The sequence below is a fragment of the Phascolarctos cinereus genome, unplaced genomic scaffold (assembly GCF_003287225.1).
Source record: "Phascolarctos cinereus isolate Bilbo 61053 unplaced genomic scaffold, phaCin_HiC Scaffold_3;HRSCAF=262, whole genome shotgun sequence".
NCBI classification, from domain to species: Eukaryota; Metazoa; Chordata; class Mammalia; order Diprotodontia; family Phascolarctidae; genus Phascolarctos; species Phascolarctos cinereus.
In genome coordinates this window covers 171,537,724-171,609,812 of record NW_027555736.1, presented here as the reverse complement: position 1 = coordinate 171,609,812, position 72,089 = coordinate 171,537,724, and the positions used below count along the sequence as shown (strand labels likewise).

The following is a 72,089-nucleotide window of genomic DNA, read 5'->3' as shown; positions in this document are numbered from 1 at the left end:
ATGTATACTCACTGGCCAATGGACAAAGATGTTACCTTTTGTGTAATGAAAACTAAGAAAAGCTCATGTTGACAGTTTAAAACTGAGTGACTCATATCTTCTGTCCTGTTCCTGCTACTCTTCCTCCATCACTGCAGAATATCTGAGACACTGGAATTTTATTTGCTTTGTTTGTTTTTTATTGGCTTCTAGGATTTGGTCTCTGATGAATTCCTGGCTGTTCTTCTTGCTATTTGTGCTGTAGCTGCTCCTTTCAATGGTAGGCTTAACATATATACAGGTTTTCCCACTACCCCTCCCTATTCACCTAAAAGCTTGGATGAGATTTGCAGCCACACCATAAACCGCCCTAATCCAGGCCCTGGAAGGTGGCCACCCGGGGTCTTTTTTTTGTTGTTGTTTCAATGGTTACTATGGTCAAAAAATTCATTGCTAAGTGATCGGCCTGTTGCTAATGAGTATTCATACTCGGTAGTCAGAAAGCATTGTAATGCATTGTTGAGACCAAGCTTGAAGCTTTTTTTTGAAGCATGATGGTGCTTTACAGAGCTTATGTTCCACTTACAGAGCCATCAAGAAACCAGGGTCCACTCCACACCACAAATTAAAACCTTCCTTTTTAGTTTCTCCATAAATATTAAATTAAGAAGTAATATTTCTCTCTAAAGCTCTTTCCAGATTCCTAGGAAAAGCCCCCTGGAGAGGCAAGGACAAAAGTCAATCAATAAACATTTATTAAGTGCCTACTATGTGCCAGGCACTAAGCCCTGGGGATAGAAAGGCAGAAAACTGTCCCTGTTCTTGGAGCTCTAAGTCTAATGGGGGAGACAACATCCAAATAACCAAGTCCAAACAACATAAATTGAAAATGATCAGCCAAGAAAAGGCAATAGAATTAAGAGGGATCAGAAAGGCCTTCTGTAGAAAAAGACTTTTCTAAACAAAAAGGATTAAGGGTGATAACCTTAAATTTAACTCCAGTCTTATTTACTTCCCTACCCCAGAAGAGATTAGATAATTGACCTCACCTAAGGGCCTCTCCTCCAGATTCATCCCCATGAAGGGACTGGTCCCACCTTTTCAAAGAGAAAGAATTAAGATTAGCAATGGAAGGCAGAAAGTGGGGGAGGGGTCCAAGAAAATGGAAGAATGACTCAGATGCTCAGTTCTGAAATGTATTTTTTAAAAATATCTTTTCCTTGTTCAAGATTTCTATAAATGTTACCTGAAATTGTCTTGGGACAGAGTCACGTTAGAGAACCTAAGAAAATATGGTAGTGTAGACATTTCTTTCTTTGAACTAGAAATGACTTGGTTATGGATTAATATTAAATTAAATCAAATTGTTTCTGGTAGACTTGAAGCTAAATCATAGAGGACAATATTAATATTGTTTTTTTTCTTCAACAAGTAAGACTGTGTAGATATCCCCACTTATTACACAGAATTTGTGCATTTGTAAATAAATATCTGAGACACTAGGATTTTGTTTGTTTTTATTGCCTTCTAGGATTTTGTATCTGATGAATTACCAGTCAGTTCTCTACCTATTTTTTGTGCTGAAGTTGCTGCTCTCAATGGTATCTGGTTTAGCACATATACAAGTTTTTCACTACTCCTCCCTTTTCAGCTTAAAACCCAGATGAGATTTGCAGCCATAATCTTTTCTCCTCTCCTACTACACCCACCCTAGTTCTAGCTCTCTCCACTTCAAGCCTGAATTATTGAAATTGCCTTGCAACTGTCCCTGTCCATTCAAAATACACCTACCAAGCTAATTAATATTTCTGTTCTTAATCATCAGATCTTACCAAGTCATTTCCCTACTCCAGTGGCTCCCAATGGCCACTGGAAAAAAATATATATATATGTATATATATACACACACAAACTAGTTTGCTTGGTATTTAAAGACCATCATAGTCTGGCTCTAGACTTCCGTCCCAGCTTGTTCCACACAACTTTCCTTCACGCTCACTAAAATCCAGTCAACCTGGCCGACTTATTCACATTACACGACATTCCATCTCTCACCTTGTAGCTTCTACTCAGGCTGTCCCTAATGCCTGGAATGCCCTCTTTGGCTTCCTCAAACTTAGACAATCCTTCAAAGTTCAGCTCAAGTGCCACCTTCTACATAAAGTCTGTCCTGATCCCCCAGCTGATAATAATAATAATAATAATAATAATAATAATAATAATAATAATAACTAACATTTATGTAGCATTTGCCACATGCCAGGCACTGTGCTAAGCACTTGTGTTAAACTTGTTTTTTAAAGTCTTGGCTCCCAAATTAGATTGTAAGCTACTTAATCAAATAAAATACAAAAATTGTATTATGCATGTTGGTATTCCCATCTCATTTGTTACGATGCTTTATAGTGTGTGTTTGTTTGTGCATATGCACATATATTTCATCTCAGATATGTTTCTCTGATTATCCTTATAAAAGTTTTTATGAAGAGGAGAGAGGAGACATATAGATTAGAACTACTAAGCTTCTCTTAGTTGCCTCTTTCCGGGTAATAACTGGAGCTGAGATTTTCTTCTCACCTTTGGTATCTTTCATTCCTTGAAAATCAAATACACTCAAAACTGTCACCTCCAACATAAAACTTCTCTGCCTGCCCTTGGGCCTACCCACCTGCTTTCTTCATCTTTGTTCTCTTTGAGGCCATTTCCACTTCCTTTAGAAACATATCTGAAGACCAAAATAAATAAAAATTGATAAGGATTGTAAAAATATATTTCTATGCACATACATGCATGCATACGTGTATATGTATATATGCATGTGTCTATACATACACATACACCACCCCATAGTGCACAGAGTGCTGGGCCTGCAGTCAGGAAGACTGATCTTCCTGCATTCAAATCTGGCCTCAGATACTTACTAGTTGTGTGAGCCTGGGTAAGTCATTTAACCCTGTGTACCTCAGTTTTCTCATCTGTAAAATGAGCTGGAGAAGGAAATGGCAAACCACTCCAGTATCTTTTCCAAGAAAACAAGACACAAGGTGTGAGACATGACTGAATAAGAGCAAATGCTGAGAAAAGGGAGAGCATAAACAAATAGGACAAATTTAATTATTACTTTGATAAAATTAAATATTTTTGTTAAGTTAATATAAATTTTTATTCCATGTACAACCTTCTGGGGTTTTTTGTGTGTACTTGAAAGCTTTTTTTTTTGAAGGAAAAAAGAGAGTAAGTGGATCAGCTTTTTAATTTTACACAGTTGAAATTGTTTTTAATCTTTTATGATGACCTTTATCTCTTGCTCAGTTAAGACTTCTCCCTCTATTCCCCACCAGACATGAGGAAAAGGTTAATTTTCCGATTATTTTATAATGTGACTTTTCACATTTTGGTTGTGTATACATTTGGAGCTGATTATAGTGTATATCCACCTATATTTTAAATTCTTTGAAGACTGGGATTGTTTCTTGTACTCTTTCAATAGACTGCTACAGGAGATATAATGCTGGGCCCTGAATAAAAGCTTGTCAAATGAATGATTAAAACAAGGTGATTTGCTGGAGGCCATCTTTAATGTGGTCAGAGGTTAGGCAGAAATTCAAGAATTTAAAGTTCAAATGATAACTTTGCTATATGTCCTCTGCAAAAATTTTGGCAAGTGACTTATTTTCTCTGACCCTTATTTTTAACATCTACAAAACGAGCCTAGTAAATCATTGTAGGCATGACATGAATACGTTCACCATAAAATGCTGCTAATTCTCTTCCATCTCCCTCCAAGCCCTTCTCTTTCATGAGGGAACTTGTGCCCTGAAGTTGGGAGTATCAGGTTGTGTATAACTGAATTGCGGCTCTGAATGTCTCCCTGCATCCCTACCCTCGCACCCCTCACACTCCAGAGATCAGGCGGAATATCAGTCATGTCTATATTACCTATAATCCAAAACAAGGTCTGGAAGATCTGTATGTCATACTGGCACTTGGAATAAATGTGCCTGCTTACCAAAAGCTTGACTGGAGACTCAGTGGCTTCCAGAAAAACAAATAATGCTACACTTTGTTGAATCTTGTCACACTCTATCACCCAGGGCTTAAAGGTTACATACATCAATCCACTTCATGGTAGTGTCTGTGAAAGGCCTTGTAAGTACATAGTTCATCAATTTGTTCATTCGTTCAATGATGCCTCCCTACCTTCAGCAAATAATTATTAAGTACCTATTCAATAAAGATACTGTTTAAAGCATTGGGGATACAAAGATAAGACATAATCTTTTCCCTCAAATAGTTTTCTTTCACTGGGAGAGAATATACAAACAAATAGATAGATACATACATACACATATAATGCCTAGCACATAATAGGCACTGAGTGCTTATTGATTGACATATGTGTACGTGTGTATATGCAAGATCTACTCAGAGACAGGACTCCTTCCGTAATTCAACCCAACTGGGTTGATCAAGCTTTGAGCATCTTACTGTCCCTTCAATCCTATCATTGCATTATGTTCTGATGCAGGTCACAACTATCGCCTGTAACATATTTCTTACCTCTGGTAAGAGTTGGAAGGGTAGAATTTTCAATAGAAAGAATGATGGATTTAGAATCAAAGAACCTGTGTTCTAATCTTTATTCTGTTACTTCCTTTTTTTTTTTTTGAGTGAGCAATCACTTAAATTCTTTCCTGTAAAATGATGAACTTGGACTTAGATAAACCCTAAGGTTCCTCCCAACTCTAAACGTTTCTTATACTATTAAATGAATTCAGAGGCCAAGAGCACTGTATCTCTAGGAGTAAACCATCCTCCCTTCCCTCCTGGCCAATGGAATGACTTCAGCTGCTAGAGGTTCATTTTGCTCATCTTCAGATCAGCCTGAAGGGCCTGTTGGTAAATGGTTCTCATCAATGTGCCTACAGAGATAAATGACATATTTGTGGAGTAAAATTAATTGCCTTGCTTTGGAGCAGATAACAATTCCCTAACATTTGAGTTGTTGTTTCATTTCTATGGAAATAGAGAAGTATGGAACCATTGGAATCGAGCCATGGTTTCCCTCCCTCTCTGTACTGATAGAGCTGGGTTTCTCTAGGGAGCCAAAAAACTAAAAGAAGGACCCAACCATTCCAAAAGCCCTTTGGCTCTTCCTACAAGTTGGAACTAAAACATTTCAGTTTGTTCCAGACAGGATTCAATCTTTACCTGTGATAACACTTAGCAAACTTGGTTAAGGGGTTAGAGGAAGAAGATGGGAGGCAACCTATATCAAAGCTATCGTCAAGGCTGTTACACTCATGGGCCTAGTATAGAAGGAGGAGTGACTCTATGATTCTGAGTGACTTATAAATTGTGGGCCAAGTAAAGAATAGAAATCTGTCAATGCCAGCTAAGTGGGGGGGGGGATAGGAAGTCTCATCTTTGCCCCCTTTATCATGCAATTTTCTGACCTCTCCCCATCCACGTATGTTTAAAAGCAAAATAGTAGTCTTTTCCAGAAAAGTGTCTGCCTGGAGGCAATAAATAAGATTGGAACACATAAAGCAATAAAGAAAATTGGGATACAAGCCCTTCTTGGGATATTTTGCCCAGATTTGAGACGTGAGAGACTAGAAACCCTTTTGGAAAGAAGGGTGAGAAGAGAAAGCTATTTTTCATAAGAGCAAAGCATTTAAATAAATTCCTCTTCTGAAGTAATTCACTTTTCATTATAGACTATATTGTTTGTGTATATTTTTGCTGTTTCAGTCAAAAGTAATAGATTAAAAAAAATTGGTGACCAGAATACTCATTTAGAACTGTTAGCACATTATAACATTTTTGGTTGAGGATGTCAAAGCATTCATTGCTATCAGGCAGTAACCAGGGACATTAGCCATGAGATCCAAGCACATTAAGAAGCAGCAGTGATAGCAGGGACAGGTGGAAGGCATAAATAATGTTTTGGGGGAGAGAAAGGATGTCATCACATAAACTGTTTTTGTCAAAATTTTTAATTCTGTTCTTCCATTCATCAATTTACTGTTAAATGTCAACATAAGATTTCAGATGACTCTTTGACTGAATCTGAGCAGCAACTTCCTCTACAGAGTGTTCTGACCCTAATTTGGAAAATCTTGAAAACTATGCTTACCTGCTATCCGTAGCTCTGTGCCTTTCAGTCAGCCCTGACCATAAAGCGAAAAAGACAAGAAAAACAAAGGGATATAGATGGCATGTGACATACTTCTAAGTCACCAAAACTTGAACTGAAGTTCTCATAATCAAAAACATAAAAGAGACAGAGAAAGCAAGATGGTGGAACAAGACAGGAAAAGTTTCTCTCAATGTCTGGTTTTGTTACTGTTCAGTCAATTCAGTCCTGTCCGAATCTTCATGACCCCATTTGGGGTTTTCTTGGCAAAGATGCTGGAGTGGTTTGCCATTTCTTTCTCCAGCTCATTTTTCAGATGAGGAAACTGAGGCAAACAGGGTGAAGTGACTTGCCTAGGGTCACACAGCAAGTAAGTGTCTGAGGCCAGATTTGAACTCAGGAAAAGTAATCTTCTTAACTTCAAACCCAGTGCTCTATCCACTGTACCACCTAGCTGCCCATAATGCCTGGCTTACTCCTATCTATATTCCAACATTCTATTAGCCACAGTATTAGCTAGCTTGGGTGAGTAGTTAGTGTTCCCTGCCACTGACAGGATATTGAAAAAACAAGCACTGGTCACCAGAGTTGTTGTCTTTTCCCAAGTCCATATGCCGTACCTCAAGGAGGTAAGATTCAGAACTAGATTTGCTTAGTCCTTGATCTAGTAATAATGTCCCTGGTTACTGCCTGATAGCAATGAACGCTTTGACATCCTCAACCAAAAATGTTATAATATGCTAACAAACAGTTCCATTAATATTTCACATACTCCTTTGCTTACTCAAAGATGTATTGATTGTTGGGGGACTAAACAAGCTAAATTGTATCTTCCCTACAGCTTCTGGGTTCAGAGCAACTTACTGGTTGGGGGTACCATGGATCCAGGAGAAACTGATGTGTGTTCAACAGTGAAGAAAAGGTTTCATTATGTACTGTTTGTCCCTCTACTGTTTCCATAAAAAAAAAAAAAAGGAAAAATACTGTCTACCATATCCAAGTAAGCCTGTCTATTCCAGTGGCGAGCCAAGTGTATTACGGCAAGGTCACATGACTAAGCCTCAATTAAATAGAACAAATTCAGGGAAGAGGTAGGGATTTTGCCAGCAGGGGTATCACAGAACTATATTGATTATATTAATCCATACCAAACACACTATTTGGACTATTAAGACAAGGCAGTCACTGAGAGATAAAGCCAAGAAATAAGAGGTTGTGGATTCTCTAAGAACTACAGAGAGCTTTGCACTTCCCCAGCACCCCTCCTGCCTAGTGTGAGTGAGGGACTTCCAGGTCCATTTTTGCTGAGTAAGATCAGGTTAGCACTGATCCATTGTGGTTAAATTTGCAATGGTACCAGGTACTACAGCCATACCTAAGATTCCATTACTAAAAGACCTTTAAGAGGCTATATGGAATAATGGTTAGAGAGCTGGTTTCTGAATCAGAAAGACCTGAGCTCAAGTCCCACTTCTGATACATCCTGGCTATGTGACCCTCGTCGTTCTTGAGCAAATCAAAATATCAACCCGTGATGTTATTGCTCCTCTTTGAAAACAAAGGATGAACAACAACGATAACAAGAAAGAAATGTCAAGGTGTTTCCTGGGAGGGTTTAAAGAAGTAGAGTTTACCCTCTCCTTTATCCTGGCTGCCACTGAACCATGAACACATGGCAGCTAAAGGCCGTGTTCTACCTAGAGGAGCCTGATTCTGTCTTTCTGTGCCTCTTCTGTGTTCATCGCCCAATCTTAAATGAATGACCATCAACCCCAAAATGGACATGTCCAGACTTAGATGCCACACTGTGAGTTTGAGAGACTCAGAGACCCTAGGTACTTTGGCTGGAGCTGACTAGCAGCCCAGGAGGAATCTACTACAGATATTCTGGCACTTCTTGGAAAAGGTCATTCCCATCAGTAGAGAGAACCGAAAACCTGCCCCAGTTTCTCAGAAGACATCTGCTGTGAGTGGGACAGCACAGAATTAAGATGGACTATGGAATGCCTATTTGGTAGTTGTGCAAAAGGCTTCATTTTCCAGTGTTTATAACAGCTTCCTAGAAGATTGTAATGGTAGTTATGTCACTGATTGCCTAAGTCTTGTCAAAAACTAACTGGTCAGTCAAGAACAAACCCAGCACTGAAAAGAGTCTTAGAAAGAAATCTATTAAGTCATCTGCCAGGGAGAAGAGCCAAAAAAGGGGTGGCCACTCCTCCAGAGTCTCTGTAAGTTTTATATTATATAGAGACCAAACAAAGGAACAAGGAAACAACAGCTGATTGGTCAGAACAGAGGCAGTTTCTAGATAAGACTCATAGATTACTTGAGATATATGGTAGGAGGAAACTCCCTAAATTCCTTGCTTCAATCTTTAGCTCCCCTGGAAAGTTTTTTGGGGGGTCAGCATAACCTGAGTTAAATATTAAACAAATCTATTCTTTAAGCAACAAGTCTGGTCTTTTAGCCACACAGGGCTAGGTTCAAACAATGCTATAAAGTTTTCCCACAATGCCATAAATTTTTTTTTTGTCTTTTAGCATTTCATTTGTGTTTCGGAAATAATTACCTGTCCTATATCTGATTCATACTGTACATTGAGTACCTTTTTTATTCCTCATTTTAAACCTAACTTACAAGTTTAATGAGATGAAGAGTATAAGAAAAGGGAGCTGAACTTCTCTCATTAATTGCCAGCATGAATCTGGTCAGAACCACATAGCTGGGTCCAGAGATAAATGGGGGGCTTAAAGGACAAAGAAGAGTGACAGGGACCCCAGCTCCCTGGGCCTAGCATTAGTTATGATTATTAGAAAATAAAGGTATGAAAGGAAAGAGACATAGGCCTCCCACACCCTGAAAACTACTATTTCAGTCTTCCCTGGCTCAATCAATTGTATTTCAATTGTACCACTCCTTTTTGACTAATGATGATAATTTTTTAAGATCTGCAAAGCACTTAACATATATTGTCTTATCCGAATTTCACAACAACCCAGTGAAATAGATATTGAAGATATTATTACCCTCATTTTACAGAACATAGGCTCAAAGATGAGGAAACTCAACCTCAGAGAAGTTAAATGGGCTGCCTGTGTTCACATCGCATATGTGGGTCAGAGACAGGGTTCAAAGCCAGTTCTTCCTGACTCCAAATCACTGTGCCATCAGCTGCCTTTCACATGTGACTTTGATTATAGTCTCTACTCCAAAAATATCTGGTGGCTTTCTGTTGTTGGTAGAATAAACTCCAAACTCCAGAACCTGGATTTCATGGGCTTTCATGATATACTCCTGATTCCACTCTTCCTTTCCTCTATGCTCCCATAGCTCTTTGTATGTTCTTTATGGCTGAAATACCACCCCAATTTCCTCCATTCTCCCCCCTCACCCTAACCCCCTATCTTTTAAATCTTACTTATCCTTTAAGGTCTAGCTCAAATGCCACCACTAAAGGACAATTGTGAAACAGCATGGTATAGTGAAAAGAATACGGGTTGGGGTCACAGTCACATTTATATAGGGAGGACAGAAATTTTGGCTGCTAAAGGGGCAGTGGAAGTAGAAGTATGGCAAATGTCTCCAGATTCACCTGCTCTGCCGGATTCACCTCTGATTTGCATGGGATCAAGCTGGTAATATGGGAGTAGAAAATAATTTTCTCATTCTAAGTCAAATAAGAATTTAGTGTGTCATTCCCTCAACCCTTCCAAGTACTGCATAAGAAATGGAGTAAAAAAGACAAACTGAAATGCCCCAGAGATTTCTATCCAGCCAGCTGGGTCCAATTTGTTGGCGTCTAAATTGCAGCAAAACTAAAATATTTTGAGGTGATAAGCTTTTGAGAACTGAGACATTAGTAACTACAGCTCAAAGAAGAGGCTGAATTATGGCTGAAGACCAATGGATAGGAGCAGAGAGCAGTCCCAACAAACCCTTAGCAAAGAAGCTAAATCACGGCTGAAGACAAGAAGATGACAATAGAAGCCAGTTGCTCAGCAGAGAAACTCCACAGAGAGCTTCAGCAGGTCAGCAGAGATGCCAACGGAGAGTAGCTCAGCAGTGATAAACAGCACGATGACATCACCAGAGGACACTGGTAGCTTGGCAGAATCAGAGATACAAATTGCCTTGGCCATAGCTTTTCTTAGGTTTGTCAATTCCCTTAGGTATGTGAGTCCCCTCCACGTTGATGGACCCTCCATGAACATTCCATGTCCACATACCTGCCCCATGAGCTGTGTTCCCTCCACTTATGTTTTCCCAGCTATTTCAGCTCTTTTGAGACACAGACCCAAGTCAGCTACACCCATTTAGTAAGGCCCATAGGCATTTAAGTCTCTGTTTTGAGTTCCTTTTATCTTAGCTGCAAGGAAATATTTTGCATCCTAAAGTCTTATTTGTCTTAAAGTGAGAATGCTCCTTTCAACCCCTTTCCAATTATACGTGATGCCAGAAATAACTCACACAGACCACAAAGAGTTAGTAGAGCTGGAGAACTTCCCATCCAGAAACCAAAGTACCTGTACTCTCAATCCTGGCTCTAATATTTATTACATGAATGACGTTGGTCAAATTTTTTCCAGGGGTGGGAAACCTGCGGCCTCAGCCACATGTGGCTGTCTAAGTCCTTGGATGCAGCCTTTTGACTGAGTCCAAGTTTTATAGAGCAAATCCTTTTATTAAGGGGATTTGTTCTGTGAAGTTTGGATTCAGTCAAAGGGCTGCACCTGAGTACCTAGGGGGCCACATGTGGCCACTGGGCTGCAGATTCCCCACTCCTATATTAACCTCTCTTGGACTTAACTTTTCTCATGTATAAAAGGAAGGACTCCAACTAAATTATTCCTAAGATATTTTTTAGTACTAAATCCTGCTGGTTGTAAGAAACGAGGTTGAAAGGGAAGGTCATAAAGGATCTTGAATGGAAGGCCAAGCAACATGAACGTTTTAACTTCTAAAAAGTAGGAATTATTTTATTTTTGTTTTTGCATGCCCCATTGCTTGGCACATAATAGGCGCTTAATAAATATTTGTTAGACATGGAAAGTTTTTAAAATAAAGTCATGATATAATACAAGAAAAAATGAAGAAAACATGCAGAATTCTAGGAAGATTAGTCTGATGATCTAGGGTGAATTGAAAAAAAAAACCTAGAAGAGGGGAGACAAATTAGAAAGCTATTATTCTACTGCAGATGTAAGGTGATTGGGTCCAGGAGTCAAGTGGTGGCCATGAGAATGGAAAAAAACAGGAAAGATTAGAAAAACAATACAATGGAAGAAGGGACAGTACTAGGTAGCAGCAATAGGTATTACACATCATAGGTGGTATTTTGGTCCCAACTCCTTCTAGTATAGACATGTTTGAGTTGGCCCAGTCTCCAAAGTATTTAATCCTCAAGAGCACTGAACTGAGGTTTTGTGCTCAAAGACAAGTAAATTGTTTCCCTTGAAGCATCTCCTATGATTGGGTCCTGGAGCTAACTTTCCTGAATAGAAATCCTCTACTCCATAGCACACTGGTCTCTGTCAAAAATGATTCTGTCAGGTTCTACAACCAAACCCAAGAGCCCTTCTGGGGCCTGCTCTCCACTATGCCATCTGGGCAGATGTGCATAGGCCCAAGACCTTGAAAACCTTAACATCAGGGGTCTCAGTACAGCAGGCTTCTGCAGGAGGAAGAGGTCTTGGAATCCTGAGATCTCAGAGCTCAAAGAGAGCAACATTGCCCCTGGCCAGAGGTTCTATGGGTGAGGGGCTCCTGGACAGTGGCTTAGCCAGACTCAGGTAGAATGTTGTGAGTATTTGCAGTTTCATCCAACTTGTTGACTCTACTGGAGAATGGAAGGAACAGGTGGAACAAAGGTTTTCACTTCTCTGTCCTAGGAGGGCAAGGAGAGAGCCTTGTAGTATCCCACTGAAAAGAATGGCCTTCTCTCTCGTCACCAAACAGGACACGATGTCTAGGGTAAGATTAATTTATTTATAATTTACAACAGAACTAGGTAGAGGCACTATTTTCAGGACAGGCCAAAAACCACTATAAGAAAATCTGGCTTTTTATTTTGTACAATGTATATCAATGAAGATTCCATTTGATGTTCGGTATGATAAGAATCATGGTGAATGGTGAAGTCCCTTTCACAAGGTCTTACTGCACTTCAGTAATATACGTGGTGCTAAGTTTGCATGGTCTGTCAGTGTCTGACATGGTGTTCTATGGGTGGGAAACAGGAGCTGGAGGAGAGGGAAAAGGGGGAGGAATCCACAATTTGGATTCTGTTTGGTAGCTCCCTATCTTTCTCTATAATCATGAGATCATAGGTTTTGGTATTTAAAAGAAATCTGAGAGATCAGCTAGTCTAACTCCCTGATTTTATTACTACTACTCAACAACAAAAATAATAATAGCTGACATTTGTAGAGCACTTTAAGGTTTACAAAGCACTGGATATATATTATCTCATTTGATCCTCACAGCAATGCTGTGAAGAACATCCTCTTATTATCCCCATTTTACAGAGGAGGAAACTGAGGCTGAGAGAGGTTAGTGACTTGCCCATGGCCACACAACTGCTAAGTGTCTGAGGTGAGATTTAAACTTATGTCTTCCTGATTCCAAACCCAGCACTCTCATCCACTGTGCCAGACTGAAGCCCTCAATAGTTAAATGGGTTGCCCAAGCACACATATAGAGCTAACGATAGAACCAAAATTGTGACCTAGGTCCTCTGCCTCCAAAACCACTGTTCTTCTCCTCTATATTCTTGCTCTGTGGCCAGGGAGGAATTGCAAAGATTGTGTTGCTTGGTTGTGAAGAGCAAGGGAGCTTGAGAGTAGAATGTGGGTTTTGAAATAAATTAACTTTGAACCCCAAAACCTATAGTTTTTAGATCTTATGGAAGGTGAGGGGAAATGAAAGCAGATTAGGAAAAAGAGCAATACAGCAGCTTGTAACCCAGACTTACTGCTGATTCCACACCAGAGTCTGCACAGGAACAGGCAGCAGGGAGGGGTCTAAGTGGTAGATGAGTTACAAAGAATTCCTGAGACTCCAGACATTTCTCAGCACCTAGACCTATTATCACCATCTCATTAACTAAGGGTGAGGCAAGACCTAAAAACTTGTGTAGACCTCACTGGGTTGGAAGAGCGTGTTGGGTTCTGCCTCACTGGAGATGTTCAAGTGTAGACTGGATGGTCACTTGTCAAGTATGTCATAGGAGGGATTCTTGTTTCAAGGATATGTTGAACTGGACAGTCATTGAGGTCCTTCCAACTCTTACGTTCTGTGGTTCTGATTCTGTAGGTGGCAGGCATCAAACTCTTGAGATGCCAAAGAATCAAAGAGAAAAGGCCTGTCTGAGTGGCTAAAGTGAACACATATTCGTAAGAGAAGAATTCAGAGCAAGAGCCAAACAAATAAGTTCCATGGAATGACTCCAAAATCAAGAATTAAGTTAGAAAAAGTCGATTTGTGTTTACAGATACTGTGTTTATGTAGATCACTTTTTTTTCCTAAAGAAGGATAATGGCAGAGCTTCTTAAACTCTTTCCATGAACTAAAAAAAAAATTAGTAATTATAATTCAATACAATTAATCGGTTTCCCTTGTAAAGATATACATCTTATTTTATTCATTTAAAAACATTATTCTAAAAAGAGGTTCATAGGCTTCACCCAACTACCAAAGCGGCTCATGACACACACAAAAAAGTTAAGAACCATTGTGTTAATGGAAGTAATTAGAGGTGACAGCAAATTCCAATTAACAGAAACAAAATCAAGAAGCAGAGCTTCTAGGCAGTACCCAGGATAAGGAAGATGTGAAGATGACTCCAAAGGAGAACAGCCCCAAAAGGGCAACTACCCATTTGTCTCATGGCTTATAAATTCATCTGTATCTTTTTAATTTTCCAGAAGTAGGATTGGTAGAGCATTGGCCCTGGAGACAGGAGGACCTGAGCTCAAATCTGTCCTCAGACACTTGACACTTACTAGCTGTGTGACCCTGGGCAAGTCACTTAACCCCCATTGCCTCACAAAAACAAAACAAAACAACAACAAAAAAGAAGTAGGATTGGTAAAAGCTCATTATCATTCAGGAATGTATCCAAAAAGATTCTTGATCCTATTAATTTTTTAACTCATATGACCTATAAGAGTAGTGAATTCCCTGAGTTTAAAGTTGTAATTCACTTTTTTTATCCAACAATTATTTCCTTCAAAAATTAAGAGGTGCTCCCACATTCTAATATTCTAGGATTTAGTGAACATTCCATGTTCACCCTACCCATTGTCCTTCAACATTTTTAAAACTATGTTTTTATTCTATCTCAGACCTTTTTTTTTTCTTTAGGACTAAAAAGTTCTATATTTTTAGCCTGCTTTTGCGTTAGAAATGCTTCAGCCCTTCGACAAAAAAGCCCCAAGTGGAGACTCCCTAAAACCATTTCCATTGGTTCTACTCAGATTCATTGTGGTTTCTCCTCCACAGCCCACGTACCCATCACCATGACTTCCCGACATAACTCTGCAGTAATTGTCTCCCGCAGTGTTCTTTGAGGCATCTAGTTTAGGAAGAGTAGTTAGGTAGACAACAAACGTGTGTGTAGAAATTCCAGCGTTCAAACTATGTAGAGGAAAGTAATTACAGATATCAACTCACTACATTATTTAAACAGGTTAACATGAAAATAGAGTTTTTAGTAGTCTCATCTAGTTCCATTTCCTTGTTTGCTCTTATTTTTACCATCACCACCACCAACAACCCCAGTGACAACCAGAGGACTAGTGGAAGAACAAATAAGATTCTTTTTTGTATTATCTACAGGTTCACCTCAAAGTCAAAATCCAAACACAAAATCCAAGTAGTTCCCCTATTTTTCTATTCACAGACCATTTCTGATCTAGACTCTTTCCTCACCTACAACCCAGGACTAATATCCAATAGAGGTATCTTTGTTCTACCTTAATCCTTTCTCATTTTCCTGTACTGCCTCTTTTAATAAATGCTCATTTTTCACACACTTTGCCCATAACCACCCATCCCAATATCATATCTAAAAACAATTTAATGTGGATTACTTTGGTCTCAGCTAGACTAAGGTTACCATCTGACTCCAGGGAGGTGTTTGGAGGCCAACATTTACTTGCTCACACTGCAAACTATCCATAAGCAATGTGCTGTAAATGCAAGAATATATTGTACTCTCAATTCCTAACAAAAAACTCATTTTTCATGCTACTGGATCCCAAGGATGGAGATGAGGGAACCAATGATGCAGAATAAGCCATTTAATTTAAACATACTCCTATGCACAGATCCTCTGAGCTACTGGTGAGAATTTAGCACCATGAATCATTAAGCCACAGTGTCCCTCATGATAAAACAGTAAATGCTAATGATGAAGTCATCTCAGAGGGAGGAGAGGACTCATTTGGGTAGTTTAATTTCAGATAATCATTTTCTCTTCATTTTATTCATAAGCTCTAGGATGGAGAAGTTTAAGGGATTTACCTTTAAAGGAAGAGGAAAATATTCTGATTACAAAGTGGAGCTTGTGGTAGTTATTATATAAAGGACCATGATAATATTTCCTAAGAGTTGGTGGAAAATATGTGTAGTCTCTGTTTTCAACCTGATTTCTTCTGGCCGGCTACACATCATAGCCATATCCTAACTCTGTCACTGAAAAGCTAGTTTTTAGCTCTGGTATGTTCTAGATTTTTTATTTCCAGTATAACATTTTCTTCATATAAGTTTTCTTTCTTTCCATGGTTGTCTAGACAGAAGCTTCATCCATTCATTTCCATCCCATAGAATTTTCTCCCATTGTTCCCACAGAAACCCAAGATGACCACACCACAAGTGAATCAGACCACCACAGTGACTCAGTTCATTCTGCTTGGTTTTCCCATCAGCAGAGAGGTGGAGCTGCTGCTCTTTGTGCTCCTTCTGCCCACCTACCTGACTACACTCCTAGGAAACACCCTCATCATCTGCATTGTTGTGTCCTACTCACGCCTCTACACACCCGTGTACTTCTCCCTTTGCAATCTCTCCATCTTGGACATCCTCTTCACTTCTGTCGTTTCCCCAAGAGTTCTGGCCAATTTGGCCATTGGGGATAAGACTATCACCTTTGCTGGGTGTATCACCCGGTGCTTTTTCTACTTCTTCCTGGGGACAGTGGAGTTTCTTCTCCTGACATCCGTGTCCTATGACTGGTACACTGCCATCTGTAACCCACTGAGGTATAGCACGATTATGAGTCCTGTGTGCATTGGACTGGTTCTTTTCTCATGGGTGGGTGGTTTCTTGTCTGTTCTCTGCCCCATCACATTTATCTCTAGGTTGCCCTTCTGTGGATCCAATATCATTAACCACTATTTCTGGGGCAGTGGACCCCTACTGGCCTTTGCCAGTACAGACAGAACATTTATAGAGCTGATGGATTTCCTGCTATCTTCCCTAGTCATCCCCTGCTCCCTAATCCTCACTGGATACTCCTATGTTTATGTCATCATGACCATCTTGCACATCCCATCAGCCAGTGGGAGGAAGAAGGCCTTTAACACCTGTGTTTCTCACTTGACCATTGTAGTGATTGCTGGTGGGATCACAGCCTTTATCTATGTGACTCCCTCCCAGAAAGAAACCTTGGAGATCAACAAAATACCTTCAGTGTTGAGCAGTGTGGTGGCATCTTTTCTTAACCCCTTCATCTACACCCTGCGCAATGACACTGTGCAGGGGATCCTCAGGGAGGTGTGGGTGGGAGTCAGAGCATTCTTAGTGGGAAGGGGGAGGGAACTGCTGAGCAGAGTATCTAAAAAAGATCGTTGACAAAAAAATTGAATCCTATTTCTCTTCACTTGAGTAAGAACCATTTTATTGTATTATGTAAATATATTAAAAATATAATATTCAACATATCAATCTATTTGGTAAAATAATATATTTAATAAAATATATCTCTTATAATATTAATGTTTATTATGTAATCATATAAATATATAATCAATCCTTTTAACATTTACAGTGATGTCAATATATAGCAACCTCCCTCCTTCTCTGAATTTAATGCTCCCTAAGGGTTAGAAAAAAATTGAGCAAAAACATTTAATACAGTAACTGTATCTAGCCATCTGATAATATATATGATATTCTTTCTTAGTAGCTCCCTTCATATTTGCCACAACAGGAATGGAATTTTTCATTGTCTTTTCCCCAGATTGCTAGCCAGTTTTCGATTTGCTAAGACTTCCTATTAGGGGAGGGAAGGGGGAAGAGAATAAGAATTTATGAAGCACGTGCTATTTGCCAAGAATTGTGCTTAGCGCTTTACAAGTATTACCTCATTTCATCTTCACAATAAAACTGAGAGTTAGGTGCTATAATTACCATTATTTTACAGGTAAGGAAACTGAAGCTGATAGAGGCTGAGTGATTTGCCCAGGATCAAAGAACTATTACATGTCTGAGGTGAGAATTGAACTTAGGTCTTCTTAACTCCAGGCCTAATGATTCAACTACTGTGCCACCAAATGGCCTTGTAATGATCTTTCCTTTTCTTTTTTTTTGGCTAGGCAATGGGGTTAAGTGACTTGCCCAGGGTCACACAGCTAGTAAGTGTTATATGTCTGAGGCTGGATTTGAACTCAGGTCTTCCTGAATCCACGGCCAGTTCTCTGTCCACTGTGCCACCTAGCTGCCCCATGATCTTTCCATTTACACAGTCATTGTATATATATTCTCTTGCCTGTGATTATTTTACTGTATGTCAAACAAATCTAATATTTCTAGAGTCATTATTTCTTTCTTCACAATAATATTCAATTATATTCCTGAAACATAATTTTTTTCACTCGTTTTCCAACCAATGGGCTTGATTTCTAGTTCTTTGCTATCACAAAGAGTGCTTCTATGACAAACAACTTTGACTTTAAAACTCTGATCAAAGAAAGGACCAACCACGATTCTAGAGTACTCATGAGAAAATGAGCTACCCACTTCCCTCTGCCTCCTACATCCTGAAAGGTGACTGGCTTAGGATGCAAAATAAGATTTTTTTGGGACATGAATGCTGAGGGAATTTTGTTTTTACTTGAGTGTGTGTGTGTGTGTGTGTGTGTGTGTGTGTGTGTGAGGAATATTGGGAAAAGAAGTGAGAATGATGCAAGAAAATCATGAAAAGAGAATGAACAGCTTGGTAAAAGAGGCAAGAAAAAAATACAGAAGAAAATAACACCTCAAAAAACAGAATTGGCCAAATGGTAAAAGAGGCACAAAAATCCACTGAAAAGAACTCCTTAAAAAGCAGAATAGACCAAATGGAAAAATTCACTGAATAAAATAACTTTTTTTTTGGTGCCGCAATTGGGATTAAGTGACTTGCTAGTAAGTGTTATGTGTCGAACATGGGATTTGAACTCAGGACCTCCTAACCCTAGGGCCGGTGCTCTATCCACTGCACCACCTAGCTGCCCTATCCACTGCACCACCTAGCTGCCCCAAAATAGCTTCTTAAAGAGCAAGAATTGGTCAGATGGAAAAAGAGTTACAAAAGTTCACTGAAGAAAATAATTCCTTAAAAATTAGAATTGGGCAAGTGGAAGTTAAAGACTCCATGAGACATCAAGAAACAATAAAACAAAGTCAAAAGAATGAAAAAATAGAAGAAAATGTGAAATATCTCATTGGAAAAACAACTGATCTAGATAATAGATCAAGGAGAAATAATTTAAGATTTAATGGACTACCTGAAAGTCATGACCAAAGAAAGAGCCTAGACATTGTATTTCTAGAAATTATCAAGGAAAACTGCTCTGAGGTCTTAGATCCAGAGAATAAAATAGAAATTGAAAGAATTCACCGATCACCTCTTCAAAGAGATCCCAAAATAAAACTTCCAAGAACAATCTAGCCAAATTCCAAAGCTCTCGGGTCAAAGAGAACATACTTCAAGCAGACAGACAGAAAGAATTCAAATATCATGAAGCCACAGTCATTATAACATAAGATTTAGCAGCTTCCACGTTAAAGGAGCAGAGGACTTAGAATAGGATATTCCAGAAGGCAAAGGAACTAGGATTACAACCAAGAATAATCTACCCAGCAAAACTGAATATAATCCTTCAAGGGGAGGGTAGAAATTTATATTTGATGAAAAAGCAGACTTTCAAGCATTCCTGATGAAAAGCGCCATTCCCCATTTGGTCAAAGGAAATAAACAGGTGGTTTTCAGAAGAAGAAATCAAAGCTATCTATAGTCATATGAAAAAATACTCTAAATCACGATTGATTGGAGAAATGCAAATTAGAATAATTCTAAAGTACCACCTCACACCTATCAGAAATGACAAATGCTGAAGGAAAAGATAGGGACACTAATGAACTGCTGGTAGAGAAGTGAACTGGTCCAACCATTCTGAAAAATAATTTGGAACTATACCTAAAGGGCTATAAAACTATGCATACACTTTGACTCAGAAATATCACTACTAGGTCTGTATCCCAATATGATCAACAAAAAAAGGAATAGGACATAAGTGTACAAAAATACTTAAAACAGCTGTTTTGTGTTGGAAAAAATTGGAAATTGAGGGGATGCTCATCAACTAGGGAACAGCTGAACAAGTAGTGGCACATGATTGTGATGGATTACTATTGTGCTAATAGACGAGGGGAGGGGCAGGTAGGTGGCACAGTGGATAGAGCTCTGGCCTTGGAGTCAGGAGGACCTGAGTTCAAATCCAGCCTCAGACACTTGACACTTGTTAGTACGTGACCCTGAGCAAGTCACTTAACCCCATTGTCTCACCAAAAAGCTAAAAACAAATAAATAAATAAAAAGAATGATGAGGGGAGTGGTTTCAGAAAAACACGGCAACATCTATGTGAACTGATGCAAAATGAATTGAGAAGAACTGGGAGGTCATTGTGCACAGTAACAGCAATGTTGTAATGATGATCAACTGTGAAAGACTTGGCTGCTCTGATCAATACAATGATCTAAGACAATTCCAAAGGAATCATGATGAAAAATGCTATTCACTTCCAGAGAGAGAACTCTGAACTCTGAGTACAAACTGAAGTATAATTTTCTCACTCTCTTTATTTCTCTTGTTTCTTTTAAAAATATGGCTAATATGGAAACATGTTTTGCATGATTTCATTTGTATAATAGCATACTGCCTTCTCAGGGGATAGAAAGAAGAAAGGGAGATCATTTGGAATTCAAAATTTTAAAAGAATGTGAAAAACAAATAGATAATAATAAATTTTAAAATATAAAACAAAATAATCATGAAGGGAGAGCCAACGTCAAGGCCAGGAAGACCTTTGTTCAAGTATAGCCTCTGGCTGTGTGACACTGGACAAGTCATTCAATTTCATAGTCAAATCTCTAAGAGTATGAGTCACATAAACTGGCCTATCTGCATTGGTTGAGGAGCTTTCTTCAACAGGAGCTCCCCACGCCAATGAAATCACAGGTCCAAATCAAATCAATAAAGAATCTTATTTTAAGAACAATAAGCATTAAAAAAATGTTTAAAGTGTAACTTTATTGCAATATCATCCTGTGTATTTTTTTTAAAAAAATACATATAGGCTTTCCCAGATTTCTCTAAAACCATCTATTTCATCATTTCTTATGGTACAATGGTATTCCATTATAGTCATATAGAGAATGCTTTCTATTTTTCCATGAAAAACATGCCCTCATAAATGAGGGGCATATATTTGGCCACCCACTGAATAAGGAAAACTCTAAGGAATCTGCCTCATGAATTTTAACCTCAGGCCCCAACAGGTCTGAGATCTCAATCATCAAGCAGGGTCTGTGGATCGGACAGTTGGTGATGGTGGTGGCAGCCCGTTCTCAAAGAGGACCAATGACATCATCATGAGGGTGATGACTTGACTTGCAAGTGAATTGGATTTCAGTGAGGCAGAGCTGTGCAAAGTCATTAACCTCACTCTCTCCTCCAGAGTCATCAGTCCAGTGATAAGACATAAGTCATTTGACTGGTAATGGCCCAGGATGCAGTGGGAGACCTTGTCCTTTTTAAGCTAAGGTCTTTCCCAGGTCTCAGTATCAGACTGAGTAACAGATAAACAAAGGACTAGCTAAAAAGAAAAGAACTTACTAGTGAGAGAGAAGTGTCCAAAGAGAATCCCACTTGGATGGACAAACTTGGAGGTTCTTATAATATAGCAAAAGGGGGCCAGGTACAGAGCTGATAAGCAACATTGCTCAGCAGGAAGGAAAGAGGGGAGAGGCAGTTATGAAAGTATCAAGAAGCTGACAAAAGTCAGGTTTATTCCTGTGGGGAAATGAATTCCTCTGTGGTTAGTAATCTTTTTTAAAATTAATTTATTTTCAATTATCAACAATCACTTCCATAAGCTTCTGAGCTTCAAATTTTTCTCCCTCTCCCTCCCCAGGACAGCTCGCAATCTGATATAGGCTCTACATATACACTCCTATTAAACATATTTTCACATTAGTGATGTTGTAAGTAAGAATTAGAGCCAATAGTAGGAATGTGGTTAGTAGTTTTTAAGATAGTGGAGGTCTCCTTAAAGATAAAATCAGTCTTGCTCTTCTTGTAAATGTCCTTGAGGAGGGAAACAGAACATAGTCTGAGGGTCTTTCTTGTTATTGCCCCATGGCTCTATTTCTGTGGCCTCGGAGGTGTCTTCAGCTGGGAACACCATGTTTTCCCAAGCTTCACAGTGCCCAGGTTCATCCCTATCCTCCACAGTCCTTTCAGATGTAGTATTTCATGAGTCTGTGAAGCTGACTGGGAACAAGTACAAGTGTGTGCTGCTTTGAGAACATGTCAAATGTAAAAATTCAAATTAACAAAATGTGAACCGGGGTGGGGAGACTGTGAAAAGTTATACTGGACAACACGTTCAATCATCCAATTAACAAGCATCTATTGAGGGCCTGCTAAGAGTGTCAGGTGCTGTGCTAGATGTTGGTGTCACAAACACAAACATGAAGCAGGGCTGGCTCTTGAGGACCTTCTGGTCTATCAGGAACACAACACATATATCACATACACACCTGAGTAGATACAGAATAGAGCATATGCACGAAGTAAGAAGGAGGCCATTTGGCAAGATGGGGGAAAGGCACTAACAGTTAGTCAGGGGGACATTGAGGAAAGGCCTCCTGTAGGAGGTGACATTTGTGCTGAACTTTGAAGAAAACTAAGGGATCCTAAGAGGTGGTGAGGCAAGTCTTTGACACAAATCTCACTTGCATGGACTACATCTGGCAGGATGGGAGTGGAGAGTAATTTTTCTCATTCTAGGTAAATTAAGAGTTGAGAGTTTAGCATGAGACATATAGCAGATTAAAAAAAAAAGTTCGAAAGACAGACAAATTCTTCAGGAATTCTCTAGCTAGCCACCAGAAGCAGCTGGCTGCAATCTAAAGCTCCAAAGTCCGAAAATATCCCCAGGATAGGAACATTTTAGAGCCAAGATCTAATAGACTGAGTAGCAGCTCAGCAAAGAAGCACATTACAGCTGAAGGCCACTGCATAGCCCCAGAACAGGGTAACAGAGAAGCAGAAATACCTAACAGAGAATAGATATTCCCAGGGGAGAGCATCTTACTGCAGAGGAGTAGCAGTAGGGTGGTGTCACCAGAGGGTCTGGGGGCTCCTCAACATCAGAAGCTTGAGCTGCCCCAACTACAAACTTTCCTAAGCCATGCATGTTCCCTCTGTGACACTCCATGCATTTTCCCCTGGCTAACCATGTTTCTTGAATACTTCACAATTAAGTCTAAATCTCTGTTTAGAGTCTATTTTTTAAACTCCTTTTATCTTTCCTCCTTCTGGGGTAAACTATGAAGAGATATCTCCCAGCAGAATGAGAAGATTCCTTCGAATCTGTTTCCATTCTCCATCAGCAGCTCTGCTTGGTTTCCTCTTCAAGCAACATCATGTCCCACTTCACAGCAAGATAAGCTGACCACCTGAAATCTCAACCCCAGGAAGAATGGCCTTGCCTCTTCCCTCTGGAGGGCTGGAGGATAGAGCACTAAACTCCTCCCAAGACCTTCCTTTAGAGAGGGCTCACAACACTCCAGGTGTCTCCATTCTCCACCAGCAGCTCTGCTTGGGGCCTGCTCTAGAGAAAAACATTCCCCAACACCAGGTACCCCCCTTCTAGTCATCCTCCCAGTTTTCAGTTTCCTTCTGTGTTGTCTTCCTCTATTAGATTGTAGCTCCTTGAGGGCAGGAACTATCTTTTTCTTACTTGTATCCCCAGTGCCCATCACACTGCCAGGCACACAGTAGGCACTTAATGTTTATTGAGATGAATTGAATTTCCCTTCCATGATGCCAATCATAGTCCTGGTAAATATTTACCCTTCTCCCTTATCCCAAACCCCTAAACCCCAGCAACCAAAACTGCCATACTCCCAATGTTAAAATCCTAGCTATGCTACGAGTATTAACTTATATGACTTTGGACAGGTCACTGAGCCTTCTTTGTATTCAGTTATTTTGTGTGTAAAGTGAGAGTTGGAAGTGATCTCTAAGGCACCTTTCAATATTGAATTCTAGGAATTGTCCTTAAGGGACAAGATTGTAGTAGATCTCAAAGGGTAGGTCAAGCAGTTTAAACTTTAGTGGTCACTGGGGACAGGGATTGTTTGTCTTTGTAATCCTTCCACAATGCTTGGTACATGGCAATTATTTAATAAAGACTTGTTGAGTTGAATTTACCCTATAGATAATAACTACTCAACAAATATTTCTTTAGTACACTTTCTGGGTAATCAAGAGGGAAAGGCAAGGACAGGTTTATTCAGTTCTGTAGGGCAAATAAGGGGTGGAGCTTTAGAGTGGAATGTGGGTTTTAAACTAAATGAACTTCCAACTCTGAAGCCTGTGCTCTTAAGATCTGATGAGCTTATGAAAGGAGACAGGAAGAAAGAACCAAACTGTAGCTGGAAACATGGGCTTCACCTTCTAGGCTAGAGAAAACCAGTCAATAAGGAGGGCCCCAAGTGGTAACTAGACTGTAAGGAGTTCCTAGAATTTCAGGCAGTCCTGAGTGTCTAGACTTATTACCACACCATCCTTTCATTAAGAATTAGGTAGGTCCAACAAAGACTTGGAAGACTTCACTCAGGGGCAATCAGTTGTGTGTTCTCCCTCATTAGAGGCCTCCAAACAAAGGGCTGGATGACTACTTCAGGGAAGTGGGGAGTGGGGGAAGATATTGTAGAAGGAAACCTAATATCAGGGGCAGATTGGACTTGATGTCTCCAAGATTCTGTGATTGGTCTGTTGGTAACACATAGCAAACTCCTGAGGGATGCAAGAATCAAACAGAATAGTCCTTTCTAACATGCTACCCACCATATGCATGCACATGTTATGAGGGGGGAAATTCACAGCTAGAATTTTTTTTAAAATAAACATTCTATGGAAAGAGTCTAAGGGCAAGAATTGAGATAAGCTAAGTCAATTTGTGCTAATAAAATATTCTTGCAGTAAATGTGTGGCTTGCTCTTTTGGGGCTGTGGGGGGAGGGAGGAATACAAAATGAATATCATAAAAGATTAGGTGCCAAAGGAAGCAACTACCAGCTAGATGGAAGTTGGTCACATAAAAGGAGGCTGTGGGGGCAATTCTAGTTAAAACTATCCCCAGAATTCAACCGGACATTTGCCTGGTGGCTCACAGGCTTATCTATACCCTTTATAATATTTCATAGATAAGAATGGCAAAGGCCCAGTAGAGTTCGTTATCACCCACATCCATCACTTCAGAAACTTTGATTTTTATTCTGTATCAGCCTCTGTCTTCAAAAGACAAAAAAAAAAGACTCCAAGTCTTGAGAAATCCAATATTTTTAGTCTCTTCATATGGAAATTGTTCCATTCCTGTGACAAAGAGCCTCTAGAGGAAGTTTCCCAAAGCCACTGGTTAATTTCCCACTGGTCCTACCCAGATTCATTGAGATTTCTCCTCCATTTCCCAAGCCAATATATCAGACAACACTCTGGGGAAGGAGTACTGCAAGAAAATTGAGAGGGACAGTCATGGTGACAGTACCAATCCATTATTCACTTTACATTGGCAAAGGTTAATACAAAAATTTTAGCATCCATTTCTAATTTTATTTCCTAGTTCATTCTTACTTCCATCTACTAACCCAACTAGAACTTTCTTCCTGTCACAAAGGAAGTAAAGTTCTTTTTTTATTGATCCTGGGTCTAGTCTTTGGTTTCTGGTCAAAACCTCTAAAACAATTCAAAGCTATTGCCCTCTGATTTCTGCTCACAGATTATCCCTGGTCTAGACAAGTTCTCAGCATCAGCCTGAGACCAGTGTCCAAGAAAGACAACTTTGATCTCCCTTAATCCTTCCTTGGATTCCCCAAAACTACCCTCCTTTAAAATTCTCTTCCTCTAAAAATGACTAGTTTTTCTACATTGCTTACACACATCTACCACCACCACCACCCTCCAACATACCTTAAAACCATTTATGTTTTGATTAATGAAGTACCAGCTGAATGGGGTTGCCTCATGATATGGAAGGAGGTAGTTAGAGGTCACCAAATTCTTCCTTGAATTGGATATGCCTTTAATATATGGGATAAGAAAACTAGATGTCAGTGATGGAACCAACTCAGAGAGAGGGAGGGATGTGGATAATGTAGTAGGGGAGGTTAGTTTCCAATGAACAATGAGCTAAACCTTTCTCTACATTTTATCCATAATCTCTAGGTTTCTGAGTTTGACAAAAAACTGAAAAATGACAGTGGTTAAAATGCCCCTAAAAAGAAGTTTAAGGCAGTTATCTCAGAGGGAAAAGCTTACCTTTCCACGACCTTTGAGAAAAATATGGGGCTAAAAATAGGGCATGCAACTATGTATGGGCATAGTTTAACATTTATCTTGTCGTTTCAGAGATGGAAATTGAACTGAATATCTAGTCCTGTCTCTTCATTTTTACAGAAGAGGAAACTGAGGCCCAGAGAAATCAAGTGGGTTGATCAAAATCACAAAGCTAGTAGTGGCAGTAGCTGGTCAACTCCCCAAGATCCTTGGGTTCAGCGCTTTCTCCACTACAAGTTGATTTCTCTATCCTGAGACAGTTGGGTGGTGCAATGGTTAGAGTAATGAATCTAGAGTCATGAAGACCTAAGTTCAAATCTATCCTTGGACACTTACTAGCTGTGTAACCCTGGGAAAGTCACTTAACCTCTGTTTGACTAGGTTTTCTCAACTGTAAAACAGACATAATAATAGTATCTATCTTTCATGGTTGCTGTGAGGATCAAATGAGATATTTATAAAGTTCTGAGCACAGTGCCTGACACTGAATAAATGCATGTTCTCTTCTTTCCTGTGAAGATTTCCTAATTCTGAGGTGAGACTGGTGATATTTATTTTGTAGAAACCTCCAAGGATGTTTGCTAAAGTTGGAAGAGAAGACCAATAGTGTCTGGTTTTGACTCTTTTACTTGTCCAGCTACACACCACCACCATGTTTCTAAGATGGCTCCTAAAGATGCCAGTAGACTAAAAGATTATTTTTTTAAACTAACAAAATCAACAAGCTTTTAGCTAAATTGATAAGGGGAGGGGGGAGAAATCAAATGACCAAAATAAAATGTGAACGAGGTAAAAATTACAAAAATAGAGAAATAAAAACATCAGAACCAAATACACACTATTATATACCAGAATGATTTCCTCCCAGTGATGAACCTGTTTGCTCTTTACGTCCATTTCCATAGAAAGTTACTTCTCTTCACTTATCCCTTATCCCCAGTGGCCACAAAGATAAATAAGAAATTAAGCCTATCTCAAATCTCAGGTGCAAGGATGGGATTGGAATTACAAAAGTTCCTAAAAGAAAGAAAAAGACTTTGTGACATGGTATGATGCTGTGCGAAAGGGAGCTGAAAGAAGGATTTCAGAGATAATTTCTATTCTATTTTGAAATGATATGAGATACATTTATGCAACATTTGCTGCTCACACGAGAAGATGCTCTGCTGGAAAACACAAACTTAGTGAGAGATAGGAACATCAGTACAATGAGAGAGAACACAACCTTGATTCCGTTTAGAATCTATAGATAATGAAATAGACCTCTGGGGCTGGCAAAGAGAAGCACATGTCTCCTGCAGCCTCGAGAAAAGCATTGTCAATATTTCCAGGAATAGAACTAGCCCAGAAGGGAAATGAGCATTTGCCTAGTGATGTGAAGGATTAACCTGTGTTTTATGCACATTTTGAGGGAGATAGAGAACAGCGCAAGAGTTCCACACTAGTCAGGAAATTCTGACTTATAGTCTACCATGCACTTTTTGGTTTGTTTTTTTTTAATTTACCCCTGGAGTATAATACTGCTTGGCACAAGGACTCTGGGAATGCTGCTGACTCCCATGGGAAGCTGCCCAGGCCTGGTTTGTCAAGGCTGTTGAACCCTCTCTGTATAGTTAACTCTCACAGAGCGATCACTCGAATTCTCAATCACATCAGGTCTCTGTAAAATCCTGAGCATCCTAACATACAGGGAGAAAAATCACATTCCCATTCCATCTAGACCTAAGTGAGAAGAGGCCATCCAGGGCATCACATCAACAACTTCCCAGCCTGATCCCTCCTAGGAAGCTATGTGACACAAGGGATAGAGCATTGGGAGTGGAGTCAGGAAGACCTGAATTGAAATCCAGCTTCAGATACTTATTAGCTGAATGACCCCTGGGCAAATCACATAACCTTTGTTTGCTTCAGTTTTCTCATCTATAAAACAGGGATGATAACAGCACCAAGGTTGTTGTGAGGATCAAATGAGATAATATTTGTAAAGCACATAATAATATTTACCTGGTACATAGTAGGTGCTTAATAAATGTTTGTTCTCTTCCCTTTCTACTCCACACTCACATGATCCTACAAAGAGAAAAGGCTACATTTAAACTAAAGGAAGTGACCCAGGTTGTTCTTCCAGGGACTATAAACATTGAAAAACAAGATGTTTTTAGATACAGGTTTTGCTCACCTACAGGCAAACTCCAAAGAAGGGAGGATACCAAGGATCCGTAAGACAGTAAATTTCAGCTTCACATTCAGGTGGGCTCTCCAAAAGCTATCCCTTCATGCCTTTAGTTTTGTGAATTTATTTCCTGAGAAACACGGGAGGAAATTGATTACCAAGTGGCCCTTAGCCAACATGTTGGGCTCATGCATCGTGCTATATAAGTATGAGATCTTGTTATTATGTAAGGTTCTTGGTATATACCACTATCTTGCTTGCCTTTTTCAACAGAGTTCTGTTTTTTTGGTTTATGCTTCATTAGATGTCCTTCCCTAATCATTCAAAAGGCAGGTCCTTACCATTGTATCTTAGTCTTCCTCCTGAAGTGTTCCAGCTGAAATTTAATTTTAATAACTTCACTATTACTTCTAGATGTCAGGTAGGTGGTACAGCATATAGAGTGCTACCTAGGTCCGGAGTCAAGAAGACTTGAGTAGCAAAGCTGGCCTTAGACACTTATGAGCTGTGTGACCATGGCTAAGTCCCTTCAGCTCTCTTTGCCTCAGTTTCCTCAACTGCAAAATGGTAATAATAATAATAGCACCTAGCTTCCAGAATTGGTGTGAGGATCAAAGGAGAGAATAATTGTAAAGCACTTAGCACGGGTTAGTACGCAGTAGGTGTTTAATAAATGTTTGTTTCCTTCCTTCCTTCCACAGTTTTTACAGTCACCCTCAACTGCTCCAATCAAAAAGCTGGATAACCTTCCCAAACACTTAACACATCCTTTAATTTAATGATTAAGGTTGCCCAAAGTCTCCTTTCCATGGCTCTACTGTCTAAACATTTCCACCCCACTGAAAACCTGGACTCTACATCTGGCTCCCCCTACTCTGACAGGTGAGATTTTTCTTACATTGCCAGGGTCCAGGCCTTCATGCAGTTTCTTGCAGTCTGCTCATCATGTCCTCTTCCATATACCCTCCACTACTCCTTTCCAGAACCCTATGCTGCCTTCCCCCACTATTGTCGTTGGACTGTCCTGCTTGCTTGTCTTTGAATCTCTAGTACTTAGCATAGTGTCTGGCACAAAATATGTGATTAATAAATGCTCTAGCTATACACGTATCACAACAGGTCCACCATCCAGGTCATTTATGACACATTAACCAAAACTGGGCTCTAAACAAATTCTTGAGAACTAGCATTTACTTCTGTCTTCTGAAGTTGATATCGAACAATTTTAACTATCATGCCCTTGGTGTTAATAATGTTCATTATTTCTAGAATGTTTAAGAATTTTAGGCACTATGCGTAATATTCACATTATATAATGTCTGCTCTAATTACATTATTGTATTATATTGTTATTAAAATATGTAATTTCTGCTGTCTAAACATGTCAAATACATACCCTTGAATCACTCAATCGGGCATCAAGCATAATATCTATCATTCGCTTTTGCCAAATGTTTTTCTTCCTTAGTTTTATTTATTTCTCACAAGAGTTGTATTTTTTCACTTCTTCATTTTCTTATTTCTTTCTCAAAAAAAAATTAATACAGGCTTCAAGTAGAGCAAATTATTGGACAGAAAAGTTAAAGGCTGTATTCCTTCCCAAGTTCTAGGTCAGTATTCTGCAAGACATGAATTTGGAGGGTAAAAAATTGTTTTGTGAAATAAGAAGATGATACTTAGAGTATGAGGGAACATGGAAAAAGATGAATAAAGGAAATGCAGAAAGAATGGGCCTGATTTGATTAAGAAGTTAGAACAAATGAGGTGACTGATGAAGAGGGTTTGTCTATATGATCAGTCGTCAGTCAAAAACTATTGTTAAGCTTTGCGGCACTCTACCAGCCCATCCCTAGAAACTCTTAAACTGGAATCCCAAGGTTTACAGAGTTCCTAATATATGTAATAGGCAATGTTAAATACACACTATAGAAACCTTTTTCTACCCTGGCTCTTTCATCCAACATGCTACCTATCCCATCCAGCTTTCTGTCACCTGTAAATTTGTTGTATATATTATCTAAACCTTTGATCGAATCATTAATTAAAATGTTAAATAACGTAAGGTCAAGGACATTGCTCTAGAAATCTGCCAGCACATTAATATTATACTAACATTCCAGAGTTAGCAGTAGGACAATGCACCCACAAGGCTGGGGAGCTCCTCTCACTTTCAAGTTTCATTTTTTCAAAGGGAAAGATTACTTTTCATCTAGTCTGTGGAAAGAGGCTAATAGGGTAGGACTTACCCTGGAAACAATTTCTTAGTAAACAAAGTTTGTCTTCGGTATACATCTGCTCCTCTCTCAGCACCCCCCTTCTGTTTTCTCTCACCCTCCTACTGCCCCTTTAGTAATTTGTTAATAAAGGTTTTGATAATGTGATTTAAATATATCAATTTATTTTCAGCACAATATAACACAAAGTGTTTCATCTTTGGAGTCAGAAGATGTTGATCCAAATCCTGGCTCTGCCACTTTTACCCATGTGAAATTGAAGAGATTCTTTTACTTCTCTAGGCTTCAGGTTCTTCATTTATATCAGGTTGGGCTAGATGACCCTTCTAGCTCTGATTTTTTGATGCTAACAACTTTCATCAAATCCCGGTCAAATGTCACTCTTATAGGAAAAGCCCTAGTTTTCCATAGTTTCATGATTTCAGTTACATATTTGGAGGTGTTTTTCAGTGTAAGTTCCAATTCGATTATAGATGTCATTTAGAGTATGTATGTGTACATATACATGTAGAGCTATTTATATATCCCAGAGGGCTTTTGATTCTGAGATAAAATTTTAGTAGTAGTTTTGAGCCTTATATTCAAATTTATCCCCTCTAACCATAATATTCTATGACTCCTATTTTAAGCAAAACTTATACACAAAAATTTGAACTTAGAAAACAATTAAAGAGACATTGCTCACACACTAGGAAATGTGGTTGGAAAGAGAAAAAAAATGAAATCAGCCTACAATTCCCTCCAAAATAAGGTGGCCAGTATTAATAGACTTTAGACCCTCGCCAATGCTAGTTTTTATCTTGCCCTCAGTTCCCTCAAATCATCCATTACCATACTCTTCCATGGCTACATTGGTCAGACTATTGAACATAATTTTGTCTGCTCATCTTCCTCTTCTATGTGCCTCAAAGTATTATCAAAAATAACTCATTCTTGGTACAATTAAAGTTTATCAAAAGTAATTCTATTTCTTGGCAAGAATAAAGAAAACTTTCAGTCCCAGTGCTGGAGAAAGTAACACCCAATTGGGTTGTGACAAGACTGACTCCTTGTTACAATAGTGTTATAATGAATCTCTAGGGAGCTCAGCCCCATTAACTCAGAGGAAGAAGCAGATCCCTGAGTGGGTCCATACTTTGGGGTTGTGTACATCTCTATCTCCATGAAAACAAAGCAGCATCCCAAATACTGCAGGTCTTGCTTCGGCTCCACAGAGACAACATAGTCTATTTCACCAAAGTCTCATGTATAAGGTGGGCATGTCATCCTGAGACATGAAAGAACCATTTAACAACAGGCCCCTTGGGCTGACCTGGGGATGAGCAAAAGTTACTCCTTTGGTCTAGAATGGGAGGGTTACTGGCAACCAGTGATTAACATATCTTGCTTCTTTATCCATTTGCTTTGGAAGCTACTTCTCACCACACACCAAGAGAGTACAGAGATGTAGATCAGAGCAAAGGACATTGTCAATTTATGATGCCATGATGTTAGAAGGACAAGAGGCTCCCAAAAGGGAAGCAAAGGGTTGTGTGAGTTCAGTATGATGCTCTACTGAGACTGCCTGAGAAGACTGGTCCAGATTAAAAAATCTTCTCTCTCATTAAGAGAGTGGTAAGGAAAGGGTTGATAGATAGTGGTGCAGGGAGCCAAGAAAAGGGTATTGCTGGGAAATACTGAACTTCCTGAGAAACATGGCAGCCCAGTCCAAGAAAAGAGAAGACACCTGACTGTTTCAGATCTGCAGACCACGTGCCATGCCCTGGAACTGGTGGGGAGAATCAGAAGTACCCTGCCACCCTGTGAGTAGCACCATCAGTATTACCAGAAGTACAATTGATCCAGAAGGGAATTTGAATATTTGCCCAGTGACTTGTGGCATAATTTACATAGTAGACCCTTGTGTAAGGAGATAGTGACTGGGGCAGCAGTTGCATGGGAACCTCTGGTAGGTGCCTTGTAGTCACCCATTTTTTTTAGCAGTATATGCACAAAGTCTAACGTGACATAGATTGGGCATTCTAGAAAAAGTGATGATGGATAGACAAAAGGAAGGAAAACACATCATTGAAATTCATCTTGCCTGGCTTGTCAGGGCTTGTCTGACCCAATGGACCCTGTTAACTGTTTCAACTGAAAAAAGAGTCAAAGGTCCTGATTGCCTCAAATTAGAATTTGAGTGAAATCCCTTAGTGTCCTTACACAGGATAAAAATCACCTGCCCTCCACTTGTAAAAGTATCGCAGAATCTCAGAGTTGAAAGGATCCTCAGAGGCTGCCTAGTCTAACCTTTACCTGACCAAGAATTCTCTTGGCAACATACCAATAAAGAAGCATCCCACCTTTGCTTGAGGGGACCCCACTACCTGTAAAGGCAGCCATTCTATTTTTGGATACCTCTAATCATTAGGGGCGGCTAGGTGCTCAGTGGATAGAGCACTGGGCTGAGAATCAGGAAGGCCCATCTTCCTGAGTTTAAATCTGGCCTCAGACACTTACTAGCCGTGTGACCCTAGGCAAGTCACTTAACTCTATTTGCCTCAGTTTCCTCCTCTGTAAAAGGAGCTGCAGAAAGAAATAGCAAACACTAGTATCTTTGCCAAGAAAACTCCAGATGGGGTCATGAAGGGTCAGACATGACTGAATAGCAACAGCAAGCATTAGGAAGTCTCACTTTATAAATCTGTCTTCATGCAGTTTCAACCGATTATGCCCAGTTCTGCCTCTGGGACCAAACAGAGCAAGTCTAATCCCTCTTCTGGAGGTCTCCTTCAAAAACTTGGAGGTAGTTATTATGTCCTCACTGTCTCCTCAGCTGTGAGGATGAACATCCCTAGTTCCTTCAGCCCCTCATCATATGGCGTGACCTCAAAGCCCTAAACCATTCTTGTTGCCCTCCAGTTTAACAATATCCTTAAAAGGGGTTACCCAGAACTGACCACAATTCTGCAGACGTGGCCTGAATAGGAGAGGACAGAGAAAAACTACCACCTACCCATTCTGGACATTGTGTCTCCTCTCTTCCTGAAGTCTATGATTGAGCCAGCTTTGGGGGCTCTCTTTCACTCATGACATAGGAAGCTTGCAGCCCACTAAAACCCCAACATGACTGTCAGGCTAATCACTGTGTAGCCAAGTGTCTCTCACATTCTATTTAAAGCATCAATTTTTGGAACCCAAACATAAGGCTCCACATTTATCCCTCTTAAATGTCCTCTTATAAGATTCAATCAACCTTTAAACCAGCTGAGAAAATAATGACTGACATTTATATAGAACTTTGAGACTTGCACAATGCTTTACATTACATTATCTCATTGATTCATACAACAGTCTTGAAAAGTACATGTTAACTATCTCTTCTGCATTTGTCGTCTGCACATTTGATAAGCATAACTTCTCTGACTTTACCAAAGGCTTTGGTAAAAATCTTAACCAGCATGTGGCCAGGCTCATAACTCTGCATGACTCCATTGTAAATATTTCCTTTGACATTCATGCCAAGCCATTAAAGCCTACTGTTTGGGTCTAACCACTAAACCAGTTCTAACCTATCAGCACACACCTTTCCATCTTGTCCACAAGAAGAGTCCAACAGATTCTATCAAGTGCTTTGCTAACATCTAGGTAGTCTCCATCTACAGGATTTCTTTACCCTACGAGTCTATTAACTCAAATAATATTGAACAAGCCCAGGATAGAACATGGCCTGAGGCATCATGAGTCAAGACCACCTACGCCAGCACAGCAATGATTTTCAAACGTGGCCAATCCACTCTCTCACAACCCTACAAAGAAAAAGAGTTACTTTCACAATGAGGAGGGTGACATTATTTTCCTCTTCTCCAGAAACTATAAAATTAGAACTCAGACTCTCTCCCCTCTAAAAGAGGGGAGAATAGCAAGAATTCATAGGAGGGTAAATCTCTGCTTCCTCCCTAGGAGCTCTGTCATAAATTATGCCATTCTGGTTGGGTCTTATGTATTCAATTCAGGAGAAATGCAGGAAAGACTGTTTTGATTACTAATTGGTATTCAGCATATTTTCTGGAATAATGTGCTGAAATGCACCACTCTCTCACTTTTTTTTTCCACAACAGCTTGGTTTAGTTGATTTTTTTCAACTTGTGTTCTATCACAAACCTTATTTTTTTTCCTGCCTGAATCACATAAAACCAGCTCTTCCCTGTCTTAGACCTGGGCATCTCTTGAACTGTCCTATCCAACTCTTAATCCTAATGAATCTGGTTCTGTTGACTCACAACTTCTCTAGATCGTCCTAATCACACTGATTCTTGCTCCTGTCCTGTAGAAAGATCTACAAACCTAAGCCAGCAGCCAGCCTTCATCATCGTACTTGACAATAAGGCCAGGTAGTTCACTGTGACTTCAACATTCAATTCAATAAATATTTATTAAGTGCCTCTTGTGTGCAAGGCACTGTGCTAGATACCGGGAACGCAAAGACAAGAATGAAACAGTCCTAGATCCCGAGAAGCTTAACCTCTACTATGCCTCTACAGGCATAGAAATAAGCTCAATATAAGAAAAGTTAAGGAAGAAGAGAGAGTACTAACAACTGGGGAATCTGGGAAGGCTCCCTAAAGGAGGTAGCTCCTGAATTGAACATTAAAAGTAAGTGGGGGACAGCTAGGATAGAGCACGGGCCTTGAAGTCAGGAGGACCTGAGATCAAATCCAGACTCAGACATTAACTTTGTGACCCTGGGCAAGTCACTTAACCCCAACTGCCTAAAAAAAAAAAAGTAAATTTGAGTTCTGATTAGTAAAGCTCAGGAGTAAGTTCATTAGGGCAATGAGGATTGACTTAAGATAGTTCACAGAGGTGGGAGATAGGGTATCAGAATGAGTGAATGGCTAGTAGTCCAATTTGATTGAAATGTAGTGAATGGCAGGGAGCAGTAAGGGCAAAAAGGTAGGTAAGAGCTAGGTTGCAGAGGACCTTCAATGCTCAGCTATGGGCATTTTATCCTATAGGCAGTGAAGATCCATTGAGTGTTTTTAAGCAGGGGAGTAACATGGGCAAACCTGTGCCTTAGAAAGATGGCTTTAGTCTCTATGTGGTATATGAATTGGAAAAGGGAGAGAACAGGAAGAATGCAAATTAAGAGTCTGTTACAGTAGTCTCTGGGAAAGAGGTGACAAAGGTCGGAACTGGGATGGTCGGCATTTAAAGTAGAGAGAAGGGAATGAATCTAAAACATCCAAATGAATTGGAAACTGATTAGATATGATGGATGAGGAATATAAAACAGTCAAAGATAGCTTCAGCATTAGTGACTGAGACAATGACAGTGCCCTCATTGGAATTAGTGAAGTTTAGAGTAGTGGCAGGTTCAAGGAGATAGATAAAAAGTTTTATTTTTAACAGACTAAGTTTGAAATGACCATCAGCTATCTGGCAGTTGACTAGAGTTGAAGAGAAAAGTTAGAGGTGGAAACTTCAATGGATCTTTGGGCTCATCAATGTAAGTACTTCCTCCAAATGGTAAAGATTGCAAAACATTCATCCTGCTTCAGTGCTTCCAATTTTAGTTATTTTTCACAAATACCCAATAGAGGCTATTAACCAGAATTCAGCTCACAACATATCTTTGAGCACTAACAGTCTTCCAAAATTGGGACTGAACAATACCTTCAATATCATTCTTTTCATACTATTGTTCAACTCATGATAATTATTAACTACAAAATAATGAACATCATACATAAAATACCTGTTTTGTGATCTCTGTAATATATTGAACACTTAGCACATGTATTCTTCAGAAATGTGTCACTCAAAATGCCATTCTCTTTAATCCAGTTTCATTCTTTCTTTTGTTTTATGTACTTCTTATAAGGGCTGCCTTTTTTTTCTTGCTTCTTGTTAATTTCTTTTTTTTTTCATTTTTCTAACATTGTTAATGATAAAATATAAAAAGAAAATTTTTTAAATGATCAAGGTTTTAAAATAAGGTATTTTATAAATGTTTATTATCTCTCCTTTCCGCTGCTCCCCCATTAATCAAATTTCAAAATTAAAATTCCTTTTAACAAATACATATAGTTTGGACAAAACAAATTCCCTCATTGATTATGCCCAACAATGTATGTCTTATTCTGCATTTTAAATCCATTACCTCTCTGGCAGGAGGTAAGTGACATTGCATTGACCAGAGTTTTAAAATCTTGCAAAGTTGTTTTTCTCTATAATTATCACAGTATAAATTGTTCTCCTAGTTCTGCTCACTCCATTCTGTATCAATTCATAGAAATCTGCCCAGTTCCCTCTGAAACTGTCCATTTTGTTATTTCTTGTGGCACAATATTTCATTATATTCATATACTACAATTTGTTTAACCATTCTCAATTAGAGGACACCCCCTACCTTCAAATTTTAGGGTACTACAGAAAGGGCTGCTATAAATATATATGTATATGTACGTATGTATGTATGTATATGCAAAATTTCCTTCTCTTTTTTATTTCTTTGGAATACAGGTTTAGTTTGTTGTATACCTGGGTTAAATGCACAATTTAGATAACTTTGGGGGTATAGATGCAAATTGCTGTCCAGGATGGCTGGACCAATTATCCCAGTTATACCAAGTTCACTGACAAGCCTGTCTTCTTGCAGCCCCTCCAACACTTATCTTTTTTCTTCTTTTGTCATCTTTGCTAAGCTGACAGGTGTGAGGAAGAACCTTAAATTGCTTTAATTTACATTCCTCTGTTTATTAGTGATTTAGAATATTTAAAATGAGGCAATTTTTATCCTTTCCTTTTTTTAATGTATTTTTCTTTTTTTATTTTTTAATGAGGCAATTTTTAAAAGCAGTTCATATAAGAAGTAATATTGAACTACTGTAATAGACTCCTAATTTGCCCCCCTTAAACACATAATATAGAAATAAGAGAGAGAGATATAAAGATAGAGATAAATAGGTACAGATATAGAAATATCAGACATATTCACATATAGATATAACTGCTATTTAGTCTTCCAAGTACTACCTGCATACCTTATCACAGTTTGAGCACAGGTTTTGATAAATCTTCCTAAGGTGGAAAGACTACAATTGTGGATTTGATGTTAGAGTATATGTCTGATGTCTAAGAACATCCTAATGAAATTGAAAGAGATCCACCAAGGTAGTCAGGCAAGACAATAAATTTTTCAATTCTAGCAGCTTTCAAAAAAACCTTCTACTTAATGATAGAAGAGTTTCCATTGGTATTAGTATGGATAGTACCCACACTAGTGAAATTATAGATCCTTGAAGTCTTGATGCACAAGGAAGGAACAGCTGGGTAAATTAGCTAGGCTGATTGTTTACTTTCAAGGTCTCTGCTCTGAGTGACCTGGAAGATAGGGCATTGTAGGAGGGAAAATGTTTAGTGGAACGATGAGATGATTTCTATAGTGCCAAACAACATTTAAAAAAAGATGATCCATAATCTGAGATAAAAAGAAAGAAGAAGTGTTGAGAACAGGTTTTCTTAGAAGGAACAGAGTAAGTACAGAAAGAATGGACCTGGCTTGTTTGGGAAACTAAAGTAGATAAGAGTTTGGTCTACACACTCTTCAGTCAACTATCTGAGTTATTATTCAGCTTTACACTGCTAACTCCACTTAGTTCTCAATCCGAGGCAAATTCTATATAAGTTATTCACTGGCTGAGAAGTTCTGATGGATGTGGATCTGGAGGTTGAAGATATTGCTGTACATGAAAATAAAGGACTCCTTCAGCTAGAAAAGCTTCTTTCATCTCTTATGTCAGCCACCTCTAGATCAATTGGGATCCTACAGCATCACGGCTTCTTGCACTAATACTCTCACCTCTTTTTCCCCAACAGGGAACATGGGGAACAGCACCACTATCACTGAGATCATTCTTCTGGGACTCACAGATGCCTGCAAATTACAAATGCTGATCTTTGTGGGGCTCCTCCTGACCTACCTTATCACACTGCTGGGGAACCTCCTCATCATTGTCATCACCCTGATGGATCATCGTCTTCACACCCCCATGTACTACTTCCTCAGAAACTTTGCTGTTCTGGAGATCTGGTTCACTTCTGTCATCTTTCCCAAGATGCTGAACAACATCCTAACAGGAAAAAAGACCATCTCCTTTCTGGGATGTTTGCTGCAAAGTTTCCTCTACTTCTTTCTAGGAACTACAGAATTCCTCCTCCTGGCTGTGATGTCCTTTGATCGATATGTGGCAATCTGTAACCCCTTGCGTTATGCCACCATCATGAGGAAAAGGGTCTGTGTGCAGCTGGTGCTGTCCTCATGGGTGGGAGGTTTCCTTCTCATCATTGTACCTAGTGGCATCACATTTCAGCAGCCTTTCTGTGGCCCCAATATCATCAATCACTTTTTCTGTGACAATTTCCCATTGCTAGACTATATGTGCAGACACAAGCCTGGTGGAACTGATAGGCTTTGTGGAGGCTAATGTCACTTTGCTGGGCACCTTATCTGTCACTGCCTCCTGTTACGGCCACATCCTCTACACAATCCTGCGCATCCCCTCAGCCAAGGAGAGGCAGAAAGCCTTTTCCACTTGTTCTTCCCACATCATTGTAGTATCACTTTTTTATGGCAGCTGCATCTTTATGTATGTCAGGGCAGATAAGGGCAGTGAGGGAAAGAACCTGAACAAGGTGGTGGCTATCCTTAACACTGTGGTGACCCCAGTGCTCAACCCTTTCATCTATACCCTGAGGAACAAACAGGTGAAACTAGTGATTAGGGAAAAGGTGGGCAAGTGGATCTCCTAGGCCTGAGCTAGAGCTGCAGAGCAGGGAAAGTTGCCTGTGGGAGGCAAAGGTTCTTGACATTCCCTGAAAAGATTGTTCTAAAGGTCTCCCTCATTATTCACCCAGATTTTTTTTCCTTTCCTCTCCTCCCTTTCGCCAACAAAGGCCCTGCCCTCTACCCAGGCTTCCCAATGGAACTAAAATCGTAGTGCTCTGTTGTCTTGCTTACATCATGGGAACCTGGTGATTGTTCAGTTCTTCTAGTTAAGGAGGCAGAGAACACAGAGGTCAGTTCCACTCTGGTGGCATGTCTTGCCTGCTATTCTAGCTCCTGACCCATGCTTGCATAGTGATAGTTTCTATCACTCATAGTTCATCATTCATTTACAACAAACCCAGGTACTATTCCTGCTGGGATAGCATGTGCTTAAAATGATAAAAATTATCATCATCTAAAACCTTTTTATTATCTTTCTGGAAAATGTTATATAAAACTATTCAAAAATATACTGCATTTGCCCTCTGGGACTATATTGTCTAAAATGTGCAAATTTAAGATGTCAAGGTCATAGCAAAAGCAAGCAAACATTTAAAAATCCAGATTAAATGATGCATCTATATAAATTGAATCCAATAGGTAGGATATACAAGTTCAAGTAATTTGGAAACAGGCTGGATCACAGCCTCATTTGCACCTGGAGAAGATCTCACTGGGAAAGGAACCTTATCCAGAGACATCTGAATGAAGGAAGAAGCCATGGCAACCCATGCAGAAAGACAATTGTGATACTGTATTGTTGACACACGAAAGTTGAGAGGAAGATGGTGTATTGGATAGAATGCCAACCCCGACATCAGGAAGACTCATCTTCTTGAGTTCAAACCTGGCCTCAGACACTTACTAGCTATGTGACCTTGGGCAAGTCACTTAACCCTGTTTGCCTTAGTTCCTCATCTATAAAATAAGCTGGAGAAGAAAATGACAAAACACTTCAATATCTTTGCCAAGAAAAGTCCAAAGGAGTTCACAAATAAATAATAAATAAATAAAATAAACAAATAAAACTATTACCCCAACCCTGATTAACAAGAAACTGAATGTTGTGGAACAAGAGAAGATCAACAAACTGATGATAGAGATGGATGGCTCTGAGAAGAAATCTAGATTTCATGCAAATGCCATATTGGGAGTGTCTCTGGCTGTTTGTAAGGCTGGAGCTGCTGAGAAAGGTGTCTCCCTGTACCACCACATTGCTGACCTTGCAAACAATGAAGAAGTCATCCTGCCAGTTCCAGCCTTCAGTGTGACCAATGGTGGCTCTCATTCTGGTAACAAGCCGGCTATGCAGGAGTTCATGATCCTCCCCGTTGGAGCAGCAGACTTCAAGAAGGCCATGCACATTGGGTCTGAGGTCAATCACAATCTGAAGAATGTGATTGAGCAGAAATATGGATAGGATACCACCAATGTAGGTAGTAAAGGCTCATAACATGCCAGAGAATAAAGAAGCTCTGGAATGCTGAAGAATGAATGCTATTGGTAAGGCCAGCTATACTGATAAGGTCATAATTGGCATGGACGTTGCTGACTCAGAATTCTTCCAATGGGAAATATGACTTGGACTTCAAGTCTCCTTATGATTCCAGCAGATACATCTCCCTTTCTGAGCTTGGGGACCTCTATAAAACCTTTATCAAGGACTATCTGGTGGTGTCTATTGAAGATCCCTTTGAATAGGACGATTGGGAAACTTGGAAGAATTTCACTGCTACTGCAGGCATCCAGGTGGTAGGGTATGATCTCACAGTGAGAAAGCCTGCAACTGCCTCCTACTCAAAGTGAACCAGATCGGCTCCATGACTGAATCTCTCCAGGCATGCAAGCTAGCCCAGTCCAATGGGTGGGATTAATGGTTTCCCATCATTCTGGGGAGACTGAAGATACCTTCATTGCGGACCTGGGGGTGAGTCTCTGCACCGAACAGATCAAGACTGGTGCCCCTTGCCAATCTGAGAATCTGGCCAAGTATAACCAGCTTCTCAACACTGTACACAGTAACAGTAACATTGTGAGACGATCAACTTTGATAGACTTGGCTTTTCTCAGCAATATAACGATCTAAGACAATTTCAAAAGACTTATGATGAAAAATGCTACCCACATCCAGGGAAAGAACTATGGAGTCTGAATGCAGATTGAAGCATACTATTTTCACCTTTTTTGTTTGTTTGTTTTTTCTTTCTATTAATTTTTCCCTTATGTTCTGATTCTTCTTTCACAACATGACAATGTGGAAATATGTTTAATATGATTGTACACAGATAGCCTATATCAGATTGCTTGCCATCTTGGAGAGGGAAGAGGGGAGGGGGGTAAAAAAAAGTTTGGAACTCAAAATCTTATAAAAGTGAATGTTGGTAACTTTCATTACATGTAATTGGGAAAAAAATACTAAAAAACTTTAAAAATAACCAGCTTCTCAGAACTGAGGAAGAGCTGGGCAGCAAGGCTAAATTTGCTAGAAGGAACTTCAGAAAACCCTCAGGCCAAGTAAGCTCTGTGGCCAGGAGGCCTCAGACCTTGCAGGTGCCAGTTACCTCTGTAGAAGTCTGTTCCTGTCCTAAGATGGGGCAGCACCAAGTTTCAGACCAGTTTTGTTTTGGGAGCAGGGGCCTCTGTTGCTTACCTTCTCTCTCCTCTCCATCTTTCTGTGATATTTTCACTGCTTTGTTAGAACTGTCTTATCAGAGACTGTATCTGATCATCAGGCCCTCTGTCAGAAGACCTTTATTATCTTGTCACTGGGACAGAATGACCTGTTCTCACCCCTCACCCCTGGTGTTGGTGTGTGGAGCCATATACTTGTGATGCAGCCCCAAGGAGCCTACAGTCTAGATCCTTAGTGGCTTCTATGTGTAGAATAAAAGTATTCAGTAACTTTCTGCCCCTCCCAAAAAAAAAAGAAGAAGAAGTTAGGAGGATGGGACAGTTTAAGGAGCAAGATTATGGAAAGTGAGGTCATCTGGGTATGTTTCCTGAAGGCTTTTGAAGTGAGTTTCTTAAACCTAATCCAGAGTGCAAATAGGAAGACATCATAAAATCCTGAACATGTGGATGGTATGAACAGAGTGAAGCCTAGGAACAACTTTGGTTATGATTGAAGAATAGATCATCCATTGGTAGGGAGGGGAGGCTTACAGAACCTAGGCAAGAAATTGCTGGGACTTGAAGTAAAGTAAAAGTGTGATCTGAGAGAAAAGAGCAAATATGGGAGATGTCATGCAGGGGGAAATAGCAGAATTTAGTTCCACTGGCCTTTAAAGGTGTTGAAAGGATTTTTTAAGAGCTAAAAGAGACCTGTTGGGGGCTCACATAATTCCATTTTGTTGCATAGTTGACAGTTTTGTTGTTGTTTTTGTTGGTGGTGTTGCGTGATGTCTTAGGTCTTACTGCTGGTACTCCTTAAAGCAAACTGCCCTCTCAATATTTCCCTTCCTCCTGAGCATTTTAAGACTATGAAAGAGGACTAAAGAGAACGTTGATAGTTCAAGGAAGTTGTCCACTTCTCTTTATTCAATCGATAAAGCAAATAACAAATGATTATTGACTGATTGGTAAAGTACAGTTTCCTTTGATCTAGTGTAAATACTGAGCTAAAAGGGACACATTCTTTCCTTTGTAACAATGATAAGCATTCTCTTGTGTTGTAATAAGCACCTTTTGTTGTTGGTCAACTTGGTCTGACCAAACTGCTTTGTCAGAAGAATATCGTCTATTACTTGTGCACTCTTAAGTAGCTGGTGTCAAGCAGAGCCGGAGCCCCACAGGTGTGTCACTGCCTGCCTTGTGTGTAAGTGCTACAGGTCCAGAAAACAACATTCCTGGATACAAAACACCACAGAGTAGTAATACTTTATTGATGCATTGATTACCTCCCTCCATTAGGGCTCTACAGCATGGCCTCAACTCATGTATCACCTTTCCAGAGGACCTTATTTTGTCTATACATACATACATACATATATATATATACATACATATAATAGGTAAATTTCCATATTATATAAAAAGATCTATATATGTACAACAATGCAACCAATTCCTCAAGTGTCAACTAATCCTAAATACTGAATAAACAAAGAACTGATTAAAAAAAGAATATCTTCACTTTTATTACTCTCTTTTGCAGCTTTTGAGAGGAAAAGATAGATGATAGATAGATAGATAGATTCACAGTTTTATGCACAATTCTCTTTTCCTGGCCTTCCTTGCCTGGAAATGTTCATGTCCGCTGCTGATGTTCTAGTTTGAATTTAAAAAAAATTGTTTTTAAGATAATGCCTAAGGAATTCTTTAGCTGGCTATTAACTAACTGACTATCGCTCTAAATCCTAAAACGTTGAATCAGCCTCTGAGTCTGTGAACTAAAACAGTTGAAAACTCTATCCCCATGTTTTGGAAGACTCACAGAGAACGATTCAGCAGAAACAATTCGTAGTGTAGTACCATCACTAGACCTACTACGTTGTTTAATTAAATATCATTTGCTTTGAACTGATATGTCCTTTGGTTGGTTTGGCAGAAGAAATATCAATAGATGTTTATCATTTATGGTTTTGAATGAATGCTGATCCTAAAGATCTCCTGAAACCCGAATAGCTTTTAGAAGGTCTGTAAATGAGAAGGATCCCAGGACACACTTCCAATTTAACATGTCCCAAACTAACCTATTTCCTCAAGTTCCCCATTTTTATCAAATGGCATCACTATTCCCTAGATAACCCAGGCTCAAGATCCAGAGGTCGTCTTTCAACTCCTCCCTCTCCTAAACAATCCTATTTGTCATCAGGTTCTCTCTCAATAGGTCCCTTCACAATAACACTCAGATACAATCTGTTCCCTGCATGCCCACTCTCACCATGAAATCTATCTGTTAATACATGGATTACTTTCACAATAACATTCTTACTTTTAATCTCCCTACCTTCAAACCATCCTGCACAATGTTGTCAGCTTAATCTTCCTAAAATGTTGCTTTCCATAGAGACTGGTGATGATTTGAATCACACTCACCTCTATCCTACAAGGTAGTTTGTGTGTGAGAAAGACTGGGAAGTGATCTTCACTGCCACAGAGCAAGGATGCCACAATGATATCTGGGAATTCTAGGCTCTCACCTTCATGTATTAATATTTTGTAGTTCCACTAGTCATGTCTGTCTAGCCCTAAAGAAATGTCATCACTGGAAGAAATGTCTATGGTGGAACAAATTGTTTAACAAAAAACGTACTTTCTTCCTTTTCTCCTTTTTCTGGCCAAAGCTGTACCAGAGAACTGACCTCTGACATAGGTTAACCTGATTGTATGATTAAAGCAACTCACATTCAGGAATGAATGACTTAATGGTATCTCACAGGCTTAGAGTTAGAAGAGACCTTAAAGGCCATCTTAGCACAATGGTCAGAGCCCTGGGCCTAAAGTCAGGAAGACCTGAATTCAAATCTGACCTGAAATATTTGCTAATTGTGTGACACGAGCAATTCACTTAATCTCTGTCTATCTCAGTTTCCTCATCTGTAAAATGAGGATAATAATAATATGGTAGAGACATATAGGGTGAATTGGAGGAGAGCCTAGAAAAGGGGAGACAAACTAGAAAGCCATTATTCTACTGAGATGTGAGATGATCAGGTCCAAGAGTCAAGTAGTAGCAATAAGAATGAAAAAAAAAAACAGGAAAGATTAGAGAAATAATACAAAGGAAGAAGGGACAGGACTAGGTAGCAGCAATGGGTATTACACATCATAGGTGGTATTTTGGTCCCAACTCCTTCTAGTATAGACATGTTTGAGTTGGCCCAGTCTCCAAAGTATTTAATCCTCAAGAGCTTTGATCTGAGGTTTTGTGCTCAGAGACAAGTAAATTGTCCCTTGAAGCATCTCCTATGATTGGGTCCTGGAGCTAACTTTCCTGAATAGAAATCCTCTACTCCATAGCACACTGGTCTCTGTCAAAAATGATTCTGTCAGGTTCTACAACCAAACCCAAGAGCCCTTCTGGGGCCTGCTCTCCACTGTGCCATCTGGGCAGATGTGCATAGGCCCAAGACCTTGAAAACCTTAACATCAGGGGTCTCAGTACAGCAGGCTTCTGCAGGAGGAAGAGGTCTTGGAATCCTGAGATCTCAGAGCTCAAAGAGAGCAACATTGCCCCTGGCCAGAGGTTCTATGGGTGAGGGGCTCCTGGACAGTGGCTTAGCCAGACTCAGGTAGAATGTTGTGAGTATTTGCAGTTTCATCCAACTTGTTGACTCTACTGGAGAATGGAAGGAACAGGTGGAACAAAGGTTTTCACTTCTCTGTCCTAGGAGGGCAAGGAGAGAGCCTTGTAGTATCCCACTGAAAAGAATGGCCTTCTCTCTCGTCACCAAACAGGACACGATGTCTAGGGTAAGATTAATTTATTTATAATTTACAACAGAACTAGGTAGAGACACTATTTTCAGGACAGGCCAAAAACCACTATAAGAAAATCTGGCTTTTTATTTTGTACAATGTATATCAATGAAGATTCCATTTGATGTTCGGTATGATAAGAATCATGGTGAATGGTGAAGTCCCTTTCACAAGGTTTCATTGCACTTCAGTAATATACGTGGTGCTAAGTTTGCATGGTCTGTCAGTGTCTGACATGGTGTTCTATGGGTGGGAAACAGGAGCTGGAGGAGAGGGAAAAGGGGGAGGAATCCACAATTTGGATTCTGTTTGGTAGCTCCCTATCTTTCTCTATAATCATGAGATCATAGGTTTTGGTATTTAAAAGAAATCTGAGAGATCAGCTAGTCTAACTCCCTGATTTTATTACTACTACTCAACAACAAAAATAATAATAGCTGACATTTGTAGAGCACTTTAAGGTTTACAAAGCACTGGATATATATTATCTCATTTGATCCTCACAGCAATGCTGTGAAGAACATCCTCTTATTATCCCCATTTTACAGAGGAGGAAACTGAGGCTGAGAGAGGTTAGTGACTTGCCCATGGCCACACAACTGCTAAGTGTCTGAGGTGAGATTTGAACTTATGTCTTCCTGATTCCAAGCCCAGCACTCTCATCCACTGTGCCAGACTGAGGCCCTCAATAGTTAAATGGGTTGCCCAGGCACACATATAGAGCTAACGATAGAACCAAAATTGTGACCTAGGTCCTCTGCCTCCAAAACCACTGTTCTTCTCCTCTATATTCTTGCTCTGTGGCCAGGGAGGAATTGCAAAGATTGTGTTGCTTGGTTGTGAAGAGCAAGGGAGCTTGAGAGTAGAATGTGGGTTTTGAAATAAATTAACTTTGAACCCCAAAACCTATAGTTTTTAGATCTTATGGAAGGTGAGGGGAAATGAAAGCAGATTAGGAAAAAGAGCAATACAGCAGCTTGTAACCCAGACTTACTGCTGATTCCACACCAGAGTCTGCACAGGAACAGGCAGCAGGGAGGGGTCTAAGTGGTAGATGAGTTACAAAGAATTCCTGAGACTCCAGACATTTCTCAGCACCTAGACCTATTATCACCATCTCATTAACTAGGGGTGAGGCAAGACCTAAAAACTTGTGTAGACCTCACTGGGTTGGAAGAGCGTGTTGGGTTCTGCCTCACTGGAGATGTTCAAGTGTAGACTGGATGGTCACTTGTCAAGTATGTCATAGGAGGGATTCTTGTTTCAAGGATATGTTGAACTGGACAGTCATTGAGGTCCTTCCAACTCTTACGTTCTGTGGTTCTGATTCTGTAGGTGGCAGGCATCAAACTCTTGAGATGCCAAAGAATCAAAGAGAAGAGGCCTGTCTAATGAGTGGCCAAAGTGAACACATATTTGCTCCCACGTTCTAGTATTCCAGGACTTCCATGCACTTCAACATTTTAGAGATTTTAATTTTATTCTATCTCAGACTTTTTCTTTTTGAGACTAAAGAGTTTAATTTTTTTTTCTTGCTTTAGAAATGCTTCAACTTTGTGGAAGGGGAAAAAAGCCCTAAGAAGAGATTCCCTAATGCCATTCCCATTGGTCTGAGTCAGATTCATCGTGGTTTCCCCTCCATAGCCCGTATTCCCATCCCTATGGCTTTCCCATCTCAGGCAATAGTACTCTTCTCCCACAGTGTTCCCTAAGGTATATAGCTTAGGAAGAATAGTTACTTAGAAGGAAAAAGCTACTTTGCTTCAGTGTGTGTAGAGATTCCTGGGTTCACACATATACAGGAAAGTAATTACAGATATTAATTCATCACTTTCTTTAAGCTGGCCCAGGTTAGTATGAATATAAAACTTGTAGCCTCCCCTATTTAGTCCTATAGCTCTTATATGAGCTCTGCCACCAGCACCAGCATTCCCAGTATCAACCACAGTGCTAGTCAAAGAAGAAACAAGATCCTTTTGGTATTACCTTCGGGTTCACCTCTCAGTCAAAATCCAAGCCCGAGTGGTTCCCCTATTTTCTGCTCATATCCCTCGCCCGTAACCACCCATCCCCACACCATATCTAAAACCAATTACATGTGGATGACTTTTGTCTCAGCCAGACTAAGGTTACCATGTCATTCCAGAGAGATGTTTGGAGGCCACCAGTCCCTTGATCATACTGCCCTCAAACTATCTATAAGCAATGTGCTCTAAATGCAAGAATATGTTATACTCTCAATTCCTGACAAAGGTCACATTTTTCACACTACTGGACCCCAGGAAGTGAAATGAGAGAATCAATGGTAATGGTGCAGAACGAGCCACATGATTTAAATACACCCCTATGCACAGGTCCTCTGAGTAACTGGTGAGAACCCAGGCTCATGAATCATTAAGCAGCAATATCCCTTTCACATATTTCCCACATGACAGAAAAGTAAACACTATTGATGAAGACATCTCAGAGAGAGAAAAGGAAGTAGATAACTCATTTATGCCATTTGGTTTCAGATAACTACTTGCTCCTCATTTTATTCATAAGCTCTAATGAGAGAATGGGAAAGTTTAGGGGAGTTACCTTTAAACAAAAGGGGAAAGTTTGTCTTTCCTCTAAATGGTGGGGGGACATGAGTATAATACTGGGGATTGAGAGAAGATATGAGATTGTTTAACTTTATTCACATCATTTTATTAGAATCAAAGAATTTCCAGTATGGGAATTGGACTCATGATCTTATTCAGTCCCTTTATTATACAAATGATGGACATGAGGTATCAGAAATAGCACTCAAACAATTCTCTTCAAACCAGGCCTGGTGGTCATTTCATTACAACATGATTTTTCTACCATCTGATTACAAGGTAGAGATGGTGGTAGCTATTGTATAAAGAACTATGAAAATATTTCCTAAAAGTTAGTGGAAAAGACCTACAGTATTTGTTGTCAACCTGATTTCCTCTGACTGGCCACACACCATAGCCATATCCCAAGGCTGTCACTAAAAAACTAGTTTTTAGCTCTGGTATGTTCTAGATTTTTTATTTCCAGATAACATTTTCTTCATATAAGTTTTCTTCTTTCCATGGTTTTCTAGACAGAAGCTTCATCCATTCATTTCCATCCCATAGAATTTTCTCCTATTTTTCCCACAGAAACCCAAGATGACCACACCACAAGTGAATCAGACCACCACAGTGACTCAGTTCATTCTGCTTGGTTTTCCCATCAGCAGAGAGGTGGAGCTGCTGCTCTTTGTGCTCCTTCTGCCCACCTACCTGACTACACTCCTGGGAAACACCCTCATCATCTGCATTGTTGTGTCCTACTCACGCCTCTACACACCTGTGTACTTCTTCCTTTGCAATCTCTCCATCTTGGACATCCTCTTCACTCTGTCGTTTCCCCAAGAGTTCTGGCCAATTTGGCCATTGGGGATAAGACCATCTCCTTTGCTGGGTGTATCACCCGGTGCTTTTTCTACTTCTTCCTGGGGACAGTGGAGTTTCTTCTCCTGACATCCATGTCCTATGACCATCTGCCATCTGTAACCCACTGAGGTATAGCACGATTATGAGTCCTGTGTGCATTGGACTGGTTCTTTTCTCATGGGTGGGTGGTTTCTTGTCTGTTCTCTGCCCCATCACATTTATCTCTAGGTTGCCCTTCTGTGGATCCAATATCATTAACCACTTTTTCTGTGACAGTGGACCCCTACTGGCTCTTGCCTGTACAGACAGAACATTTATAGAGCTGATGGATTTCCTGCTATCTTCCCTAGTCATCCTCTGCTCCCTAATCCTCACTGGATACTCCTGTTTATATCATCATGACCATCTTACACATCCCATCAGCCAGTGGGAGGAAGAAGGCCTTTAACACCTGTGTTTCTCACTTGACCATTGTAGTGATTGCTGGTGGGATCACAGCCTTTATCTATGTGACTCCCTCCCAAAAGAAACCTTGGAGATCAACAAAATACCTTCAGCGTTGAGCAGTGTGGTGGCACCTTTCCTTAACCCCTTCATCTACACCCTGTGCAATGACACTGTGCAGGGGATCCTCAGGGAGGTGTGGGTGGGAGTCAGAGCATTTTTAGTGGGAATGGGGAGAGAACTGTTGAGTAGAGTATCTAAAAAAGATCATTGACAGAAGAACTGAATCTTCTTTCTCTTCACCTGAATAAGGACCATTTTCTTGTATTATGTAAATATATGTTGAATATACAATATATTTTGGTATAACACATATTCATACACTATATGATTTTATATAATATTGATTATATCATCATAAATACACACAATCAAACCTTTTAATATTTACATCACAGTCATTTCAATATATACCACTCTCCCTAATAGTTAAAAAATTACGCAGAAACATCTGATACAGTGATTCCATAGCATGCATATATTTTGTCTTAGTAGCTCCCTATCTATCTGCCATAACATGGAAGGAATTTTTCATTGTCTTTTTCCCAGATCACTCACTGCTTTTTCATTTGCTCAGACTTCCTATTAGGGAAGGGAAGGATGGAAGGACTAAGCATTTATGAAATATCTACTGCTTGCCAAGAAGTAGGCTAAGTGTTTTACAAATATCACCTCATTCAATCCTCAAACAACCCTGGGAGGTCAGTGCTGTTATTATTCTTATTTTATAGGTAAGGAAACTGAAGCAAACAGGAGTTTAGTAAATTGCCCAGAGTCACATGAGTTGCAAATCTGAGGCAGTATTTGAATTTAGGTCTTCTTGACTCCATGCCCAGCATTTTATCCATTATACCCCTCCATTATACCCCCTTATTGCCTTTTCTTTCCATTTACATAGTCATTGTATATTGTATATATTCTCTTGCCTTTAAGTATTTTACTCTATTTTACTTCAAACAAATCTTCTCATATTTCTCTGAATTCTTCATATTTGTCATTCCTTACTCCACAATTATATTCAATTACATTTCCATGGCATCGTTTTTAAAATTCATTCTCTAATTAATGGACATATTATCACAGTTCTGTGCTATCACAAAGAGTGCTGCTATGATGAACAACTTTGAAAGACTTTAGGACTCCGATCACTGAGAAGACCAACAGAATTCCAGAGGAATCAAGAAGAAACTATTCACTCACTTCCCTCTGCCTCTCATCTCCTGAAAAGTGATGGACTTGGGGTGCAAAATATGACATTTTTTTTGCCTGACAATACATATCTATAATAGGGGATTTTTCTTTCTTTCTCAATGAAGTGAGGAAGGGGGTAGGAAATGAAAGGGAGAGAAGGGAGATTTTCAGTGAGTAAAAATATTTTTAAATAAAGTAATCTTGGAGGGAGAGCCAGCCTCAGAGTTAGGAAGACCTTTGTTCTAGTCCAGCTTTTTACACATGCTGGTTGTGCGACCCTGCACAAGTTACTCAGTTCTTTAGTACCTCCAGTCAAATGTCTAAGACTATGAGTTGGCCTATCCTCATTGGTTGAGGAAGTTTCTTCACCAGGAGTTCCCCACACCAGTGAAATCACAGGGGTGTAGATCAGCTCAATAAATAATCTTATTTTAACAACAATAAGCATTAAATGTTTGAAAGTGTAACTTTATTGCAATATCGTTCTGAAGAATTTTTTTCTTAAAGTACATACATGCTTTTCCAGATTTCTCTAAAACCATCCATTTCATAATTTCTTATGGTACAATAGTATTCCATTATAGTCATATAGAGAATGCTTTCTATTTTTACATGAAAAAACATGCCCTCACAAATGAGGGGCACATATTTGGCCACCCACTGAATAAGGAAAGCTGTAAGGAATCTATCTCCTGACTTCCAACCTCAGGCCCCAACAGGTCTGAGAAGGATCTCAATCATCAAACAGGTCTGTGGATCAGACTGAGTGTCAGATACACAAAGGACTAGCTAAGGAAAAAAGAGTGTATTAGTAAGAGAGAAGCGTCCAAAGAGAGTCATACTTGGATGGACAACCTTGGGGTTCTTATAATATAGCAAAAGGGGGCTAGGTACAGAGCCGATCAGCAACATTGCTCAGCAGAAAGGAAAGGGAGAGAGACAATTGTGAAAGTCTCAAGGAACTGACAAAAATCAGGTTTGTTCCTGTGGGAAAATGAATTCTCCTGTGGTTAGTGACCTCTAAGAGTGGAGGTCTCCTTAAAGATAGAATCGGTCTTGACAAACAAATTAATCAGGGTGGGGAGATTGTGAAAAGTTATACTGGACAATACGTATGTTCAGTCATCCATTTAGCAAGCATCTATTGAGGGCCTGCTAAGAGTGTTAGGTCCTGTGCTAGATGCTGGTGTCACAAACACAAACACGAAGCAGGGCTGGCTCTCGAGGACCTTCTGGTCTACCAGGAACACAATATGTGTATCACATACACACCTGAGTAGTTACAGAATAGAGCATATACACGAAGTAAGAAGGAGGCCATTTGGCAAGATGGGGGAGAGGCACTAACAGTTAGTTGGGGGGACATTGAGGAAAGACCTCCTATAGGAGGTGGTGACATATGTGCTGAACTTTGAAGAAAACTAAGGGATCCTAAGTGGTGGTGAGGCAAGCCTTTGACACAAATCTGACTTGCATGAACTACATCTGGCAGCATGGGAGTGGAGAGTAATTTTTCTCATTCAAGGTAAATTAAGAATTTAGAGTTTAGCATGAGACATTTAGCAGATTTTTTTTTTAAAAAGTTCAGAAGACAAACAAATTCTTCAGTAATTCTCTAGCTAGCCAACCAGAAGCTGTTGGCTACAATCTAAGTCTCCAAAGTCTAAAAATAGTCTCAGGACGGGAACTTTTTAAATAGTAGGGTTTTTTTTCCAATTACATGTAAAGATAATTTTTAACATTAATTTTTTTAAAATGTTGAGTTCCACATTATCTCCCTCTCTTTCTCACCACCTCCTCCCTAAGACAGTAAGCAATTTGATACAGGTTATGTATGGGCAATCATAATGTACAAATATATTTCTATATTAGTTATGTTGTAAAAGAAGAAACAGACCAAAAGAAAAGAACCATGAAAAAAATATAGTGAAAATAGTATGTTTCAATTTGCGTTCAGACTCCATCAGTTCTTTCTTTAGAGATGGATAGCATCATGAGACACTGAAGAGGAGCAGAGAATGCTATATGTATACACACACACACACACACACACACACAGATTCCAAACTACATGGTAGAGTTTCCATGAGTTTCAGACCTTGTTTTTCCACCATTTAAAAAATATTTATCATAATTGGGCAGAGTCAAGATGGTAGAGTGAGAGTCAGCATTTTCCCTTACCTCTCCCAACTGCCTCCTCCACAATGACCTAGAAAGTGAACCAGACTGAATTCTTGACTCCAGATCCAACACCATCCACTAGGCCCTTTTGCTTCCCCTTGAGAGAGTTGTACTAATAATAGGTAAAATTTATGTATCACATACTAGGTGCCAAGCACTTTAAAATTATTATCTCATTTGATCCTCACAACAACCCTGGGAGGTTGGTGCTATTATCGTTTCCATTTAACAGATGAGGAAACTGAGGCAAATTGAAGCTAAATGATTTGCCCAGGGTTACAGAGCTACTAAGTGTCCGAGGCCAGGTCTTCCTAGCTCCAGATCCAGGGCTCTGGACACTGTGCCAAGATAACCTTTAAGGTTTCTTCCAACTCTAAGCCTGAAACTCATGGAAACTCTACCCTGTAGTTTGGAATCTGTGTGTGTGTGTGTGTGTGTGTGTGTGTGTGTGTGTATACACATAGCATTCTCTCTCTGCCCCTCTTTTGTGTCTCATAATGGAAGTTCAGTCTTTGAGTCATGGTACCAGAATAGGAGACCTATAGACACCCCACACATACATTTTACAGCAGTGTTTATAAACTACTTTCAGACCAATTATGTCATTTGCTCTTCACAACAGCCCCGTGAAATAGGTAGGGCAGAGATCATTGTCTTTATCTCACAGATGAAGAAACTGAGACTCAGAGGCATTAAATAACTTGCTTCAGGTCATACCCACAGGTGTCAGAGGTGAACTCACTCTGACCATGTTGCTTTCCTGTTCCCCTCTCCCAGGGGGAGGAAAGACCAACCGCCTTTGGCTACTGGACTGGTCTCCTCTCAGGTCACCTACAGCCCTGAAGGAAAGAGAGAATCCAGGGATTTACGTGGTAGACAGTCTTTTCTCTCCAGGACATGACTTCACATACAATCTTCTTATTTCCCACCTGGCTGCCCTACTCCGAAACTTCTCTGACCTCACCATGTTTCCTCTGCCCTGTCCTTTTTAATCTTCCTGTCCTATGTTATCATCCTCCTTAGATTATAAGTTCCTTGATAGCAAGGATAGGCACATAATAGGCACTTAATAAATGTTTGTTGAATCAATAACTAAGAATAAACTATTTTACGTGACATCATAAACTTGCCTCTCTTGCCACTTAACAGAATTGTTTAAATTAACTTTAACAAAGTAATGACAAACTGAATTATTTCTTTATAGATTCCCTTTTCCTTCTACTTCATTTTCTGTAGATTTCTCAGATTGTTACTGTTATTATTATTTACATAATTAGAACAAAGCATAGACTGTTCTCTTGATTTCCCTTTTGTCACCCTCTATCACTTCCTATAAATCTTTCCATATGCCTTTATATTCTTAATATTTATCATTTCCTATAGGGGAGGAAATTATTTAGATTTAAGAGAGAGAAAGGACCTAATGGTCATCGAATCCAAACTCATTTTATAGGTGAAAAAACTGAGTCCTAGTTAAATGAGTTGCCTGAGGTCACACAGATACACAGCTGGGATTTGAACTCAGTTTCTTTGGCTCTGCGGCCCACTCGATTTCCTCTATACCACATTGCCCAAGGCATAATAATGTTTCATTACATTTCTATGCCCCAATTTGTTCAGCCGCTCTTTGGATAATTGGATACTGGAATTGTTTCCAATTTTGCTATTACAAAAAATGCTGGTAAGATATCTTTGCTGAAAGATATTTTTCCTTTCAGTGAACTCAATGGGTTTTAGTGCCATAACATAACTGGATCCTTGGGTCAAAGAATGTAAAGGGTTTTGTTACATACATTTTTAGTAAGAGTAGGAGAACTGAATCAATTCTAATTCATAAGTCATAGCCAGAGACAGGCTACCTCAAAGGTTTCTACATGATTGCACGGACTGAAAACAGACAAAGGAATATCTAGCTGTACATTACTCAAGGACTGACCTATCATGGGCCAACATACCTCCATAACATATTTTGTTGTTGTTCAGTTGTTTTTCAGTAGTGTCTAACTTTCTGTGACCCCATTTGAGGTTTTCTTGGCAAAGATATTGGAGTGGTTTGCCATTTCCTTCTCCAGCTCATTTTACAGATGAGGAAACTGAGGCAAACAGCATTACGCAACTTGCCCAGAGTCATATAGCTAGTAAGTGTCTGAGACCGGATTTGAACTCAGGAAGATGAGCCACCTAGCTGCCCTCCTATTACATATACAAACAGTTAAGATATAAAACAGTATGGACCAAGTGGTATAAAAGGGACGTCAAATGCTATGGGATTTGAAGGAAGAGAGATAACAAATTCTGGTTGGGAGGGTCATCATGAAAGGGTTCCTTGAAAAGGTGGAATTTGAGCTGAGCAAACATGAACCTGATATCCAGAGATGGAAATGAGGGGCAGGGAGGGTGTGGTATGAGCAAAACCTAAGAGGAAGAAAAAAAAAGGCATGTTCAGAGAATGTTAAGTAGTTCACTTTGGCTGAAGAGAGAATGATAATAGATAGTCAGAGATAAGGCTGGGAATGAAGCCTTCAGCCAAATAATGGAAAGCCTTAAATGTCAAGGTAAAGAGTTTTGACTTTATTCTGATCAAACTGAAATAGAAATGGGGGCCACTAAACCACTCATAAGGATCCCTCTAGGCACATATTGACTTAGAAAACCACTTATTAACATTATTTATATTTTATTGTATTTTTATTTATTTTGTTAAATATTTCCCAATTGCATTTTATTCTGTATAATGCTACACTCAGGAGTATTGTAGGCCACATATCTGGCGCCCCTATTGTAGGTGTCATGGAATGACTGAGCGTCTCTGAGTAGGGGAGAGGGGATCTGAGCTGTGCTCAAGACGATGCATCTGGAATGGAGAGATGCAAGGAAAACCCAGAGTCAGAAGCACAGTTAGAAGGAAATGACAATGACAAATGTTGGAGGGACTAAGGGGGGAACAGACATGCTAACATATGAGTGGAGCTATGAATTGACCAATCCATTCTGGAAAGCAATTTGGAAAGCTGCCCTCAAAGTAACTAGACCCATTGACTCGGCAATATCACTATTAGGTCTACATCTCAAAGAGATCAAAGAAAAAGGAAAAGGACCCATACATACAAAAATATTTATAACAGCTTTTTTTTTTGCAGTGGCAAAGTACAAAAACCTATCATTTGGAGAATGCCTGAACAAATTATAGCATATGAATATAATGGAATACTATTGTGCTATAAGAAAGTATAATGGTCAGTTTCAGAGAAACCTGGAGAGACTTGTATGAACTGCTGTAGAATGAAGTGAGCAAATCCAGGAGAACAATTTCTATAACAATAACATTATAAAGACAAACAACTTTGGAAAGCTTAGCTCTAGTCAATGCAATGGCCTACCATGATTCCAGAAGCCTGGTAATGAAGCATGCTTTCTAACTCCTGACAGAGAGTTGATAAATTTGGGGTACAAGATGAGATCTATAATTTTGGACATAGATAATGCAGGAATTTGTTTTGCTTAACTATTCACATATGTTACATTCATAGTCAAGCTTTTTCATTCAAATTTACAACCACAGTCAAGGTTTGTTTTTGTTTTTGTTTTTTCTAACTTTTAATTTTTCCAATGGAGAGAGGAGAGGGAAAGGAGAGAAAACAGATTTTTGTTAATTGAAAAAAATATTTAAAAAATATTTTTAGAGGTAGATGTGACAAGATTTGCCAACTAATTGATTTTGGGGAGTGAGGAGGAGGGAAACAGTCAAGAATGATTCTGAAATTATGAACCTATTTGACCAGAAGGCTGTAGTGTCTTGAGAAAAACAGAGAAGTTTGGGGCAGCTAGGTGGCGCAGTGGTTAGAGCTCCAGCCTTGGAGTCAGGAGGACCTGAGTTCAAATCTGGCCTCAGACACTTGACACTTACCAGCTGTGTGACCCCAGGCAAGTCACTTGACCTCAACTGCCTCACCAAAAAGAGGAAAAATAGAGAAGTTTGTAGGAAGGATGGGCTTAGGTGGGAAAATGAATAAATTCCATTTTGAATTTTGGATGCCTTCCAGGCAGAGGTACCCAATAGGCAGTTGGTAATGTGGAAATGGAATTGTGGAGATCAAGGCTAAATATATAACTTTAGGAGTCATTTGCTTACATATAGTAGTTGTGCCTAAAGGAGCTGATGAAATTACCAAAAAGAATATGTGAAATGAGGACAGAAGAGGACTCAGGGCAGAGCTTTACAGGTAGGAAATAAATGATGAATCACTAAAGGGATTATAAAGGAATGGTCACATAGGAAGAGAACTAGGTAAGAGTTATGTCATGGAAGTCAATGGGAGAGAGAATATTCAAGAGGAGGGAGTAGTCAATAGTCACAAACTGCAGAAAGGTCAAGGAAGATGAGGACTGAGAAAAAGGTCATTGGATTTAGCATTTCAGAGATGCTTGATAACCTTTGAGATAGTAGTTTCAGTTGAGTGGTGGGGTCAGAAGTAACACAATGAGCTGAAAAAAGGGTGATGAAGAAACAGAGGCAAAGAGATTAAACAACTATTTCTAGGATTTTGACCATGAAAGGAAGTAGAGAAATCAAATGATAGTTTGAGATGATAATAAATGAGTTTGGTGTTTTTTTAAGGATGAAGGAAAACCTGAATATATTGTAAGTATCAGAGAAAGAACTAACAGAAAGGAAGAGGTTAATGATAAAGAAGGAATGATCACTGGGAGTATCTTCCTGAGGACATTAGAGGGGATGTGATCAAAGACACAAATAGAGAGATTAGTGTTGCCTAAGAGAAGAACCATGTTTTCCTTGGAGAGAACTGATTAAGATGTATATGGAATTTTGAGATGAAAAGAATAGGAGGTGAAGGAACTCAGCTTCTTGTGCTCCAAGGAATAAGTACATGGACTCACAGGTGCCATTAGGAGACAAGTCATGCAGTAATGGTCAGACGAAGGAGAAGCAAGTAGTTGTGGTTGGTGACTAATGGGGTCCCTGGGTGGCCATATATGGACTTAACAACATACCTAGCACTAAGACATGCTATCTTTCCAGGGAAGCTATCCTAGATATTGCAGAGAGCCTTCTTAAACTTGTTAAGCCTCATAACCATTACCCACTTTTGATTATTCATGTGAGGATAAATAACGCCAAAAGAAGGTACCTAGAAAGCATTACTAGAAATAATGAAGTTCTAGGCAAGAACCTGAGATACAGGTGGTGTTTTCATCACTTTCTGATGGAAAATGAGGACTTAGAGGAGAAAAGTGCATTTGGGAAGTAAATAACTGGTTGAGAAATTATGTGTAAGAACAAGCTAAAGATTCCAAGACCAATTTTTAAAATATAGGAATAATGGAGAGATTAAAGGATTATACATTTAGATCTGGAAGGAACTTTAGAGGCAATCTAAATCCAATCTTCTCATTTTGCAGATGACATTGTTCATCCATTGTTTTTGAAGAGGACCAATGAAATCATGGGGTGATGTCTTGACTTGCACCTGAATTAGATTTAAGGAAAGCAGAGTTGCACAAAGTTGTCAGCCTCACTCTCTCTTCCAGAATCATTAAAGTGCAGTGGCTAGACAAAAGTCAAGATGATTGGTGCTGGGTCAGGATGCAGTGGATGACCTTGGTGTCTTCAGTGTCTGACCAACCTCTAATTGCACCACAGCACCTGCTTCACCCACCTTCATGGCTATTGGAATAAATTGTTTTAATCCACCCATTCTGCCAGGGAAGTCTTCACGTGCTTGGAGTAGACATCCCCCTAACTTACCTGTTGGTTATCCTCCATCTGGTTTAGCCCATCTGACAAGATGGTTTTACCAGGATATGGTCGCTATGCATGCTACAGCTTCTTGCATCAAAGGCAGAGGAGCAGCCCTGAAAAGGGCTCAGCAAGCCCTGTCACACCAGAGAAGATAGTCCTCCATAAACACCTCATACATCCCTGAGCAGTCAGGTGGCACAGTGGATAGAGTACTGGGCTTGAAGACTCCTCTTCCTGAGTTCAAATCTGGCCTCAGACACTTACTAGCTATGTGGCCCTTATAGGCAAGTCACTTAACCCTGTCAGCCTTGGTTTCCTCATTTGTAAAACTAGCTGGAGAAGGAAATGGCAAACCACTCCAGTATCGAGCTAGAGAAGAAAATGGCAAACTCTCCAATATCTTTGCCAAGAAAACACCAAATGAGGTCATGAAGAGTCAAATCTATAATCAAAAAGTTAATGGATGTCTTTCATCAGCCAGTGGAAGTAAATATGATACTATAAGGTTTTCTTATCATTCACTAAATTATCATAATCAGAATGCTGATTAAGATGTTATTTATTCTATGGAAATGCCTCACAATGAAGAGAGTCCAACTTTTACTACTACATTTAGCATCACTGAAGATTTTATTACTGTACTCTTTTACTTTTACAGAAGCATGGGAGAACTTAATGCTACTGAAACTGAGTATGCTCTGCTTGCATCAACAACTGTGTTTTTATCAGATCATCCACTGCTTAAAAATAAGCAACATGTGGAAAAACTACAGGAACCACTTTTAGGAATTGTGCATAAATATTCAAAAATCTGTCATCTCAAAGATCCTCAATATTTTGCTCATCTCATAGGAAGATTTACTGAGCTCAGAACACTGAATCACAACAATTCAGAAGTTTTAATCACCTGGAAATCCAAAGACCCCAAACTTAATAGTTTATTCTGTGAGATTTGGAAGATGCACTGAATAGTTACTAATATTGCTGAGATTCCACCATCACCTTGTTTTTTTCTCAAATTTCTTGAAACACAAACTGTTTGTTTATTTTATTTTTAAAAAGTTTTATTTTGTGCCTTGTGTTTTTACAGTACAGTCATTTTCCTTTAACCACTCCTCCTTCCCCTCTCTGTTCTCCCCATGTATCCTACCTTGTAACAAAAAATAGACAACGGCCAATTTGGAAAAAAAAAATCTGTGACTGAAAAAATGATTCAACAACAACAAACTTCAACAGCAGACTTTTTGCAGATGATGCCATTTGATAAAAATGGGAAACTTAAGCAGGTAGGTTAGTTTGGGACATGTTGGATTGGAAGCGTATCCTGGGATCATCCTCAATTAAGAACCTTCTGACAGTTATCTGGGTTTCAGGACATCTTTTGGATTCAAAACCACAAATGACAAACATCTATTGATATTTCTTGTGCCAATTCAACCAAAGGACATACCAGTTCAAAGCAAATGATATTTAATTTAACAACATAGTAGGTCTGGTGATGGTATTATACTATGGACTGCTTTGTCTGTTCCTACACACTACCCACGTCTCTGCTGAATCATTCTCTGGCTAGTTCTCCACTAAAATAAGGGTAGAGTTTTCAACTCTTTTAGTTCATAAACTCAGAGGCTGGTTCAATACTTTAGGATTTACAGCCATAGTCAGTCTGGTAGCCAGCTAGAGAAATCGTTAGGCATTGTCTTTTAAACAAAAAAAAATTTTTAATATGAACTAGAACATCATCAGGTATTAACCTTTCCATATTCAAAGAAGGCCAGGAAAAGAGAATTGTATATAAAACTGTGAATCTATTATATATAGTTTTTTAATATGTATAAAATTTAATATAGTAGTGCCAACATTGTCCTACTTATCTGAACCCTGAATTCCTTCTGCTCTCTTTTATTTTTTTTAAATGTTTCATTAAAGTTCTCTTCTCTTTTTTGCATTACTATCACTCTCTTCTATTCTCCTCCCTTACTGCAAATATAAAGCTCTCTCATGTTAATAAATAAATATAGTCAAACAAAGCTGCACAGCTACATGGCACAGTGGATAGTACCAGGGCTAGAGTCAGGAAGACTCCTCTTCCTGAGTTCAAATATGGCCTCAAACACTTACTAGCTATGTGACCCAGGACAAGTCACTTCACCCTGTTTGCCTCAGTTTCCTCATCTGCAAAATGAGCCAGGGAAAGGAAATGGCAAACCACCCCAGTATCTTTGCCAAGAAAACTTCAAATAGGATCACAAAGAGTCAGAAATGACTGAAAACAACTGAACAACAACAAAATAGTCAAACAAAATAAATTTGTGTTGTACTGATTGTCTCTGAAAATGTATATACCATTTTATGCCTGAAGTCCCTCACCAATCCATCTGAAGCTGGAAGACAGGCTTCATCATTAGTCTTCTGGAGTCATAATTGGTCATTAAATTAATTAGAATTTTTGTCTTTCAAAGTTGTTTTCATTTATGTTATGGTCATTGCATGAATAGCTCCCCTAAGTTATTGTCTTTTTTTTACAATTGCTTTTCATCTGCCTGAAGTACCACTCCTTAAATTCAATCTACAATTTGAGCTATATGGAGAAAATTCTTTTAATTCCTATCAACTCCAACCATACATATGGTCTATGCAAATCATCCCAGGAATTCATTTTTGCCAGGTAGACTTTCCCGCCAGTGACGAAGTTGTTCTCTCTACGGTAGTAGTATGACATCTGAATATAAATGCCCTTCCCTTTATACAGCCAGTTGGAACCAAAACATATTATTTTACCTTAGATAATATCTCCTGAATTTGATCTTTTCTCTCAGATCAAATCTTTACTTACTTTGGGTCCAAGCAATTTCTCCCCTGGGCACTGCAAGCCTCATCTCCCTTCCAACCAATGACTTATTCTTAAATCATAACCACAGTTGTTTTCTTAGCCTTTATTTTCTCCATTCCATACACCTGTTTAGGATTCTATGCTACCCTCCTATTATACTCTGAATCAGGTTTAAGAAACTCATAATGTGCTTCAAAAGCCTTTAGTAAACATGCCCCAATGACATCACTTACCTGCTTTGGTCCTCTTCTTAGCATAGAAATCTCTTCATCTGAATGTTTCCTGTGACTGAGCCTTGACTTACGTCAACAACATAGTACCACAATAGTCTTTCTGTATGGGTCATCATGCCTTCTTACATCATCCAAATGGTTCTGGACAAAGTTCCTTTTCCAGTAAGATCTTCTTCAGGTGCAAATGAGGTTGTGATCTAGCCTGTTTCCAAATTACCTGAACTTGTATATCCCACCTATTGGCTTCAATTTATAAAGATCTGGATTTTTTAATGTTGGATTGCTTTTGCTATGACCTTGCATTTTAATCTATATTAAATTTGCATATTTTACATAATATACTCCCAGAGGATAAGTATTATATATTTTCAATAGCCTTATGTAACATTTTTAATAGTTTTATATAACAATGTAATAAAAGGGCTTTAGGTGATGATAATGTTTATTTTAAGCAGATGTTATCCCAGCAGGAATAGTACCTGGGTTTGTTGTAAATGAATGATGAACTATGAGTGATAGAAACTATCACTTGCACACAAGCATGGGTCAAGATCTAGACACCAGGAAGGACCTGCCACCAGAGTGGAGCTGACCTCTTTGTGTTCTTTGCCTCCTTAACTAGAAGAACTGAACAATCACCAGGTTCCCATGATGTGAGCAGGGTGGTAGAGCACTGTGATTTACCTCCATTGGGAGGGCTGTGGACCACATATTGAGAAGATGGCAGCGATTTCTTTTAGCAACTCATTCTAGGGAGGAGAGGAAGGGAAAAAATCTGGGTTGATAGCCCAGATGATCCCAAGAACAGTCTCCTAGCGAACTACAAAAGCCTTTGCCTCTTATGGAAAACTCTCCCTGCTCTGCAGCTCTAGCTCAGGCCTAGGAGATCCACTTGCCCACCTTTTCCCTAATCACTAGTTTCACCTGTTTGTTCCTCAGGGTATAGATGAAAGGGTTGAGCACTGGGGTCACAGTGTTAAGGATAGCCACCACTTTGTTCAGGTTCTTTCCCTCACTGCCCTTATCTGCCCTGACATACATAAAGATGCAGCTGCCATAAAAAAGTGATACCACAATGATGTGGGAGGAACAGGTGGAAAAGGCTTTCTGCCTCTCCTTGGCTGAGGGGATGCACAATATTGTGTAAAGGATGTGGCCATAACAGGAGGCAGTGACAGATAAGGTGCCCAGCAAAGTGACATTAGCCTCCACAAAGCCTATCAGTTCCAACATACTTGTGTCTGCACATATAAGCTCTAGCAATGGGAAACTGTCACAGAAAAAGTGATTGATGACATTGGAGCCACAGAAAGGCTGCTGAAATGTGATGCAGCTTGGAATCAATGATGAGAAGGAAACCTCCCACCCATGAGGACAGCACCAGCTGCACACAGACCCTTTTGCTCATGATGGTGGCATAACGCAAGGGGTTACAGATTGCCACATATCGATCAAAGGACATCACAGCCAGGAGGAGGAATTCTGTAGTTCCTAGAAAGAAGTAGAAGAAGAACTGCAGGAAGCATCCCAGAAAGGAGATGGTCTTTTTTCCTGTTAGGATGTTGTCTAGCATCTTGGGAAAGATGACAGAAGTGAACCAGATCTCCAGAACAGCAAAGTTTCTGAGGAAGTAGTACATGGGGGTGTGAAGACGATGATCCATCAGGGTGATGACAATGATGAGGAGGTTCCCTAGCAGTGTGATAAGGTAGGTCAGGAGGAGCCCCACAAAGATCAGCATTTGTAATTTGCAGGCATCTGTAAGCCCCAGAAGAATAATCTCAGTGATAGTGGTGCTATTCTCCATGTTCCCTGTTGGGGAAAAAGAAATGAGAGTATTAGTACAAGAACCTGTAATGCTGTAGGATCCCAACTGATCTAAAAGTGACTGACATAGGAGATTAAGGAAGCTTTTCTAGCTGAAGGAGTCCTTTATTTTCATGTGTAGCAATATCTTCAACCTCCAGATCCACATACACCATAACTCCTTTGCCTTGGATTGGGAACTAAGTGGAGTTAGCAGTATAAAGCTGAATAATAACGCAGATAGTTGACTGAAGAGTGTATAGACCAAACTCTTATCTGCTTTAGTTTCCCAAACAAGCCAGGTCCATTCTTTCTGCACTTACTCTGTTCCTTATAAGAAAACTGTTCTCAACACTTCTCCTTTCTTTTTATCCCAGATTATGGATCATCTTTCTTTATGTTGTTTGGCACTATAGAAATCATCTCATCATTCCACTAAACATTTCCCCTCCCACAATACCATATTCTTAAGGTCACTCAAAGCAGAGGCATTGAAAGTAAACATGCAGCCTAGCTCCAGCTGTTCCTTCCTTGTGCTTCCAGTACTGAATCCTTGCATTGGGACTTCAAGGGTCTGTATAATTTCATTGAAGTTGGAACTATCTCTATTGACACAGATTGAAACTCTTCCATCATGTAGTAGGAAGTGTTTTTTTTTTTAAAGCTGCTGAAGTTGAAAAATTCCTTGGTATAGACATAATAATAAAGGACTTCCTTCAACTTCATTAGTATGGTCATCAGACATACCCTGAAACCCCAAACAGATTACAATTTTACTTTTTCTAGCTTAATAGAATTTATAAGAGCCTACGCTCAACTGACATGTCCTTTCAGAACCTAGGGTCACCTGCATACTATACTGAGGCATTTGGATAGAACTTGGAGGATTGAAGCTTGTTTTCATCTATATATCTATATCTATATCTATATCCATCTGCATATCTATATGTCTCTATCACTGTTTTTGTCTCCATCCCCAAAATTGCCTTATTTTTAAAATCCCAAATCACTAATAAATGGAGGAATTAAAATTAAAATACCTTTGAGATATACTTGTCAGTCTGGTAAAGATGACAAAAGAGGAAAATGATAAGTGTTGAAGAGGCTGCAGAAAAACAGAACTATTGGTGGAGCTGGTGGAATTAGTCTAGTCATTCTGAAAAGTAATTTTGAACTATCTCCCCAAAGTTAAGTAAAATGAGCATATAATTTGACACAACTATGCCATGATTAGGCCTGTGTTGCTGTTCAGTCATTTTAATTGTGTCCAACTAACTCTTTGTGACCCCATTTGAGGTTTTCTTGGCAAAGATACTGTAGTGGTTTGCCATTTCCTTCTCCAGCTCATTTTACAAATGAGGAAACCAAAGCAAATAGGGTTAAGTGATTTGCCCAGGGTCACACAGCTAATTAGTATCTGAGGCTGGATTTGAACTCAAGAAGATGAGTCTTCCCAACTCTAGATCCAGTACTCTATCCACTGTACCACCTAGCTCCCCAGGCCTATACTCCAAAGAAATCAAAGACAGCAGAAAAAGACTTATGGACAAAAAAGTTTTATAGCAGCTTTTTCATAATACCTTAACACTTGAAGGTAAAGGGGTGCCCTTCTATCGGAGAAAGACTAAAAAAAATATGGTATATGAATATAATGAAATATTATGCCATAAGAAGTGACTAAATGGACAGTTTCAGAGGAAACTAAGCATAACTTTACAAACTGATACAGAGTAGAGTGAGCAGAATTAATAGAACAATTTACCATGACAACACTGTAAAGAAAAACAACTTTGCATGATTTTTTAATTCTGATAATTAATTAATTGATTTATAAACACAATGATAAATCCAAAGTGCAGAGGACTGAAGATAGAACATGCAACTCACCTCCTGCCAAAAAAGTGATGGATTTAAAATGCAGAATGAGACATACACTGTTAGATATAACCAATGGGGAAATTTATTTTGTCTAAACTATACGTATTTAGTATAAAGATTTCTTAAATTATTCAGTGGTAAAGTAGTAGGAAGGAGAGATAATAAATATATAAAACAAATTATTTTTTAAACTTCCTCATTTTTTAATTTTCGTTTTTGATACTTTATTATATTATTAACTAAGTAAGAAAAAGGGAAAAATTAACATGAAGAAACAAAACCAAGAAGCTCATATTAGAAGTAATAAAACAAAAGCAAGAATTAAACTGGATTAAAGAGAATGATATTCTAGTGGATGTATTTTTGAAGAATACATGTGCTAAATGCATAATATGTTCTAGAGATCAGAAATAATGTACATTGTATATAATGTTCACTATCTTGTACTCAATGAGTATTATGAGGGGAACAACAGTAACAAAAATGATTTCGAAAGTATTGTTCAATTTCAGCTTTGGAAGACTGTTTGCGCTCAAGGATATATTCTGAGCTAAATTCTGGTTAATAGACTCTATGGAGTATTTGTGGGAAACATATCCAAAATTGTAAGTACTGATGAATGTATTGTAATCACTACCATTTGGAGGAAATATTCACATCAATGAGGTCAATGATCCACCTTTAACTTCTCTCCTCCACTCTTGTCACGCATTACCAACTGCCAGATAGCTGATGGTCATTTCAAACTTTTTTTTTTTGGTTCATAAGTTGTGTCTGACTCTTCATGATTCCATATGGAGTTTTCTTGGCAAAGATACTACAGTGGTATGCTGTTTCCTTCTCCAGCTCATTTTACAGATGAGGAAATTGAGGCAAATAACGTTAAATGACTTGCCCAATGTAACATAGTTAGTAAGTGTCTGAGGCCATATTTGAACTCAGGTCTTCCTGACCCTAGGCCCAGCACTCTATCTACTATATCACCTAGCTACCCGAAGCTATTTTTGACTGTTATCTATTCCTCATTCACCATATCTAATCAGTTGTCAATTAATCTAGATACTATAAGCACACCATTTCTCATGTTCATTCTCTTCTCTCTTGCCTGGCATCCTAGTTCAGACCAGAAACAAAATGCTTTTGTGGAGGAACAGGGTGAAAATAGAAAGAGAGAGAGAGAGAGAGAGAGAGAGAGAGAGAGAGAGAGAGAGAGAGAGAGAGAGAAGCATAAACAGGAAAAAATAGGATGGAGGGAACTACACAATAATTATGACTGTGAAAAAAAATTTACAGCAAGTTTCTCTGATAAAGGCCTCATTTCTAAAATATATAGTGACCAGAATCAAATTTATAAGAATACAAGTTATTCCCCAATTGATAAAAGGTCAAAGGATACGAACAGGCAGTTTTCAGAAAGAAGAAATCAAAGTTATGTATACTCATATGAAAAAAAATACTCTAGATCACTATTGATTAGACTAGAGAAAGGCAAATTAAAACAATGCTGAGGTACCACCTCACATCTATCAGACTGGCTAATATGACAGAAAAGGAAAATGATAAATGTTGGAGGGGATGTGGGGAAATTGGGACACTAAAGCACTGCTAGTGGAGCTGTGAACTGATCCAACAATTCTGGAGATCAATTCGGAACCATGCCCAAAAGGCTATAAAACTGACCCAGAAATACCACTACTAGGTCTATATCCCAAAGAGATTAAACAAGTGGCAGGGGGGTAGGGAAGATCTAAGGGACCTATATATATAAAAATATTTATAGCAGCTCTTTTTGTGGTAGCAAAGAATTGGACATTGAGGGGATGCCAATCAATTGGGGAATAGCTGAAAAGTTGTAGTATATGATTGTGATGGAATATTATTATACTACGAGAAACTAAGAGCCTAATGCATCCAGAAAAACCTGGACTTACACAAACTGATGTAAAGTAAAGTAAGCAGAACCAAGAGAACAGTGTACACAGTAACAGCAACATTGTACAATGATCAGCCATGAATGACTTGGTAACAAAATAATGTAAGACAATTCCAAAGAACTTACAATTTAAAAAAATTAATCACCTCTAGGGAAAAATCTGATGGACTCTGAATGCAGATTAAAGCATACTTTTTTAAACTGTTTTTATTTTTCTTGGGGTATTTTTTAATCTGTTTTCTTTCACAAGATAAGTAATGTGGAAATACGTCTTGCACGACTACATATGTATAACATACATCAAATTGCTTGCCTTCTCAGGAAGAGGGAAGGGAAGAGAGAGAGAGAGAGAGAGAGAGAGAGAGAGAGAGAGAGAGAGAGAGAGAGAGAGAGAGAATTTGGAGCTCAAAATTTTAAAGAAGAATGATAAAAATTGTTTTTGCAAGTAATTAAGGGAGAAAAACTTAAAAAAAAAAAAGAAAGAAAACATTCAGTGGTTCCTCATCATTGCCTGTAGAATAAAATGCCCATAGCTGGGCAGTGAAGTTCCCCTATAACCTAGCTCCCACCTACCCAATCCTGCCATTCAGTATATTTCAGTCGGATTGGACTGTTAGTCATTCTTGACACTCCATCTTCCAGCTCTATGAACCAAGTCATTCCTCATTGCCTGAATAAACTTGATCATTAGCTTTGCCTATTAGAACCTCTAAACTTTCCTTTAAAATTCAAGTCAGGAGCTACTTCGTGTGGGAAACCTTCCCAGATTCCCGAGTCATTAGTATTTTCTCTCTCTCCTCAGTTTTTCTTATACTATGCTTATTTATATACTAGTTGTGTCCCCTCAGTAGAGGTTAAGTTCTTGGGGAAAAGGACTGTTTCATTCTTGTCTTTATGTCCCTAGAACCTAGCACAGTGCCTTGCACATTGTAGGCACTTAATAAACATTTATTGAATGGAATGTTGAAGTCATAATGAACTGCATGGCCTAAACTTCAATGATGAGGGCTGATTGCTGGCTAAAGTAGCCCCTTCTATAGGACAAGAGCAGAAATCAGAGTGATTAGGATAATCTAAAGAAGTTTTGAGTCAACAGAACCAGATATATTGGGATTAAGAGTTGAATAGGACAGTTCAAGAGACACCCAGGAATAAGACAGGGGAGAGCTGGTTTTATGTATTTCAGGGGGAAAAAAATTAGGGCTAATGGTAAAACATAAGTTGAAAATAAATCAGCTATACCAAGCTGTTGTGAAAAAGACAAGTGAGATAGTGACATATTTCAGGAAGAGTATAAATCACGTTGTTCCAGAAAATATACTGAGTAGCAATTTATAATCAGATCAGTCCTTCATGTATTTTTCAGGAATTGAATATGCAAGACCCAAACCAGAATGGGACAATTTATGACAGACCTCCTAGGTAGAAAGCAGAGATTTACCCTCCTATGAATTCTTAATATTCTCCCCTACTATGGTAGAAAGCATATGGGTTCTCCCTGTGTAGTTGCTGGAGAAGAAAAAAATAACATCACCTTCCTCTTTGTAAGAGTAGCTCTTTTTCTTTGTAGGGTTGTGAGAGAGTGGATTGGCCAGGTTTGAAAGTCATTGCTATGATGGTGGTCTGGCTCATGATGGCTCAGGCCAGGTTTTATACCAGGCTCATCCAGTACTATTTGAAAGAGTTAATAGATGAGTGTAAAGGAAATTCTATAGATGGAGTCTATCTAGATTTGAGTAAAAAACTCGACAAAAATCTCTCATGCTCTTCTTATGGACAAGATGGAAAGATGTGTGCTGGTCAATAGTACAGTTGGATACATTAAGAACTGGTTTAATGGTTAGACCCAAGGAATGGTTTTTAATGGCTTGATGTCAACTTCAAAGGAGGTCTCCAGTGGAATCATGCAGGGTTATGAGCCTGGCCACATACTGGTTAAGATTTTTACCAGAGCCTTGGGTAAAATCAGAGAAGTTATGTTTATCAAATGTGCAGATGACACATGCAGAAGAGATAGTTAACATGTACTTTTCAAGACTGTTGTATGAATCAATGAGATAATGTAATGTAAAGCATTGTGCAAGTCTCAAAGTTCTATATAAATGTCAGTCATTATTTTCTCAGCTGGTTTAAAGGTCGATTGAATCTTGTAAGAGGACATTTAAGAGGGATAAATGTGGAGTCTTCTGTTTGGGTTCCAAAAATTGATGCTTTAAATAGAATGTGAGAGACGCTTGGCTACACAGCAATTTGCCTGACAGTCATGTTGGGGTTTTAGTGGGCTGCAAGCTTCCTATGTCATGAGTGAAAGAGAGCCCCCAAAGCTGGCTCAATCATAGACTTCAGGAAGAGAGGAGACACAATGTCCAGAACGGGTAGGTGGTAGTTTTTCTCTGTCCTCTCCTATTCAGGCCACGTCTGCAGAATTGTGGTCAGTTCTGGGTAACCCCTTTTAAGGATATTGTTAAACTGGAGGGCAACAAGAATGGTTTAGGGCTTTGAGGTCACGCCATATGATGAGGGGCTGAAGGAACTAGGGATGTTCATCCTCACAGCTGAGGAGACAGTGAGGACATAATAACTACCTCCAAGTTTTTGAAGGACACCTCCAAGACTTGCTCTGCTTGGTCCCAGAGGCAGAACTGGGCATAATCGGTTGAAACTGCATGAAGACAGATTTATAAAGTGAAACTTCCTAATGATTGTTGTTGCTATTCAGTCATGTCTGACCCTTCATGACCCCATCTGGAGTTTTCTTGGCAAAGATACTACAGTGGTTTGCTATTTCTTTCTGCAGCTCCTTTTACAGAGGAGGAAACTGAGGCAAATAGAGTTAAGTGACTTGCCTAGGGTCACACGGCTAGTAAGTGTCTGAGGCCAGATTTAAACTCAGGAAGATGGGCCTTCCTGATTCTCAGCCCAGTGCTCTATCCACTGAGCACCTAGCCGCCCCTAATGATTAGAGGTATCCAAAAATAGAATGGCTGCCTTTACAGGTAGTGGGGTCCCCTCAAGCAAAGGTGGGATGCTTCTTTATTGGTATGTTGCCAAGAGAATTCTTGGTCAGGTAAAGGTTAGACTAGGCAGCCTCTGAGGATCCTTTCAACTCTGAGATTCTGCGATACTTTTACAAGTGGAGGGCAGGTGATTTTTATCCTGTGTAAGGACACTAAGGGATTTCACTCAAATTCTAATTTGAGGCAATCAGGACCTTTGACTCTTTTTTCAGTTGAAACAGTTAACAGGGTCCATTGGGTCAGACAAGCCCTGACAAGCCAGGCAAGATGAATTTCAATGATGTGTTTTCCTTCCTTTTGTCTATCCATCATCACTTTTTCTAGAATGCCCAATCTATGTCACGTTAGACTTTGTGCATATACTGCTAAAAAAAATGGGTGACTACAAGGCACCTACCAGAGGTTCCCATGCAACTGCTGCCCCAGTCACTATCTCCTTACACAAGGGTCTACTATGTAAATTATGCCACAAGTCACTGGGTAAATATTCAAATTCCCCTCTTGGTCAATTGTACTTCTGGTAATACTGGTGGTGCTACTCACAGGGTGGCAGGGTACTTCTGATTCTCCCCACTGGCTGCAGGGGACAGCACATGGTCTGCAGATCTGAAACAGTCAGGTGTCCTCTCTTTTCTTGGACTGGGCTGCCATGTTTCTCAGGAAGTTCAGTATTTCCCAGCAATACCCTTTTCTTGGCTCCCTGCACCACTATCTATCAACCCTTTCCTCACCTGTCACTTAATGAGAGAGAAGACTTTCTCTGGACCAGTCTTCTCAGGCAGTCTCAGTAGAGCATCACACTGATGTCACACAACCCTTTACTTCCCTTTTGGGAGCCTCTTGTCCTTCTAGCATCATGGCATCATAAATCGACAATGTCCTTTGCTCTGATCTACATCTCTGTACTCTCTTGGTGTGTGGTGAGAAGTAGCTTCCAATGCAAATGGATAAAGAAGCAAGATATGTTAATCACTGGTTGCCAGTAACCCTCCCATTCTAGACCAAAGGAGTAACTTCTGCTGTTGGTGGCTCACTTAGCTCATCCCCAGGTCAGCCCAAGGGGCCCGTTGTTAAATGGCTCTTTCATATCTCAGGATGACGTGCCCACAAAGGACCTTATACATGAGACTTTGGTGAAATAGACTATGTGTGTCTCTGTGGAGCAGGAACAAGACCTGCAGTATTTGGGATGCTGCTTTGTTTTCATGGAGATAGAGATGTACGCAACCCCAAAGTATGGACCCACTCAGGGATCTCCTCCCTGCTCTGAATTGACGGGGCTGAGCTCCCTAGAGATTCGTTATAACACTATTGTAACAAGGAGTCAGTCTTGTAACCCAATTGGCTGTTACTTTCTCCAGCACTGGGACTGAAAGTTTTCTTTATTCTTGCCAAGAAATAGAATTACTTTCGATAAACTTTAACTGTGCCAAGAATGAGTGTGTTTGGTTGGGGTTTTTTTATTGTTAACTTTGATAATGCTTTGAGGCACTTGGAGGAGGGAAATGGGCAGATAAGATTGTGTCAACAGTCTGGCCATTGTATCCAGAGAAAGGTGTGGTAGTGGTTGATTTGAAGAACTAAGAGCAGGACAAAAGCTAGCACTGACAAAGCTCTAAAGTCTATTAATACTGGCCACCTTATTTTGGAGGGAATTGTAGGCTGATTTCACTTTTTTT

At 39.4% G+C, this 72,089-nt stretch overlaps 1 protein-coding gene and 4 pseudogenes across 1 annotated transcript; 4 read left to right on the top strand and 1 right to left on the bottom strand.

The window, feature by feature from the left end:
• The first annotated feature begins 15,976 nt into the window (after nucleotides 1-15,976).
• On the top strand, nucleotides 15,977-16,969 carry LOC110206810 (olfactory receptor 6J1-like). Its single transcript, XM_020984329.2, has one exon. The coding sequence runs from the start codon at nucleotides 15,977-15,979 to the stop codon at nucleotides 16,967-16,969; it is 993 nt and encodes a 330-aa protein (XP_020839988.2).
• Nucleotides 16,970-38,278: 21,309 nt separating this feature from the next.
• Nucleotides 38,279-39,206, top strand: LOC110206128 (olfactory receptor 6E1-like; annotated as a pseudogene).
• Nucleotides 39,207-40,249: 1,043 nt separating this feature from the next.
• On the top strand, nucleotides 40,250-47,354 carry LOC110206816 (alpha-enolase pseudogene; annotated as a pseudogene).
• A 1,452-nt stretch (nucleotides 47,355-48,806) lies between these two features.
• LOC110206822 (olfactory receptor 6J1-like) lies at nucleotides 48,807-49,791 on the top strand (annotated as a pseudogene).
• A 12,864-nt stretch (nucleotides 49,792-62,655) lies between these two features.
• Nucleotides 62,656-63,583, bottom strand: LOC110206182 (olfactory receptor 6E1-like; annotated as a pseudogene).
• Between the last annotated feature and the right edge of the window lie 8,506 nt (nucleotides 63,584-72,089).

What these genes read in the sequence shown, in the direction of transcription:
- LOC110206810 (XM_020984329.2), top strand. Translation starts at nt 15,977, where the DNA reads ATGACCACACCACAAGTGAATCAGACCACCACAGTGACTCAGTTCATT.